Source organism: Arachis hypogaea, chromosome 12, assembly GCF_003086295.3.
Source record: "Arachis hypogaea cultivar Tifrunner chromosome 12, arahy.Tifrunner.gnm2.J5K5, whole genome shotgun sequence".
Taxonomy (NCBI): Eukaryota; Viridiplantae; Streptophyta; class Magnoliopsida; order Fabales; family Fabaceae; genus Arachis; species Arachis hypogaea.
The window spans coordinates 63,435,711-63,507,799 of NC_092047.1; the positions used below are offsets into that span (position 1 = coordinate 63,435,711).

General features: G+C 38.6%; 4 non-coding genes across 4 annotated transcripts; 2 read left to right on the forward strand and 2 right to left on the reverse strand.

The window, feature by feature from the left end:
- Positions 1-14,599: 14,599 nt before the first annotated feature.
- Positions 14,600-14,707, forward strand: LOC112731024 (small nucleolar RNA R71). Its single transcript, XR_003166820.1, has one exon. It is a non-coding gene; the product is annotated as a small nucleolar RNA R71 (small nucleolar RNA).
- A 14,149-nt stretch (positions 14,708-28,856) lies between these two features.
- On the forward strand, positions 28,857-28,960 carry LOC112731379 (small nucleolar RNA R71). Its single transcript, XR_003167159.1, has one exon. It is a non-coding gene; the product is annotated as a small nucleolar RNA R71 (small nucleolar RNA).
- Positions 28,961-44,334: 15,374 nt separating this feature from the next.
- On the reverse strand, positions 44,335-44,437 carry LOC112731968 (small nucleolar RNA R71). Its single transcript, XR_003167713.1, has one exon. It is a non-coding gene; the product is annotated as a small nucleolar RNA R71 (small nucleolar RNA).
- A 6,919-nt stretch (positions 44,438-51,356) lies between these two features.
- LOC112727451 (uncharacterized) lies at positions 51,357-57,391 on the reverse strand. The gene is made up of 14 exons (XR_011868529.1): positions 56,992-57,391; positions 56,761-56,913; positions 56,055-56,214; positions 55,938-55,975; positions 55,213-55,266; positions 54,125-54,818; positions 53,844-53,929; positions 53,649-53,698; positions 53,444-53,535; positions 53,233-53,349; positions 52,281-52,334; positions 52,082-52,199; positions 51,887-51,958; positions 51,357-51,820 (listed from the first exon to the last, which is right to left on the reverse strand). It is a non-coding gene; the product is annotated as an uncharacterized protein (transcript).
- Between the last annotated feature and the right edge of the window lie 14,698 nt (positions 57,392-72,089).

Here is a 72,089-nt window from a genome sequence, read left to right on the forward strand (position 1 = left end):
CCTTTTTAGGTTACAGGCATGCCATAACCTTGGGAGCTCCTTCCCTTGGAGGTCGGCCACCCTATAGTAACCTTTTCCTAGTACTTCTATGACTCGGTATAACCCTTTCCAGTTAGCTGCTAGCTTCCGTTCTCCTGACCGATCTGCTTCGATGTCGTTTCGGATTAGAATGAGGTCGTCGGTGGCGAAGCTTCGTTGGATTACCTTCTGGCTATACCTTGAAGCCATTCGATGCTTTAGCGCTTCCTCTCTAATCCGAGCTCTTTTTCGATTTTCTGGAAGTAGGTCGAGCTCTTCCTTTTGTGCTTGAGAGTTGGTATCCTCATTATAGAAGATCACTCTAGGGGATCACTCCTCTACTTCTACGAGAATCATTGCCTCTATTTCGTAAGCAAGTCGGAACGATGATTCTTCAGTGGTGGAGTGTGGCGTTGTCCGCTATGCCCATAGGACTTGTGGTAGCTCTTCGGCCCAGGCTCCTTTTGCGTCCTGGAGTCTACATTTTAACCCAGCCAATATGACTTTGTTGGCGGCTTCCGCCTGTCCGTTGGCTTGTAGGTGTTCTACTGAGGTGAACTAGTGCTTGATTTTCAGATTAGCTACCAGATTTCTGAAGCCCGTGTCGGTGAATTGTGTACCATTGTCCATGGTGATGGAGTATGAGACCCCAAACCTTGTGACAATGTTTCTGTTTAGGAACTTCCGACTTCTTTGGGCGGTGGCAGCGGCCAATGGCTCTGCCTCAATCCACTTCGTGAAGTAGTCTATTCCTACAATGAGGAACTTGACTTGCCCTGATCCTTGGGGAAATGGTCCGAGGAGGTCGAGCCCCCATTTTGCGAACGGCCATGGTGAAGTGATGCAGATGAGCTCTTCCGGTGGAGCGATATGAAAGTTGGCGTGCTTCTGGCATGGGGAGCATGTTTTGACAAATTCTGTTGCTTCCTTTTGTAAGGTCGGCCAGTAAAAGTCGGCTCGGAGTACCTTTTTGGAAAGTGCTCGTGCCCCGAGGTGGTTGCCGCACATATCGCTATGGACTTCTTCTAGGACTTCCTTTGTGTTGGAAGTCGGGACGCATTTTAGGAGGGGTGTTGAGATCCCTCTCCTGTATAGGGCGTCGTGTACTAAGGTGTAATAATGTGCTTCTCGTATGAGCCTTTTTGCCTCCTTTTTATCTGCAGGGAGTGTTTCGGACTTGAGGTAGTTGACTATGGGAATCATCCACCCTTGTTCTTGGTCTGATATGTTTAGGACCTCCTCTTCTTCTAAGGTTGATGGGTTTTGTAGTGTCTTTTGGATGAGGCTTCTATTATTGCCCGCTGGGTTGGTGCTGGCTAGCTTCGAGAGTGCATCCGCTCAGGCATTTTGTTCCCAGGGTATATGTCGAACCTCGTATCCCATTAATTTTTCGAGCTGTTCTCTGGTCTTGTCTAGATATTTTTTCATGGTGGGATCCTTTGCCTGGTAGCTTCCTTCTATTTGTGAGGTGACTACTTGTGAATCACTGAAGATGGTAAGTTTTTTGTCTCTGACTTCCTTAGCCAGCTTCAAACCAGCCAACAGGACTTTGTATTCGGCTTGGTTATTTGAGGCAGGGAATTCGAACCTTAGAGAGAGTTTGAGCTGGGTTCCTTGATCACTTTCTAGGATAACGCCGGCTCCACTCCCGGCTTTGTTTGACGAGTCGTCGACATAGAGGTTCTAGTCAATGGGAGTTCCTGGGGTGTCTGTGTATTCTGCGATGAATTAAGCCAAGTACTGAGACTTGATGGCCGTCCGAGCTTCGTACTTGAGGTCGAATTCGGACAACTCGACTGCCCACTGTAGGATTCTTCCCGCCAAGTCAGTTTTCTGTAGGATACCTTTTATGAGTTGGTTGGTCCGAACTCTGATGGTGTGGGCTAGAAAGTACGGCCGAAGCCGTCGGGAAGTGAGTATTGAGGGCGTAGGCGAACTTCTCTATCTTTTGGTAGTTTAGTTCAGCCCCTTGTAAAGCCTTACTAATAAAGTAGATGGGCTACTCTCCGTTATCGTCTTCTCTGACTAGCACTGATGCTATCGCCTAACTTCCGACGGCGAGGTATAGTATCAGTTCTTTTTCTTGTCGAGGTCGGGTCAGGATAGGTGGTTGCCCTAAGAATGTTTTAAAGTCTTAGAGGCTTGTTCGCATTCTTGGGTCCATTCGAACCTCTTTCCTTTTCTTAGGGTTGCATAGAAAGGTAGAGATCTTAGAGCCACTCCGGCTAGGAACCTAGACGGGGCTGCTAGTCTTCTGTTTAACTGCTGTACCTCCTTGACGCAGGTCGGGCTTTTCATGTTGAGTATAGCTTGACATTTGTCTGGGTTTTCCTCAATCCCTCTTTGAGTGAGCATGAACCCTAGAAATTTGTTGGCTTCTACCGTGAAAGTACACTTTGTGGGATTTAGTCTCATCTCGTGCTTTCTTATGGTGCCGAATACTCTGGCGAGGTCGGGTAGCAGCTTTTCTTCCCTTTGGGTTTTTACCATCATGTCATCTACGTAGATTTCCATCAGCTTTCCGATGTGGTTGGCGAATACTTTGTTCATCAACCTCTGACATGTAGCCCCTACATTCTTGAGTCCGAACGGCATGACTATGTAGCAGTAGTTTGCCTTTGGGGTTAAGAACGAGGTTTTTTCTCGGTCGGGTTGGTGCATTGGGATCTGGTTGTACCCTAAGTAGGCATCCATGAAGGAGAGGTACTTGTATCCCGACGAGGCATCGACCAGGGTGTCGATGTTCGGGAGGGGGTATGGATCTTTAGGGCAGGCTTTGTTGAGATCGGTGTAGTCTACGCACATTCGTCATTTTTGACAAGTACGACGTTGGCCAGCCATAGGGGGTACTTGACTTCCCTTATGAAACCTGCCTCTAGTAAGGCTTGTACCTATTCCTCCACGACTTGTGATCTTTCTGGCCCGAGCTTTCTGCGCTTTTGTTGCACTGGTCGGAAGTCAGGGTATACCGCTAGTTTGTTGCACATTAATCCAGGATCTATGCCGGGCATGTCTGCGGCCTTCCAAGTGAAGAGGTCAGAGTTGTCCTTTAGGAACCTTATTAGCAGCTCCTTTAGGTCTTCTTTTAGGTTTGCACCGATGTTTGTTGTTTTATCTCTGGTGTCTCCGATTTGGACCTCTTCGGTCTCGCCTTCTGATTGAGGACAAAATTCTTCGCGAGCCTGGGTTCCCTCGAGCTCGATGGTATTGGCTTCTTTTCCTCTGGGGTCGCCTTTAAGGTTCAGGCTTTTGTTATAGCAGCGTCGCGTGAGCTTTCGGTCTCCTTTTACAGTGGCTATGCCTTCTGGGGTTGGGAATTTCATGCATAAGTGAAGAGTAAAGACTACCACGGCGAGCTGATTTAAGGTCGTCCAACCTATAAGGGCGTTGTATGCGGAGTTCACGTCAACCATGATGTAGTTTATGCTCAGTGTTCTGGATCGGGTTTCCTTTCCAAAGGTTGTGTGTAGTGGGATGTACCCGAGGGGCTGGATCGGGGCGTCTCCAAGTTCGAAAAAGTTGTTGGGATATGCTCTGAGCTCCCTTTCTTGTAGTCCGAGCTTGTCAAAGGTGGATTTGAATAGGATGTCTGCGGAGCTCCCCTGATCAACCAGTGTTCGGTGAAGGTTGGCATTAGCTAGTATGATGGTAACGACCACGGGGTCATCATGGCCAGGGATGATACCCGCGGCGTCTTCTTTAGTGAAGGTGATAGTGGGGAGGTTAGGCGACCTGTCTTCTCCTCCGACGTGATATACTTCTTTGAGGTGTCTCTTCCGGGATGATTTGGAGATTTCACCTCCTGCGAATCCTCCGTTGATCATATGAACGTGCCTTTCTGGGGTGTGAGGGGGACGTTCAGCTCGTCCACCATCTTCATCTCTTCTTATCTTTTTTGGTTCATCCGTTCTGTTGGCTAGGAACCGATCTAGTCTTCCTTCTCGGGCTAGTTTTTCTATGACGTTCTTCAGGTCGTACCACTCATTAGTGGGGTGTCCGTAGATCCTGTGGTATTTGCAGTATTCGGTCCGACTTCCTCCCCTTTTGTGTTTAATTGGGCAAAGAGGTGGGATTTTTTCTGTGTTGCATATTTCGCGGTAGACGTCCACTAAGGATACCCGAAGAGGGGTATAGTTATTATATTTCTTGTGCTTCTCTGTGGATTAGTCTTCCCTTTTCTTTGACTCTTTATCCTTATCTCGAGGTGGGTAGGGGAACCTAGCTTTGGAGGTTTCATCCAATCGGAAGTTTTCCTCCATGTTGATGTATTTTTCAGCTCGTTCTTGCACTTCATTCAGGGATGTGGGGTGCTTCTTAGATATAGAGTGGCTGAAGGCCCCTTCTCATAGATCGTTGATAAGTCCCATGACGGCTGCTTCTATGGGAAAATTCTAAATGTCTAGGCATGCTTTATTGAACCTTTCTATGTAGCTGTGGAGGCTTTCCCGATCTTCCTGTTTGATTCCTAGTAAGCTTGGAGCATGTTTGGCTTTGTCCTTTTGTATGGAGAACCTAACTAAGAATTTTTTGGCAAGGTCGTCGAAGCTTGTGATCGATCTCGGGGGTAAGCCGTCGAACTACTTTATTGCTGTTTTGGTCAGGGTAATCGGGAAGGCTTTGCAACGGGTTACATCTGAGGCGTCCGTGAGATACATCCGACTCCTAAAATTGCTACGATGATGGCTCGGGTTGGACGTGCCATCGTATGGGGTCATGTCGGGAGCTTTGAAGTCTTTTGGGACCTTAGCTTTCATGATGTCTTTCGTGAACGGGTCTTGGTCCTTGTGGGTGCTAGTTTCGCAGTCAGATCGAGTGGTTTTAGTTTTCAGGCCGGCTTCAAGTTTTAGGAGCTTGTTTGCCATGGTGATGGGATGACTTCCAGGTTTCCTGGAAACAACGCCAATGTTTCGAGGGTTACCTGAAACTGGGAGGTCGATCTCGGATGAGATCTTCTGGCTAGTCTGGGTTGGCGCGTACAACTTGTAGGAACAGGAGATACTGCTGATCCTCAGTCACCGGAGGGTGGTGGTACCTGCAAGAGACTCCGATGCTTAAATCAGTACGGGCTTTAGGCAAGTTTTTTGTAGAGTTTGAGTATGAGTTATACTTGGGTGCTCCAGTGTATTTATAGTAGTGTTTGGTGACCTTCCTTTGAGATAAGGTTTTTATCTTATCTTTATCTTTGTGGGTGAGGTCATTATCTCTGGCCAACCGCCTTTTATTGGACGGTGGTCCTTTCACCTTGGGCCTCCTTGGGCCTCTGTGGCACTTTGTCCGAGCTCTTTATGAAGAGGTCGGTGGCAAGCCAATCCTTTTAAAGAAGTCGATCGATTTGCTTTAGTCCAACCCAGACCTTATAGCTCGGTCCAGGGTATGAACACTATCTACTGTTACACGAAATCGTGATCACACACTTTTCACACAACTCTGTGTAGCTGACCAGTAAGTACACTGGGTCGTCCAAGTAATACCTTATGTGAGTAAGGGTCGATCCCACGGAGATTGTCGGCTTGAAGCAAGCTATGGTCATCCTTGTAGATCTCAGTCAGGCGAATTCAAATGGTTTTGAGGTTTTGATAATTAAAATATAATTAAAACAGAAAATAAGATAGAAATACTTATGTAATTCATTGGTGGGATTTTAGATAAGCGTATGAAGATGCCTTGTTCCTTCTGAACCTCTGCTTTACTACTGCCTTCATCCAATTATTCATACTCCTTTCCATGGCAAGATGTATGTTGGGGGATCACTGTTGTCAATGGCTATCGTCCGTCCTCTCAGTGAAAATGGTCCAAATGCGCTGTCACCACACGGCTAATCATCTGTCGGTTCTCACTCATGTTGGAATAGGATCCATTGATCCTTTTGCATCTGTCACTACGCCCAACACTCGCGAGTTTGAAGCTCGTCACAGTCATCCCATCCCAGATCCTACTCGGAATACCACAGACAAGGTTTAGACTTTTCGGAACTTAAGAATGCTGCAAATTGATCCTAGCTTATACCACGAAGACTTTGATCTCACGGAATGGAAGGCTCTGTTGTCAGGAGAGGCAACCATGCGTCGTGATCCAGGAGGCTAAGAGATATACATTCAAGCTCGTTTTCATGTAGAACGAAAGTGGTTGTCAGGCACGCATTCATAAGTGAGAATGGTGATGAGTGTCACATAATCATCACATTCATCATGTTGAAGTACGAATGGATATCTTAGAATAAGAATAAGCTTGAATTGAATAGAAAACAGTAGTAATTGCATTAATTCATGAAGAACAGCAGAGCTCCACACCTTAATCTATGGAGTGTAGAAACTCCACCGTTGAAAATACATAAGTGAAAATAGGGTAGTGTTCCAAGGGTTACCTGAAACTGTAGGTCGATCTCAGACGAGATCTTCTGTACTGGTCGGAGATGACGTGTCCGGCTGGTGGGTGGTGGCCAGAGCTGTCGTGTCCGACTTGTTGGACTGGCTAAGCTGCTGATCCTTTGTCACCGGAGGGTGGTGGTACCTGCAAGTGACTCCGATGCCTAAGCTAGCAAGGGTATTAACAGGATTTTAGTAGAATCAGAGTATGAGTTATACCTGGGTGCTCCAGTGTATTTATAGTGGTGAGAATTGACCTTCTTAGATAAGATAAGTTAGTTATCTTATCTTATCTTATCTTTGGGTGAGGTCAGCTTATCTTCAACGGAACCGCTCTTCTCTCTTTAGGCTTGAGCCGCCTTTGGATTTAGGCTGTGTTCCTTGAGTTGGGTCCTTTTTGGGCTTTCCTGTCGATTTAGCCGACCTCTTTTGGAGAGAGGTCGGATAGTCTGACCTAAAGAGGTCGGTCGCTTTATCTCCAATCATCCCAAGTCGGATAGCCCGACTCATGGTATGAACAGTGCCCCTTCTTGAGCTCGGTATTTTTGTTGAGGTCGAGTCCTTGACTTCGGTCCTTTTCTAGTGAAACCGAACTCAAGCATTTTGTCGACTCCTTTCTTTGTAGAGCCTTTTTGAATGCGGAACGTTTTTCCTTTAAAAGTGCGCGCTTTTATATCAACGCTTTGGGAACGTGTGAGGGATTAATGCCCTCATTAATTGACTTTAAATGCCCCGTTTCCTTTGGTTTGAATTTTGCCATCAGAAACGGTTTCTCTTCTTCGTTTCCCTTCGTAACCTCTCCCTTTGCTCTCTCATTTTTCGTTTTTCCCTAGATTTTCACAGTTTCTTCCTGCGACGCCTGCTCTACTAGCGTTTTCTGTGGAAAAAAGGAGTGATTCTGGGTTTCTCCCTTCGTCCTCTTCCGGCGAATTTTTTCCGTTCGAGGGTTGACTCTGTCCCTTCTTGCTCCTCAGCTTCCTTTCGAGGTTTTCTCCTATTTTCCAGGTTCGATCTTTTCCTCCTCTGTCATTTTTATGTCTGATTTTGAGAAAGTTTGATTTTTGCTTGGAGAAAGCTTAGATCTTGCTGCTTTTACTGCACCTGATTGTTGCGTATTTTGGAGTTTCTTCGTCTTTTGTATGAATTTCTTCGCCTTTCTTGTTTGCTTGATGCTTTTAGGGTTTTTGCATGATGTCGCCGTTTCTGCTTGTGCTTTGGATGATGGTTTTTGCTTAGTTCACAAAAAGGGTTGTGTCTTTGACGATTCTCTGCTTGGCATATTTGATGTTGGATATGCTCTTCGCTGATAGACTGTAAAAAAATTTTAGATGACTTTTATGTTTCTACTTTCCTTGTCTGCTTATTTGAAACCTTCTTTCTCGTTTGATGAGTGCCGGGACGTAAGCTGTAGAAATTTCCTGAAACCTTGCTTTGTTACTGCCTCCAAAGGATGCCCCAGGACTTTGGTTTGAGTCTTGGGATTTTCCTTTTCTGCTTGTTTGCCTGTATCATATTAGTCGAGTCGTTTTGCCCCTTGTCCGAGATGCTTTTTAGTAATCCAATCTTCTTTTCTTATTGTAGGATTAGTCGGCCTCATGTCTTCTCGCAATAACATTGTAGAGATGTCTTCCAAAGTTCCCGAGGGGATGTCCGATTGGCTGGACTCCCTTGTCCTAATGTGTGTTTCTATCGTGGATGCTGAATTTTGTGTAGAGCTGAGGAAACATCATAGGATCTGTGGTAACAGTGCTTGGGAGAGGGATTATGAGCTTGTAGCTCCTGACTCTGATGAGAGGGCTTGTTTTCCTACTTTCGTCGAGGGGGAGCGTCCCTTCTTCTATGCCTATGAATATTTTTGCAGCCAGTTGGACGTTACTTTTCCTTTTACTGCTTTCGAGACCGACTTGTTGTGGTCATGTAACATTGCTCTATCCCAGCTTCATCCGAATTCTTGGGGTTTTATCAAGATATTTCAACTTCTTTGCCAAGAGTTAGGCATAACACCTTCTCAAATTCTTTTCCTCTATCTTTCTGTCTCGGCCAAGCCCGGGGGTTCTTCCAAAAAGAAAGCTTCCTGGGTTTCTTTCAGATCGGCCCAGGGGCATAAAGTTTTTGCCATGTATGATGAGTCTTTTAAAGATTTTAAGAATTATTTCTTCCGAGTCCATGCTGTTGAGGGGGTCCGCCCCTTTTTTCTTGATGAGAATGACGAGCCTGCTTTTCCTCTAGAGTGGCAAAAGAATGTGAGAGTGCCACGTTATACATGGGAGATGCTTAATGAGGTTGAGCGGGCTTTTGTGGTTGTTCTTGAAGATTTGTGGGGGGAACCACCCCATCTGGATATAAAAAGATTCTTGAGTGATCCATCTTTGGTTCGAACTGCTTTGGGTACTGTCTGACTTGTTTCTATATTTGTTTCTGAGTTTTTCTTCTCCTATGTTATAACTCGTCATTGTGGTTGATTCTGTATTTTCAGAGATGTCGAAAAAGAATGATTCCATGAAGGCCTACAAGAAGGCGAAGAAGGCTGCTGCTGCTCAAAACATCTCGGCCAAGGCGGCCGGGGAGGGATCTTCTCAGGTTCAAGTGAAGCCGCCCGTGCCGGGTTCTCCTGGGCCGAGGAAGGTGATCCCTAGTGCACGAAATTGTGATGTCACATTCATAATTTGTCACAACTTCGATACAACTAACCAGCAAGTGCACTGAGTCGTCCAAGTAATACCTTACGTGAGTAAGGGTCGAATCCCACGGAGATTGTTGGTATGAAGCAAGCTATGGTCACCTTGTAAATCTCAGTCAGGCAGATATAAAGTGATAATGGTGTTTTCGAATATTATATAATAAAATAGGGATAGAGATACTTATGTAAATCATTGGTAGGAATTTCAGATAAGCGAATGGAGATGCTTTTCGTTCCTCTGAACCTCTGCTTTCCTGCTATCTTCATCCAATCAGTCTCACTCCTTTCCATGGCTGGCTTTATGTGATACATCACCACTGTCAATGGCTACTTTCGGTCATCTCTCGGGAAAATGATCCAATGCCCTGTCACAGCATGGCTAATCGTCTGGAGGCATCACCCTTGCCAATGGCTTCATCTTATCCTCTCAGTGAATAATATGCTCACGCACCCTGTCACGGCACGGCTATTCATCTGTCGGTTCTCGATCATGCTGGAATAGGATTTACTATCCTTTTGCGTCTGTCACTAACGCCCTGCAATCGCGAGTTAGGAGCTCGTCACAGTCATTCAATCATTGAATCCTACTCGGAATACCACAGACAAGGTTTAGACTTTCCGGATTCTCTTGAATGCCGCCATCATTCTAGCTTAAGCCACGATGATTCTGGTTAAGAGATCTAAGAGATATTCATTCTAGCTTATTTCATGTAGAACGGAAGTGTTTGTCAGGCACGTGTTCATAGGGGAGATGGTGATGAGCGTCACACATAATCATCACCTTCATCACGTTCTTGGGTGCGAATGGATATCTTAGAAGTGAAATAAGATGAATTGAATAGAAAACAGTAGTACTTGCATTAATCTTTGAGGAACAGCATAGCTCCACACCTTAATCTATGGAGTGTAGAAACTCTACCGTTAAAAATACATAAGTGAAGGTCCAGGCATGGCCGAGATGGCCAGCCCCCTAAAACGTGATCAAAGGATCATAAGGTAATCCAAAGATGTCAAATACAATAGTAAGAGGTCCTATTTATAATAAACTAGCTACTAGGGTTTACATGAGTAAGTAATTGATGCATAAATCCACTTCTGGGGCCCACTTGGTGTGTGCTTGGGCCGAGCCTTAACTTTCCACGTGCAGAGGCCATTTGTGGAGTTGAACGCCAGGTTTTGATCCATTTCTGGCATTCAACTCTGGTTTTGGATCCTTTTCTGGCGCTGGACGCCAGATTTGGGCAGAGAGCTGGCGTTGAACGCCGGTTTACGTCATCTATTCTTGGCCAAAGTATGGACTATTAAATATTTCTGGAAAGCCCTGGAAGTCTACTTTCCAACGCAATTGGAAGCGCGCCATTTCGAGTTCTGTAGCTCCAGAAAATTCACTTTGAGTGCAGGGAGGTTAGAATCCAACAGCATCAGCAGTCCTTTTTCAACCTCTGAATCTGATTTCTGCTCAAGTCCCTCAATTTCAGCCAGAAAATACCTGAAATCACAGAAAAATACACAAACTCATAGTAAAGTCCAAAAATGTGAATTTAACATAAAAACTAATAAAAACATCCCTAAAAGTAACTAGATCCAACTAAAAACATACTAAAAACAATGCCAAAAAGCGTATAAATTATCCGCTCATCACAACACCAAACTTAAATTGTTGCTTGTCCCCAAGCAACTGAAAATCAAATAGGATAAAAAGAAGAAAATATACTATAAATTCCAAACTATCAATGAAACATAGCTTCAATCATATGAGCGGGACTTATAGCTTTTTGCCTCTTGAATAGTTTTGGCATCTCACTTTATCCATTGAGGTTCAGAATGATTGGCATCTCTAGGAACTTCAGATTTCGAATAGTGTTATTGATTCTCCTAGTTCAGTATGATGATTCTTGAACACAGCTTCTTTATGAGTCTTGGCCGTGGCCCTAAGCACTTTGTTTTCCAGTATTACCACCGGATACATAAATGCCACAGACACATAATTGGGTGAACCTTTTCAGATTGTGACTCAGCTTTGCTAAAGTCCCCAATTAGAGGTGTCCAGGGTTCTTAAGCACACTCTTTTTTTGCTTTGGACCTTGACTTTAACCGCTCAGTCTCAAGTTTTCACTTGACACCTACACACCACAAGCACATGGTTAGGGACAGCTTGGTTTAGCCGCTTAGACCAGGATTTTATTCCTTTTAGGTCCTCCTATCCACTGATGCTCAAAGCCTTGGGATCCTTTTTATTTGCCCTTGCCTTTTGGTTTTAAGGGTTATTGGCTTTTTGCTCTTGCCTCTTGGTTTTAAGAGCTTTTGGCTTTTTCTTCTTGCTTTTCTTTCTATATTTTTTTTTCGCCTATTTTTTTTTTTCTGCAAGCTTTGTTCTTTGCTGCTTTTTCTTGCTTCAAGAATCATTTTTATGATTTTTCAGATTATCAAATAACATGTCTCCTAGTCATCATTCTTTCAAGAGCCAACATATTTAACATTCTTAAACAACAACTTCAAAAGACATATGCACTGTTCAAGCATACATTCAGAAAACAAGAAGCATTGTCACCACATCAATATAATTAAGCTAAGTTCAAGGATAAATTCGAAACTCATGTACTTCTTGTTCTTTTGACTTAAAGTAGTTTTTTTTAAGAGAGGTGATGGATTCATAGGACATTCATAACTTTAAGACAATGTTACTAACTACTAATGATCATGTAATGAAGACACAAACAGATAAGCACATAACATAGAAAACGAAAAACAGAAGAATTAAGAACAAGGAATGAATCCACCTTAGTGATGGTGGCGTTTCCTTCTTGAGGAACCAATGATGTCCTTGAGCTCTTCTATGTCTCTTCCTTGTCTTTGTTGCTCCTCCTTTATTGCTTTTAGATCTTCTCTGATTTCATGAAGGATGATGGAGTGCTCTTGATGTTCCACCCTTAGTTGCTTCCAATAATTGTGTGGAAGAAAATGTATCCCATGAGGTATCTCAGGGATCTCTTGATTTGCAGTCAAATGTTCTACCACTGAGCTATAGACCCTTGATGGAAGCTTTTGTCTTCCCTTTCCTCTTTCTAGAGGCTTCTCTGGCCTTAGATGCCATCAATGGTTATGGAAAAAACAAAAAAGCTATGCTTTTACCACACCAAACTTAGAATGTTGCTCGTCCTCGAGCAAAAGAAGAAAGAATAGAAGAAGAAGAAGAAGATATGGAGGAGATGGAGGGAGGTGTATATTCGGCCATATGGGTGGGATTGGGTGGGAAAGAGATGTTGAATTTTGAAGGTAAGTGGGTGTATGGATGTGAGTGGTAAAGGGTTAATAGGGAAGAGTGTTTATTGGGAATAGAGGATGATTGAGAAGAGAGAAGAGAGTGAGTGGAGGTAGGTGGGGATCCTGTGGGGTCCACAGATTCTGAGGTGTCAAGGCATTTACATCCCTGCACCAATTTAGGCATGCAAAATGCCTTTGCACACAACTCTGGGCGTTCAGCGCCAGGTTGGTGCCCATTTTGGGCGTTCAACGCCCATTTGCTGCCTTTTCTGGCGTTGAACGCCAGAACCATACTTGTTATGGGCGTTCAGCGCCAGGATGCTGCCCATTTTGGGCGTTCAGCGCCAGAACCATGCTCTGTTCTGGCGTTGAACGCCAGGAAGATGCTCCTCCAGGGTGTGATTTTTCTTCTGCTGTTTTTGATTCCGTTTTCAATTTTTTTATATTTATTTTGTGACTCCATATGATCATGAACCTACAAAGACATATAACTAAGAAAAATATAGTTAGATAAATAAAAATTGGGTTGCCTCCCAACAAGCGCTTCTTTAATGTCAATAGCTTGACAGTGGGCTCTCATGGAGCCTCACAGATGTTCAGAGCATTGTTGAAACTCTCCAACACCAAACTTAGAGTTTGGATATGGGAGTTCAACACCAAACTTAGAGTTTGGTTGTGGCCTCCCAACACCAAACTTAGAGTTTGACTGTGGGGGCTCTGGTTGACTCTGCTTTGAGAGAAGCTTTTTCTGCTTCCTCTCCACGGTTGCAGGGAGAGATCCTTGAGTTTTAAACACAAGGGAGTCCTCATTCTATTGAAGGACTATTTCACCTCTGTCAACATCAATCACAGCTCTTGCTGTGGCCAGGAAAGGTCTTCCTAGGATGATGGATTCATCCTCTTCCTTTCCAGTATCCAGGACTATGAAATCAGCAGGGATGTAAAGGCCTTCAACCTTTACTAATACGTCCTCTACTTGTCCATAAGCCTGTTTTCTAGAGCTGTCTGCCATCTCTAATGAGATTTTAGCAGCTTGCACCCCATAGATTCCCAGTTTCTCTATTACAGAGAGGGGCATGAGGTTTATTCCTGAACCAAGGTTACACAGAGCCTTAAAGATCATGGTGCCTATGGTACAGGGTATTATGAACTTTCCAGGATCCTGTCTCTTCTGAGGCAATGTCAGTTGATCCAGATCACTTAGTTCATTGATGAACAAAGGAGGTTCAACTTCCCAAGTATCAATGCCAAATAATTTGGCATTCAGCTTCATGATTGCACCAAGAAACTTGGCAGTTTGCTCTTCAGTAACATCCTCATTCTCTTCAGAAGAGGAATACTCATCAGAGCTCATGAAGGGTATAAGGAGGTTCAATGGAATCTCTATGGTCTCTAGATGAGCCTCAGAGTCCTTTGGTTCCTCAGAGTGAAGCTCCTTATTGACCACTGGACATCCCAGGAGGTCTTCCTCCTTGGGATTCACGTCCTCTCCTCTCCTCACAGGTTCGGCCATGGTGCTTATGTCAATGGCCTTGCACTCTCCTTTTGGATTCTCTTCTGTATTGCTTGGGAGAGTACTTGGAGTGATTTCAGTGATCCTTTTACTCAGCTGGCCCACTTGTGCTTCCAAATTTCTAATGGAAGACCTGGTTTCATTCATGAAACTCACAGTGGCCTTAGATAGATCAGAGACTAGATTTGCTAAATTAGAAGCATTTTGTTCAGAGTTCTCTATCTGTTGCTGAGTGGATGATGGAAAAGGTTTACTATTGTTAAACCTGTTTCTTCCACCATTGTTAAAGCCTTGTTGAGGATTTTGATCCTTCCATGAGAAATTTGGGTGATTTCTCCATGATGAGTTATAGGTGTTTCCATAAGGTTCACCTAAATAATTCACCTCTGCTATTGCAGGGTTCTCAGGATCATAAGCTTCTTCTTCATAAGAAGCCTCTTGAGTACTGTTGGATGCAGCTTGCATTCCATGCAGACTCTGAGAGATCATATTGACTTGCTGAGTCAATATTTTATTCTGAGCCAATATGGCATTTAGAGTATCAACTTCAAGAACTCCCTTCTTCATAGGCGTCCCATTACTCACAGGATTCCTCTCAGAAGTGTACATGAACTGGTTTTTAGCAACCATGTCAATGAGTTCTTGAGCTTCTGTAGGCGTTTTCTTTAGGTGAATGGATCCACCTGCAGAAGTGTCCAGTGATATCTTTGATAGCTCAGATAAACCATCATAGAATATATCCAGGATGGTCCATTCTGAAAGCATGTCAGAAGGACACTTTTTGGTCAACTGTTTGTATCTTTCCCAAGCTTCATAGAGGGATTCACCTTCTTTCTGTCTAAAGGTTTGAACATCCACTCTAAGCTTGCTCAGCTTTTGAGGAGGAAAGAACTTGGCTAAGAAAGCCGTGACCAGCTTATCCCAAGAGTTCAGGCTATCTTTAGGTTGAGAGTCCAACCATATTCTCGCTCTGTCTCTTACAGCAAAAGGGAAAAGCATGAGCCTGTAGACTTCAGGATCTACTCCATTAGTCTTAACAGTATCACATATCTGCAAGAATTCAGTTAAGAACTGAAAAGGATCTTCAGATGGAAGTCCATGAAACTTGCAGTTCTGCTGCATTAGAGAAACTAATTGAGGTTTCAGCTCAAAGTTGTTTGCTCCAATGGCAGGAATGGAGATGCTTCTTCCATGTAAATTGGAATTAGGTGCAGTAAAGTCACCAAGCATCTTCCTTACATTATTATTATTTTCGGCTGCCATCTCCTCTTCCTGTTCGAAAATTTCTGAAAGGTTATCTCTGGATTGTTGTAATTTAGCTTCTCTTAATTTTTTTCTTCAGAGTCCTTTCAGGTTCCGGATCTGCATCAACAAGAATATTCTTGTCCTTGCTCCTGCTCATATGACAAAGAAGAAGGCACAGAAAAATAATAATAATAATAGAGATCCTTTATTCCATAGTATAGGGATCCCTGTGTGAGTAGAAAAAGAGGGGGAGATAAAGAAGGTAATATAATGGAAGAAACACAACTGTGAGGATGGCAGAGATGTGAGATGAGATGTTAGGATATGAATGAATAAATATAATAAGATAGGGGAGGGATAATTTTTGAAAATTATTTTGAAAAAGAGTTAGTGATTTTCGAAAATGGTTTTTGAAAATTGTTAGTATTTTTTCGAAAAATTTTTAAAATTAAAAATAAAAATAAGAATAATTAGTTAATTAAAAAGAAATTTTTGAAAAAGAGGGAAGATATTTTCAAAAATTAGAGAGAGAGAGTTAGTTAGGTGGTTTTGAAAAAGTTACGAAACAAACAAAAAGTTAGTTAGTTAGTTGAAACAAATTTTGAAAAGGTAAGAAGTTAGGAAGTTAGAAAAGATATTTTGAATAGATATTTTTGAAAAGGATAAGATAAGAAGATATTTTTGAAAAGATATGATTGAAATTAGTTTTGAAAAAGATTTGATTTTTAAAATCACAATTAATGACTTGATTCACAAGAAATCACAAGATATGATTCTAGAACTTAAAGTTTGAATCTTTCTTAACAAGTAAGTATCAAACTTGAAATTTTTGAATCAAAACATTAATTGTTATTGTTATTTTCGAAAATTTGGTATAAAAATAAGAAAAAGATTTTTGAAAAGTATTTTTAGAATTTTCGAAAATAACTAAGAAAGATGAAAAAGATTTGATTTTTGAAAAAGATTTTGAAAAAGATAAGATTTTCAAATTGAAAATTTGATTTGACTCATGAGAAACAATTTGATTTTAAAAATTTTTGAAAAAGTCAACTCAAATTTTCGAATTTGATGAGAGAAAAGAGGAAGATATTTTTTTGATTTTTTGAATTTTTATGAAAAACATGAAAATTATGCAATGCATGAAATTTTTTAGATCAAAACAATGAATGCATGCAAGAATGCTATGAATGTCAAGATGAACACCAAGAACACTATGAATGTCAAGATGAACATCATAGACACAATTTTGAAAAATTTTTAATGCAAAGAAAACATGCAAGACACCAAACTTAGAATTCTTTAATGCTTACGCACTAAGAATTCAAGAATGCATATGATAAACATGAAAAGACACAAAACAAAAAATCATCAAGATCAAACAAGAAGACTTACCAAGAACAACTTGAAGATCATGAAGAACACTATGAATGCATGAAATTTTCGAAAAATGCAAGATGCATATGCAAGTGACACCAAACTTATGATATGACTCAAGACTCAAACAAGAAACACAAAAATATTTTTGATTTTTATGATTTTCTAATTTTTTTTTTGGATTTTTATTTTATATTTTTCGAAAAAATCTTTTGAAAAAGAAAATAAGGATTCCAAAATTTTTAATATGAATTCCAGGAATCTTATGCTCTAAAGCTCCAATCAAAGGGTCAGGCATGGCTTAATAGCCAGCCAAGCTTTAGTATGTAACTCAGACATGACACGCCTGACATTCCTTACATTCAACAGCCAATTGGCTAAGAAAGATAAAGAAGCTCTTCTCTTGAGTATAAGAATTGAGACATGGCTTTACAGCCAGCCAGGCTTCAACATGCTCCATGAAACACTAGAATTCATTCTTAAAAATTCTGAAAAGAAAATATATTTTTGAAAACATTTTTATTTTAAAACCCTCTTTTTTTTTTCGAAAACAGGTGAGAAAATTTTGAAATATTTTTGAAAAATTTTTGAAAAGAAAATAAAAAGAAAATTACCTAATCTGAGCAACAAGATGAACCGTCAGTTGTCCAAACTCGAACAATCCCCGGCAACGGCGCCAAAAACTTGGTGCACGAAATTGTGATGTCACATTCATAATTTGTCACAACTTCGATACAACTAACCAGCAAGTGCACTGGGTTGTCCAAGTAATACCTTACGTGAGTAAGGGTCGAATCCCACGGAGATTGTTGGTATGAAGCAAGCTATGGTCACCTTCTAAATCTCAGTCAGGAAGATATAAAGTGATAATGGTGTTTTTGAATATTATATAATAAAATAGGGATAGAGATACTTATGTAAATCATTGGTAGGAATTTCAGATAAGCGAATGGAGATGCTTTTCGTTCCTCTGAACCTCTGCTTTCCTGCTATCTTCATCCAATCAGTCTCACTCCTTTCCATGGCTGGCTTTATGTGATACATCACCACTGTCAATGGCTACTTTCGGTCATCTCTCGGGAAAATGATCCAATGCCCTGTCACGGCATGGCTAATCGTCTGGAGGCATCACCCTTGCCAATGGCTTCATCTTATCCTCTCAATGAATAATATGCTCACGCACCCTGTCACGGCACGGCTATTCATCTGTCGGTTCTCGATCATGCTGGAATAGGATTTACTATCCTTTTGCGTCTGTCACTAACGCCCTGCAATCGCGAGTTAGGAGCTCGTCACAGTCATTCAATCATTGAATCCTACTCGGAATACCACAGACAAGGTTTAGACTTTCCGGATTCTCTTGAATGCCGCCATCATTCTAGCTTACGCCACGAAGATTCCGATTAAGAGATCTAAGAGATATTCATTCTAGCTTATTTCATGTAGAACGGAAGTGTTTGTCAGGCACGTGTTCATAGGGGAGATGGTGATGAGCGTCACACATAATCATCACCTTCATCACGTTCTTGGGTGCGAATGGATATCTTAGAAGCGAAATAAGATGAATTGAATAGAAAACAGTAGTACTTGCATTAATCTTTGAGGAACAGCAGAGCTCCACACCTTAATCGATGGAGTGTAGAAACTCTACCGTTAAAAATACATTAGTGAAGGTCCAGGCATGGCCGAGATGGCCAGCCCCCTAAAACGTGATCAAAGGATCATAAGGTAATCCAAAGATGTCAAATACAATAGTAAGAGGTCCTATTTATAATAAACTAGCTACTAGGGTTTACATGAGTAAGTAATTGATGCATAAATCCACTTCTGGGGCCCACTTGGTGTGTGCTTGGGCCGAGCCTTAACTTTCCACGTGCAGAGGCCATTTGTGGAGACGCCAGGTTTTGATCCATTTCGGGCGTTCAACTATGGTTTTGGATCCTTTTCTGGCGCTGGACGCCAGATTTGGGCAGATAGCTGGCATTGAACGCCAGTTTACGTCCTCTATTCTTGGCCAAAGTATAGACTATTAAATATTGCTGGAAAGCCTTGGAAGTCTACTTTCCAACGCAATTGGAAGCGTGCCATTTTGAGTTCTGTAGCTCCAGAAAATTCACTTTGAGTGCAGGGAGGTCAGAATCCAACAGCATCAGCAGTCCTTTTTCAACCTCTGAATCTGATTTCTGCTCAAGTCCCTCAATTTCAGCCAGAAAATACCTGAAATCACAGAAAAACACACAAACTCATAGTAAAGTCCAAAAATGTGAATTTAACATAAAAACTAATAAAAACATCCCTAAAAGTAACTAGATCCTACTAAAAACATACTAAAAACAATGCCAAAAAGCGTATAAATTATCCGCTCATCAATCCCCATTCCTCAGGTTTGTTTGGCTGAGCCTCCTCAATCTTCTGCCGCTGCTTTAGGTGCTCCTTCTAACAAGAAGCAAGAAACAATTGAGCCTTTCAACCTTGATGCTCCTTATTTTAATGCGATCGAGTTCGTAGATCAGCAAATTGGTCCCTTTGGTGCCCTTCCTATGGATGATGTGTCGCTCCTTCGCTATCTGGACTTTATAACTCGAAGCAGTGTTAGGATGGCATATATGGGGGCTGCCCTATACCGAACTGCTCAAAATCTTCCTCTCCATGCCACCAAAGCCTTTATGGAGGAGGCTAAACAAGATTTTGATCGGATGAAGGGCCTGAAAGAGGAGCTTGAAGCAAAGGTAGCCAAGCTGGAGAAGGATCTAGAGAACGAGAAGGCGAGTTCCCTTTCTCTGGCGGCTTCTGTGAGGCTGGCTGAGGACACGGCACTGAGGCATAAGGACAGCTATGTGGCATCTTATCGGGAGGTGGTGCGCCTGTTGGAGAATTCCCGAGCTGATTACTCCGAGCTCCAAGGTCATCTTGTTGGCAGCGTAACTGCTGCCTATGAGAACTTGAGGGAGCAGGTTCGGATTATTGCTCCCGAAGCCGATCTTACTCTCTTCAGCCTGGATAATGTTGTGAGGGATGGTAAGATTGTCCCTGATGACCAGGATGATGATGATGTTGAACCTCCCCTTGTGTCTTCTGCCAAAGTGTCGACCTCTTCAGTTCTTCCGATTGTGTCTGATCCAGATTGCCAGATTCTGAACCGGGATGATGGAACCGTGGATGCTGTGCCAATTTAGACTCGCCCTCCCTCTCCTCGTACTGATGCTGTCGAGAGGGCTCCTGATTTTTGCTGATTTCTCTTCGGGTATTTGTGTAGTTGGCCCGGCTTGTGGGCTTTTAAACTCTTTATGTGTAATTTGAATGTTTTGCTCGACTGTGGATACTCCTTTGGGTTGCTTGCCTAGCAACTTTTGTTTTGAAAAACAACAAGTAGTTTTCAAGCTTTTGGGCCTGACCCTTAAGCTCATTATAATATTGTATTTTATCATGCTCGTTTGCGCTTGTCTTAGCACTTGTTGCTTGTTGGTTGGATCCTTTGAGATCGTAGATGTGGGGGTCCAACTTGTTTCTCGATTTTCTCGCTCTTGCTTTGTATTTCTAGTAATCTGTAACCGATTTCTTTACGTTGGTCCTCTTTTCCATTACTTTTGCAGTTCTCTTTCTTGGACCCTTGCTAGGTCTCTTTCAGAGACTTCTTTTATAACTTGTTTGTAGGAGGTCAACTTCTTTATGTCATCTTCTTTTAAGTTATTTTGGTAATCCTCTTTCTTGGACCTTTGTCAGGTCTCTTTCAGGGATTACTTTTATAACTTGTTTTGTTGTAAGGGACCAACTTCTTTATGTCGATCTCTTCTAAGTTATTTCGTAATCCTCTTTCTTGAACCTTCATTAGGTCTCTTTCAGGGATTACTTTTATAACTTGCTTTGTAGGGGACCGACTTCTTTATGTCGATTTCTTCTAAGTTATTTCGTAATCCTCTTTCTTGGACCTTTGTCAGGTCTCTTTCAGGGATTACTTTTATAACTTGTTTTGTAGGAAACCGACTTCGTTAGGTCGATCTCTTCTAAGTTATAGCAATTCCTCTTTTATAGGGTTGGCCAGACCTCTTTCCAGGGATTTGCTGATAACTTGGGTTGACTTGGTCCGACTTCTCAATGTCGGCTAGTCTTTAAGTTATTATTTAGCAATCCATAAGACCTCGTCAGGTTCTTTTTCGGATTACTTTCGATAACTTCTTGCATTATTCTGTGTTCATCTTTGCCGATTTGTAGAAGGTGATTTCTGTCTTTGTTTGTTCGACCTTTAGATGAATCGCGTTTTCATCTTTATTGGTCTTCCATCGTGATCGTGCAGTGAATCTGTTTTTCGCTTTCTGGCGATCTGTTGCTTTATAATCGGGTGATGAATGCTTCAGATTAATGCGTCTTGAGAATTTGTTGAATATCTAAAATATATTTTATTCAAACGAAAATGCAAATATATACATGCGAGAGTTTTTCATTCCATTAAGTCGAATAATTTCTAGATCTCAACTTGGTGCCTCATTAAAAAACCTTTTCAGGAAAAAGAGTGCATCCTATGACGAGATCTTCTAGCTATAGTACCTTCTTAGGTTGCAAGCGTGCCATGATCTGGGGAGCTCTCGTCCCTCGAGTTCGGACAGTCTGTAGTGGCCCTTTCTCAGTACTTCTGTAACTCGGTAGGGTCCTTTCCAGTTTGCTGCCAGCTTTCCTTCTCCAGGTCGAGTTGTTCCAATATCATTTCGGATTAGGATGAGATCATTCTCAACGAAACTTCTTGGCACTACCCTCTGATTATACCTCGAAGCCATTCGGCGCTTTAGCGCTTCTTCTTTGATCCGAGCTCTTTCTTGGATTTCTGAAAGTAGGTCGAGCTCTTCTCTTTGAAGCTGAGAGTTGGCTTGTTCATTGTAGTGGACCACTCTAGGGGACCCTTCCTCGACCTCTACTGGGATCATTGCCTCCACTTCATATGCTAATCGGAACGGTGATTCGTTTGTGGTGGAATGTGGCGTGGTTCGATATGCCCATAGGACCTGTGGAAGTTCTTCAGCCCAAGCTCCCTTCGCATCTTGCAGTCTCCATTTCAACCCAGCCAATATGACTTTGTTGGCAGCTTCAGCTTGCCCATTGGCTTGAGGATGTTCGACGGATGTGAACTGGTGCTTTATGTTTAAGTCGGCTACTAATTTCCTGAAGCCTTCATCTGTGAATTGAATGCCATTGTCTGTGGTGATGGAGTATGGAACCCCGAACCTTGTGATAATGTTCCTATATAGGAATCTCCGGCTTCTTTTAGTAGTGACGTTGGCTAGGGGCTCTACCTCAATCCACTTTGTGAAATAGTCTACTCCGACTATGAGGAATTTGACTTGTCCTGATCCCTTGGGAAAGGGTCCGAGAAGATCGAGTCCCTATTTTGCAAATGGCCAAGGCGAAGTTACGCTAATGAGTTCTTCTGGCGGAGCGATGTGAAAGTTGGCATGTTTCTGGCATGGGGGACATGTCTTTACAAATTCTGTAGCTTCCTTTTGTAGAGTTGGCCAGTAAAATCCCGTCCGAAGTACCTTTTTGGTGAGAGCTTGTGTCCCGAGATGATTGCCACAAATACCGCTGTGTACTTCCTCTAAAACTTCCCTTGTGTTAGAGGTCGGCACACATTTTAACAATGGTATTGAAATCCCTCTTTTGTATAGGGTGTTGTTTATGATGGTGTAGTACTGAGCCTCCCGTTTTAACCTTTTTGCTTCCTTCTCATTTGTGGGGAGTGTTTCTTCTTGGAGGTAATTAATTATGGGGGTCATCCATCCTTGATCCTGACTTGTTATAGCTAGGACTTTTTCTGCTTCTGAGATTGACATGTTCTGTAGCATTTTCTGGATGAGGCTTCTATTGTTACCCCCTGGTTTGGTGCTGGCTAGCTTTGAGAGTGCATCAGCTCGGGCATTTTGTTCGCGGGGTATGTGGCAGATCTTATATTCCCCGAGTTGTCCGAGCTATTCTTTGGTTATATCCAAATACTTTTTCATGGTGGGATCTTGGCTTGGTAACTCCCTGTTATCTGTGAGGTGACTACTTGTGAGTCGCTGAAGATGTTGAGTTTTTGAGCTCCAACCTCCTTAGCTATCTTCAAACCAGCTAGTAACGCCTCATATTCTGCCTGGTTGTTTGAGGCCGGGAACCCAAATTTGAGGGAAAGCTCAACTTGGGTTCCTTGGTTGCTTTCTATTATCACACCTGCGCCGCTTCCAGTCTTATTTGAAGACCCGTCCACATAGAGATTCTATTCTGTGGGGGTTTCCCGGGTATTTGTGAATTCTGCAATGAAGTCGGCCAAGTATTGTGATTTGATGGCTGTTCGAGCTTTGTATTGGAGGTCGAACTCGAATAACTCGACTGCCCATTGTAAAATTCTGCCTGCTAGATCTGTTTTCTGCAGTATTCCCTTTATGGGCTGGTCGGTCCGAACCTTCATGGTGTGGGCCTGGAAGTATGGGCGAAGTCGTCGAGATGTCAGTATGAGAGTGTAGGCGAATTTTTCTATTTTTTGGTAGTTCAGCTCGGATCCCTGCTGATGTGTGGAAAACGATCCAACACAAAACTCACCGGCAAGTGTATCGGGTCGCATCAAGTAATAATAACTCACATGAGTGAGGTCGATCCCACAAGGATTGAAGGATTGAGCAATTTTAGTTTAGTGGTTGATTTAGTCAAGCGAATCAAGTATTGGTTGAGTGATTTGTGCTTTACAGAAACTAAATTGCTTGAAATGTAAAGGGAGAGGGGTAAAGTGCAATAAATTAAAGAGCAGGAAAGTAAAGAAGCAGAATCTTAAAGTTTAAGTAATGTAAATTGCAGAAACTTAGATTGCAAGAAATGTAAATGGCTAAAGCTTTAAAGTGCAAGAAATGTAAATTGCTTGAATCATAAAAGGAATTGGGAATTGGGATTGCAGAATTTAAATAAGCAGAATTAAATTACATCAAACAGCAAAGCAAAAGATGAATTGAATTAGAATGGATCTCAAACAGAAGAGTAAAAATACTTTGAGAATTGTAAAGACAGAAGGGCAGTGCTTAATTTGCAGCAATGTAAAAGAGGTTGAAGATCTCAGGAGTGAAAGAGACTAGATAACAAGTCTAGATCTCAAATCCTTCCTTGATCTAATAAGAACAATTGCAAAAGAAACAAAGAAAAGTAAATTGCAGAGAGAGTAAAAGATGAAGCAGTAAATGGAAATTGGAGTTCAATTATGCAGAAAATTAAACAAGATCTCAAGGTGAGATTGAAATAGAAGTTCTTCAATTCTCTACCCAAGATCCAAAGCAAGAAAATTAAAGAGTGCTCAAGCAAGAACCAAGAAGAAGAGAGATCAATTCTCCTTCCAAGTTCTCAGAAAAATAAATTCAAAGTAAAAGCTCAAAAATGAAAATTAAAAGGAAAATTCAAAGTAAAGTCTAGCGGTGTCAAAAAAAGTGTCCTAATTACATCAAACTAACTCCTATTTATACACTTTCTATTCTTGGATATTGGAATTTGAATGGGCTTTTGATTTGGTGAAGAAATGAATTAAATTGGAATTTTAAATTTCATTTTCAGCCCAAATGCACCTCCCAGGGGGATGCTCAGCTCACAAAGTGAGCTGAGCTTTGAGACTTGGTGTGGGGAGGCCTTGGTAGCGTGCTGTTGCTTGGGATGCATCAGGGGAAAGCTCAGCTCACAAAGTGAGCTGAGCATTGGTGCCTTGGTGCCAATTTGTTGCGTGCTGCCCTTGGACCGTGTCAAATTTGTTGCGCGCCCTACTCCCTGGCCGTGTCATATTTCTTGCGCGCTTCACTCCCCTTGGCCGTGTCATATGTTGCGTGAAATGCACCAAGGGTAGCGCTCAGCTCTCCAAGTGAGCTGAGCTTTGGTGCTCACAAGGAGAGCTCCTTGGTTCGAAACCTACGGGAAGCATGTGCTGCCCATTTCTTTGGTTGTCTTGCTTCCTTGCTTCCTCAAGGTGTGGGGTTCGAACCTTGGGGGATGCTTTTGGCCATTTTTGGCTTATTTTTCCTTGTGAGTAGCGCTTCCCTCATTCCCTTTGGTCATGGGTTCAAGTCTTGGAGCATGCACTTGCACTTTATTTTCTTTGAATTTTTCCTTTGGTGCTCTCGATAATGCTCACTTTGTGAGCTGAGCTTGGTCTTCCTTTCCTTATTTCTTGGCCTCATGTTGTGCTCAGCTCACAAAGTGAGCTGAGCTTTGTGCCTTGGTCTCCTGGGAGTAAGTGTAGCGCTCAGTTGGTGAGCTTGGTGCTCTTGGAGAGAGATTCATGGTTTGTTGCGCCACACTTCCTCCTTTCTTGGCGACACTTTTTCTTCCTTGAGCCACACTTCTTAGGCCACGCTTTCTTCTTTTTTTCTTTTCTTCACCTATAATTAATCAAAACAACCAATCAAAGTATCACCAAATTCACAAGGTTTATAAATTATTAAAACTCAATTAAATTTAGCCTAAACCTCATGATTTAGCATCAATTTTGTGGTGGTTGTTTGATTTAGAGAAGTCATGCATTTTCATTCCAAATTACTTACTTAGAATGCAAGAAAGTGCATAAAACTTAATAAAATTAAAGAAAAAGGCTAGTGAAACTAGGCTAAGATGACTTGTCATCACAACACCAAACTTAAAACTTGCTTGTCCCCAAGCAAGCATCAAACATAAGAGAAGATAGAATGAAATAGATAAGTATATATGTTCTTATTAGGCAAATAGTTGAGTTTGGTCTATGGGGTTTTATGCAGATCAAAAGTAGCTCATTTATTGCTTGCTGTCAAAACAAACAATGTTCCTTTAATGGTTCACCAAGGTTGCTGCTATAACTCCTCACTTTTTGCTCAACTCTCTTATTAGCTTCTCTTCTTTCTTTTGCATTACAGAGATTATTTCTTATTGAAGGCTTGGTGTCAAATGTTGCAGTGGCCTTTGGCTTATTTTTTTCTCAATATTTCTTCACCACAGACACATGGCTCGATTTTTTTCTTCCTAGGATCATTGATGCCCAGCATCTCTTTGGATCACTGAATGTTTTGTAGCTAGGTTGCTCTTTATTATGGACTTTCAGTTGGCAATCCCAAATCAGTTGATCTAAGTTGCCAAGTTTTAAAATACTCCTTAGAACCTACTTGTCCAAGCATATCCTAGTACACAAACACCACAGGCATATGTCCTAGGGTCCAAGCTATTGGTGTCTAGCCTTATTGTTTGTTTCTTTGCCAACTTTTGGCTTTTCTTCTTCTTTTTTTCTTTCTGTCTTGGTTTATTTTCAAGGGAATTTCATTAGTTGAAGGATCATAGCAGCAAACTGGCTTAAGCTTCAAGTAACAAGTCATTATGCAGCACTTATTGTATGAGCTAACAATTGAATCAAACACACACCACCACTAACTTCCATTCTAACTTTTGCAACATTGAACAATTACTTTCCTAAATCAAACATCTCTCTTTTACTCAAACAGCAAGGGGAACAGAACAAAGTCTTCAAGTTGTTGAATTATGACAATTATTTTGCAAATAGTTTATTCTTAGCTAACTACTAATGCAAACAAAAGGAATAGTAGAACATAAAGTAATTGGAGGCATGTCATGTTTCAGATATGAATCTTCCTTATTTAAGTACGAATAAGAAGAGAAACTTCACCACCTCTATTTGTCAGGCATTTCCATTCTTTTGGATTTGCTGGATTCTCCCTTCTTCTTCTTCCTCTTCTGTCCATAATCTTGAGCTTCTTCACGAGGACATCTTCTGTCCCAAATAGAATCTGTGAGACCTGAAAGCCCAACTTCTTCTAATCTTCGGTATGTTACCTGGTTATTAAGCTTAGACTTTGCTGCTTGGCGGTCTCTAAGTTCTTGGCATTGATCAAATGATTTGATTTGTGGATTGATTGTTGGCATGCAACGGCTTAAGTACTCCAACCTTGCTTGCACATCTTCATTACAATCTGATTGTTGCACATGTCTAACCTCTCCAACAGTGTGGTGAATATTCTTCCACTGATACAGGTTGTGAGTATACTCCCCATACTTGGCTTGGGTCAGGAACATCTTGTCATATGACTCTTGAAGTCCTGTTGTTAGTTCCCTTTGTCCCTCAAGAATCTTGGCTTGAAATTCTTGTTGTTGGGCCATTGATTGTTGCTGCCAGCTTTCCAATCTTTCTTCCATTCTGTGCTGCCAAGCTTCATTTTGCTCCCTGTCTTTCAAGTATTGCTCCCGGTGCTCTAGATATTGCTCTTGGCATCTTGAGTACTGATCTTGTGCTATCACATTTTGCTGTGATATTTCTTCAAGAACTCTTTGTAGTTGACTCATATCTATGGCACCGTGAGCTTGTTCTCCTCCTTCCTCTGATCTTCTTCTTCTTTGGGGCCCTTCTTCTTGATCATCATCCTCAGCAATTCCTTCCATGGTTTTCCTTGTTATTCCTGCTCCTCTTCTTACTTTCTCTGTGTCCTCATCTTCAAAGATCACTTCGGCTCTAGTACACAACCTTAGAATGGTGCCAGACTGGGCATTTAACGCCCATTCTGCTACCCTTACTGGCGTTTGAACGCCAGTAAGATCATCCTCCAGGGTGTGCTATTTTTCATTCTATTTTTTATTTTTCAGTTATTTTTGTGACTTCACCTGATCATCAACCTAAAGAAAATATAAAATAACAATGGAAAATAAATAGATATAATTGAATAAAATTGGGTTGCCTCCCAACAAGTGCTTCTTTAATGTCAATAGCTTGATAGTGGGCTCTCATGGAGCCTCACAGATACTCAGAGCATGATGATGGCCTCCCAAAACCAAACTTAGAGTTTGAATATGGGGGCTCTGTTTGACTTTGCATTGAGAGAAGCTTGTCATGCTTCTTCTCCATGTGTGCAGAAAGAGATCCTTGAGCTTTAAACACAAGGCAGTCCTCATTCACTTGAATGACCAGCTCTCCTCTGTCAACATCAGTCACAGCTTTTGCTGTGGCTAGGAAGGGTCTGCCAAGGATGATGGATTCATCCCTATTCTTCCCAGTGTCCAGGATTATAAAGTCAGTAGGGATGTAAAGGCCTTCAACCTTTACCAAGACATCCTCTACAAGTCCATACGCCTGTTTCCTTGAATTGTCTGCCATCTCTAGTGAGATTCTTGCAGGATGCACATCAAAGATCCCTAGTTTCTCCATTATAGAGAGGGGCATGAGGTTTATACTTGACCCTAGGTCACACAGAGCCTTCTCAAAGGTCATGGTGCCTATGGTACAAGGTATTAAGAATTTTCCGGGGTCCGATTTCTTCTGAGGTAATTTCTGCCTAACCAAGGTATTCAGTTCATTGATAAGCAATGGAGGTTCATCCTCCCAAGTCTCATTACCAAATAACTTGACATTCAGCTTCATGATTGCTCCAAGGTACTTAGCAACTTGCTCTTCAACAATATCTTCATCCTCTTCAGAGGAAGAATACTCATCAGAACTCATGAATGGCAGAAGTAGGTTCAGTGGAATCTCTATGTCTCTATATGAGCCTCAGATTTCTTAGGTTCCTCATTAGGGAACTCCTTGGAGGCCAGTGGACGTCCATTGAGGTCTTCCTCAGTGGAAATCACTGCCTTTCCCTCCTCTATGCATTCGGCCATGTGGGACGTGTTTATGGCCTTTCACTCTCTCTTGGGATTCTCTTCTGTATTGCTTGGGAGAGCACTAGGAGGGAGTTCAGTAACTTTCTAACTCAGCTAACCCACCTGTGCCTCCAAATTTCTAATGGAGGACCTTGTTTCAGTCATTAAACTTAGTGTGGTTTTAGATAGATCAGAGACTATGGATGCTAAGCTAGAGAGACTTTGCTCAGAATTCTCTGTCTGTTGCTGAGAAGATAATGGAAAAGGCTTGCTATTGCTAAACCTATTTCTTTTACCATTATTGTTGTTGAATCCTTGTTGAGGCTTCTGTTGGTCCTTCCACGAGAGATTTGGATGATTTCTCCATGAAGGATTATAGGTGTTTCCATAGGATCCTCCCATGTAATTCACCTCTTCCATTGAAGGGTTCTCAGGATCATAAGCTTCTTCTTCAGAAGATGCTTCTTTATTACTGCTTGATGCAGCTTACATTCCAGTCAGACTTTGAGAAATCATATTGACTTGTTGAGTCAATATTTTATTCTGAGCCAATATGGCATTCAGAGTATCAATCTCAAGAACTCCTTTCTTCTGAGTTGTCCTATTATTCACAGGATTCCTTTAAGAAGTGTACATGAATTGGTTATTTGCAACCATTTCAATGAGTTCTTAGGCTTCTTCAGGTGTCTTCTTCAGATGAAGAGATCCATCAGCAGAGTTATCCAATGACATCTTGGACAGTTCAGACAGACCATCATAGAATATACATATGATGCTCCATTCTGAAAGCATGCCAGAAGGACACCTTCTGATCAATTGCTTGTATCTTTCCCAAGCTTCATAGAGGGATTCGCCTTCCTTCTGTCTGAAGGTTTGGACTTCCACTCTAAGCTTACTCAATTTTAAGGTGGAAAAAACTTTGCCAAGAAGGCATTGACCAGCTTTTCCCAAGAGTTCAGGCTTTCTTTAGGTTGTGTGTCTAACCATATCCTAGCTCTGTCTCTTACAGCAAAGGGGAAGAGCATAAGTTTGTAGACCTCAGGGTCAACCCCGTGGGTCTTAATAGTGTCACAAATTTGCAAGAATTCAGCTAAAAACTGATGAGGATCTTCCAATGGAAGTCCATGATACTTGCAATTCTGCTGTATTGGAGAAACTAATTGAGGCTTAAGCTCAAAGTTGTTTGCTCCAATTGCAGGAATTGAGATGCTCCTTCCACTGAAGTCAGAAGAAGGTGCAATGAAGTCACCAAGCATCTTCCTTGCATTGTTAGCATTGTCATTATTTTCGGCTGCCATGTCTTCTTCTTTTTCGAAAAATTTATGTTAGGTCCTCTCCAGAGAGTTGTACTTTAGCGTCTCTTAGCTTTCTCTTCAAGGTCCTTTCAGGTTCAGGATCAGCTTCAACAAGAATTCCTTTGTCCTTGTTCCTGCTCATAAGAAAGAGAAGAGAACAAGAAAGTATGAAATCCTCTATGTCACAGTATAGAGATTCCTGGAGGTGTCAGAGGAAAACAGGAATAGAGGGATGAGGTAGGTAGATAAGAATTCGAACATATGAAGAAGGAGAGAGAGTCTGAATTGCTAATTGAGGAGGAGTGTTAGTCTTGAAATAGAAGAGGTGAGGAGGGAAAAATTTTTGAAAACAAATTTTTAAATAAAACTAAAATTTTTTAAAATAATTAAAAAAAATTTTGAAAAAGTGGTTGATGGTTTTTCGAAAATTAAAAGTGAGAAAGTGGTTAGGTGATTTTGAAGAAGATTTTGAAATCAGTAATCAAAAAGATATGATTGAAAATTATTTTGAAAAAGATGTGGTTGAGAGAATATGATTGAGAAGATATGATTGAAAAACAATTTTAAAAAAATTTAAATTAATGATATGATTGAGAAGATATGATTGGAAATTAATGACTTGGCTAACAAGAAATTTAAAAGATATGATGCTAAAATTAAAATATTAAACTTTTCTTAACAAGGAAGTAACAAACTTAAAATTTTTGAATCAAATCATTAATTGGTAGCCAGGATTTTCGAAAATAGTGAGAAAAAATGGAAAAGATTTGATTTTGAAAAAGATATGATTGATGAGAGAGGATATGAAAAAGATAAGATTTTGAAAAATTAGTTTTAAAACTTGCAAAATTGAAAAAGATTTGAATTGAAAACAAAATTACTTCCTTGATGCTATCCTGACGTTAAACGCCCAGAATGATATCCATTCTGGCGTTTAACGCCCAGCCAGGTACCCTGGCTGGCATTTAAACGCCAGTTTTCCTTCCTCACTGGGCATTTTGAATGCCCAGCTTTTTCTCTATAATTCCTCTACTGAATGTTCTGAATCTTCAATTCTCTGTATTATTGACTTGAAAAGACATAATTTAAATTTTTTTTGAATTTTTTAATGATGAGAGAGAACAACAACAAAATGAAGCTAATCATGGAAGACTAAGATCAAATAAACAATGCATGCAAGACACCAAACTTATAAATTTTCATATCAGAGACACTAACAGATTGAGAGTGCAATGAGAAACAACAAAAGACACAAAATAAAAGAATTTAAAGATCAGACCCAAGAAAATCATCAAGAACAACTTGAAGATCAATGAAGAACATAATGCATATATTCAAAAAATGCAAGAAAATTAAAAATATGCAAGACACCAAACTTAAAAATTGACACTAGACTCAAACAAGAAACACAAATTATTCTTGATTTTTATGATTTTATTAATTTTTTTGTAATTTTTTTCGAAAATTGTTTGGAAAAAGAAAATAAGAAATTCAAAATTCTTAATGAGAATTCCAGGAATCATGCAATATTAGTCTAAAACTCCGGTCCAGGAATTAGACATGGCTTACTAGCCAGCCAAGCTTTCAGTGAAAGCTTCGGTCCAAAATACTAGACATGGCTTCACAGCCAGCCAGACTTCAACAGATCATCATGAAACTCTAGAATTCATTCTTAAAAATTCTGAATAATAAAATTTTTTTCGAAAATAAAATAAAAAAATAAAAGCTTAAAATAAAATTACCTAATCTGAGCAATAAGATGAACTGTCAGTTGTCCAAACTAGAACAATCCCCGGCAACGGCATCAAAAACTTGTTACATAAAATCATGATCACACACTTTTCACACAACTCCGTGCAGCTGACCAGCAAGTGCACTAGGTCGTCCAAGTAATACCTTACGTGAGTAAGGTCGATCCCACAGAGATTGTCGGCTTGAAGCAAGCTATAGTCATCCTTGTAGATCTCATTCAGGCGAATTCAAATGGTTTTGAGGTTTTGATAATTAAAATATAATTAAAACAGAAAATAAGATAGAAATATTTATGTAATTTATTGGTGGGATTTCAGATACGCGTATGAAGATGCTTTGTCCCTTCTGAACCTCTGCTTTCCTACTGCCTTCATCCAATCATTCATACTCCTTTCCATGGCAAGCTGTATGTTGGGGGATCATCGTTGTCAATGGCTACCGTCCTTCCTCTCAGTGAAAATGGTCCAAATGCGCTGTCACCGCACGGCTAATCATTTGTCGGTTCTCACTCATGTTGGAATAGGATCCATTGATCCTTTTGCGTCTGTCACTACGCCCAACACTCGCAAGTTTGATGCTCGTCACAGTCATCCCATCCTAGATCCTACTCGGAATACTACAGACAAGGTTTAGACTTTCCGGATCTCAAGAATGCTGCCAATTGATTCTAGCTTATACCACGAAGACTCTGATCTCACGGAATGGAAGGCTCTGTTGTCAGGAGAGGCAACCATACGTCGTGAACCAGGAGGCTAAGAGATATGCATTCAAGCTCGTTTTCATGTAGAACGGAAGTAGTTGTCAGGCACACGTTCATAAGTGAGAATGGTGATGAGTGTCACATAATCATCACATTCATCATGTTGAAGTACGAATGGATATCTTAGAATAAGAATAAGCTTGAATTGAATAGAAAACAGTAGTAATTGCATTAATTCATGAAGAACAGCAGAGCTCCACACCTTAATCTATGGAGTGTAGAAATTCCATCGTTGAAAATATATAAGTGAAAATAGAGTAGACATGGCCAAGTGGCCAGCCTCCCATGGAGGTCTCAGAACGTAAAAGTTACATAATGTCTTCCTGAGATGAAAATACAATAGTAAAAGGTCCTATTTATAATGAACTAGTAACCTAGGGTTCACAGAAATGAGTAAATGATGTAGAAATCTACTTCCGGGCCCACATGGTGTGTACTTGGGCTGAGTATTGAAGCTTTTTCGTTCTTGGGCTGTTCCTGGAGTTAAACACCAGCTTTTGTGCCAGTTTGGGAGTTTAACTCCAATTCTGGTGCCAGTTTGGGCGTTTTACGCCAGAAATTTTAGGCTGACTTTGAACGCCGGTTTGGGCCATCAAATCTCAGGAAAAGTATGAACTATTATATATTGCCTGAAAGCCCAGGATGTCTACTTTCCAACGCAATTGAGAGCACGTCAAATGGGCTTCTGTAGCTCCAGAAAATCCACTTCGAGTGTAAGGAGGTCAGAATCCAACAACATCTGTAGTTCTTTTTCAGCCTCTGAATCAGATTTTTGCTCAGGTCCCTCAATTTCAGCCAGAAAATACCTGAAATCACAGAAAAACACACAAACTCATAGTAAAGTCCAGAAATGTGATTTTTATTTAAAAACTAATAAAAATATAATAAAAAGTAACTAAAACATACTAAAAACTACCTAAAAACAGTGCCAAAAAGCGTATAAATTATCCGCTCATCACCTACGCGTTTAGTTATCGTGTGTGAACGCTTCACGTTTCGTAATTCCGTTTTACGTGACTTTAATCTTTATTCCTTTATCAGGCTTCTAGTTATATAAATCCTTGAATATATATTATATATTATAAGTTTTAGAACTGTCGTGGCATTTTGTGATCCTTTGCTTTACGGCTAGAGGTAAGGTTTAGGGTAATGGGGTGTTACATTATAGGAGTTTCAATTTTTATTAACATAAATTTCCATTCATGTATGAGCAAATTTCAGTTAATTAAAGTTTTAGGAGGATTAATATCTGACTGGTGTTGGTCTTTATTGAATAGTCACTTTCTATGTTTGATATTAGCTTTCTGAAATTCTTTATTGAATAGTCACTTTTTTGTTTATTGAATACTCACTTTATTCTATTATGTCAAAGAGTTAGGTGTTTTCTGGAACTGAATAATGATAGAAACATTTTTTTTAAAATTAGCTCTCTGCTATATTGATATATGCACTTTTTCAGTTCATACAGTGTATTAGTTTCAGTTCATTGAGTTTTTCGGGTTCTTAATGTTTTGATAAATACCCTGATTTCATTCACTATGAACCTGGAACAAAATAGCAGCCAGATAATTCCAACAGGTATATACATTAACATCTCAGACCGACAGGACAAGGACTAATCCATCTTGAATTAAATATATACATTAATATTAGAGATATACATTAATATTAACATTAGATATATACATTAACATTTACATTAATATTCACATATATATGTTAAAAGAAGCAATGTTTGTTTTTTTAAACAAGTTAAACAAAATATTCTTAATTACAACCAGTCAAACAAAGTATATCCTGTTTACTGTCTAAATCCCTAGATGTGAATTTACAAAAAGGGTTGGAGAGGGCAGCAGATGGCTTCGGGAGTCTTATTGCTTCTGATGCCCGAATCACTTGGTCTCTGATTTTATTGATTTTGTGCAACATAATATTTGGACCATATTCGCGCCTGAAGGCATCAATCTCTTTCTACATTTTAATTGAAAGGAATTAGTTACATAAGAAATGAAGCTAAATGAAATAAGAAATGAAAGAATTTCATTAATTTAGAAACTACTTACTTGTGTCCAAGCTTTATATTAATACCTCTTCCCGCTTTTGATCTTTCGAGGATCAATTGTTTCAAGCTATTTCATGACGTATATGGCACAATCATAGCTAAGCAAGAATTAAGTAAAATGCGATTAATAGTATACAAAATAAAACACATTAAAATAGCACTATAGAAAAGAAAGATTTTTACCTTGTACATTGACCATTCAGCATGATATACTCTGCTTCTCCCTCTCCGTCCTCCACTAAGGGTTTCGCCCTAGTGTAAACCCTCATCTGGAAGACTATTAATCCCTGAAAGGGATACAAAACGTGAATAAAAATTAGCAACTACAATGAACCGAACTCTGTTCATGTTTTGAATAAAACGTGATAAACAATCAATCAGCAAGAGAAACATTTTGTGCATGCAAAAGAACCCAAGTGAACACATAAAAATGAGGTGAATCAAAATCAGCAACTCCACTGAACCAACCACCAATCATGATTTGAATAAAACAAGATAAACATTCAATCAACGAGGGAAATATTTCTGCATGCAAAAGAACTCAACTGAACACTTAAGGATGAACTAAATGTAAATCACCAACTCTAATGAACCAAATTCTACTCATATTTGAATAATTTACAACAAAATATGTATGATTTAAATAACTTACAAAAAATTTGTGGATTTTAATTCTCAAGTCAAGTATTTCTTCTTTCTTCTTGTTCACAGGGTCAAGAATATAGAATGCCTTTTTCTGGACATCAGTAATTCACAACCACCAGTGTCCTCCATTGCAAATCGGTACAAACAGCTGAAATTTGGGAAAATCATAGAATATTTTAGTCGAAATGATAGCAAATGAGAGAATTATCAAAGAATTTTTAGAAATCACAACTTACAAATGGATGCGATGCGAGTTTTCTTTTGTCAAGAAAATGGTGGTGGTGGGCATATTGATCGATATCAAACTGGTAGGCCTTGTTGGTCTTTGGATCAATGTATTTCTTGCCATTATTTCCCAACATAAACATCTGCAAAATGAACCTCAGTTAAATCACAAATGAATCAAATTATATATCACAAATAAACCAAGCAAGTGAATCTAAATGGCCAACACCATTGAACCAAACATAATTCATGTGCTGAATAAAACGTGATAAATATTCAATCATCAAGAAAAATTTTTCTGAATTCAAAAGAACTCGACATAACACATCAAAATCAGGTGAATCAAAATGACCATTTCCACTGAACCAAGCACCATTCATGTGCAAAATAAAACGTGATAAATATGCAATCATAAAGAAAAATATTTTTTTGCATGCAAAAAGACTCAACTAAACATTTGACAATCAAATGAATCAACATGAACAACTCCACTGAATAGAACGCCATTCATGTTTTGAATAAAACGCGATAAATATCAATCAGTAGGGAATAAAAAATTTGGTTTACTACAATATCCAGTAGCACACAGTATATTTGTTCTTGAAACTGGTGACCTTTTATTTAGTTGAGAATCATGCTATGTGCAGTGACCACCTACAGAAAGAAAATTTATGAAATATACGGTATAAGAGTCTTTAGAAAAATCATTAATGTTAACGCAATAGGTAAAGAATTTACCGTGCTTTCCACATGTTGTTCGGGCACTAGAGACATGAAATGATGTCTAAGCCCCTAGAAATTTGCTTCATGCTTCAAGACGAATATGGTATCATATTCGTTGGTACTATCTTTGGTTTGTTTTAGATGTGTCATCCAATGATAACACTTCTCCATCAACTCCTCTGTGATTTCTTTCTCTTTCTTCGGAGTTTTGTACCTTTCAGCGGCTGTGTGGCTCGGCTCGGCACTTGTTATGTCAGCAAATTTCAATGATGCCGCCACCCCAGCATCTACCATGGTGTCCGCCAATATTTTGAGTTGACTCACTGTCAGTTGAGAGGGGGCACCTGGTTGAGATGCTGGAGGACTTAACCCAAGGCTGAATGAAGGTGCATCATCTTCCCATTGCCTAGGACGAGCAACACTGCAAGACGACAGAAGAAAGTTTCAAGCAATTAGGAAAAAATATCATACCATATAACACAAAAGCTAATAGAAATGATATTAATTAAAACTTACACATTCAACAGAGGTTCTGGCTCCACCTTCCTCAAAGAAGATTCCTCACTGGCCTGCTTTCTGGCTTTCGGAGGGCAGCTATAACAAATAGAAAATAATCAATTTTTGGATTCTGATGAACCAAAATTATCCAAATCCAACAAGCAGTAATACTTACCCATCAATGTGTGATTGATAAACCCATATTTCATGAGTTCTTTTGTACTTAATTAGAGTGATTTATTCAACTCTTCACCTACTTATTCACATTAATTGCATTATTTTACTTTCCCTTCCTTATTATGTCATGTGGTGAAAAACATGTTTCCTAAGCGTTAAAAATTAATTATTTTAATTACCTTTATTTCCATTCGATGCTGTGATTAGTGTGTTGAGTAGTTTCAGATTTTCTAAAGGCAGAATGACTTAAAGGATGAAAAAGGAAACATACTAAAATGGAAGGAGAAAGCAAAATGGAGCTTTAAAGAAACCGGTATCCACGCGATCGCATGGATGACGCGATCGCGTGCCAAGCACAAATCAGCAGCGACGCGGCCGCATGACTGACACGACCGCGCGCCTTAAGCAGAATACACATGACGCGGTCGCATGACTGACGCGACCGCGTGGCAAGGAAAAGCTCCAAATGACGCGACCGCGTGACCCACGCGGACGCGTGACAGAGGCCACGCACCAGAAATTACAGAATACGCCCCCAGCAAATTCTGAAGCCCTTTTTGGCCCAGATCCAAGTACAGACAGCATAGACCAGAGGTTATAAAGTGTGGGAATGCACCCATTCAAAGAGAGCTCGCATATTTTCACCTTTCAATGATTTAGATTTAGTTGAGAGGGAGATCTTCTCTCTCTCTCTTTTAGGATTTAGGATTTCTTCCTGTTTTGGGAGTAACTCTGGATCCAGGTTTAATGTTCTTTTAGTTTTACTTTTATTTATTTATTCCAACATTTGAATTGATTATTATAATTTACAAATTATTCCATGTTACAGATTTCTAATTGAATTAATAATAATTTGAGGTATTTTCAGTTTACGATTATTCTCTTTGATTTAAGTTGCCATTGCTTTCCATCTAAGGACACTTTTATTATTTCAGCAATTTACTTTTTCCCCTTTTGGTTTTGGTTAAGAATTCAATAACTCAACAGTTATTAAACTCAACATAATTGATAATCGTTACCTTGCTAATTGAGTTGAACTTAAATAATCCCAACCTTTTCTTAGGAAATAATTAGGATTCAAAGGTCAATTTAATTAGTCCCTTGACTTTCTTTTGCTCTGGTAAAGGTTGACCAAGTGGAATTAAGATACAACTTTCATTATTGTTGAGAAGGATAACTAAGTTGGACTTCTAATTTCCCTTATCTTGCCAAAAGTTGTTTTACAGTTATTATTTATTTTTACTTGCCATTTAATTCACTCGTCATTTAAATTACTTGCTTCTCAGCTTCTAAACCCCATTACAACCTTTATAACCAACAATAAGAACACACTTCCTCACAGTTCCTTGAGAAGACGACCCAAGGTTTGAATACTCGGTTATCAATTTCAAAGGGGTTTGTTACTTGTGACACCCAAACGTTTGTACGAAGGGATTTCTGTCGGTTTAGAGACTATATCTACAACGCGACTGTTTCTATGAATTTCTTTACTGGCCAAAATCCCGACGTCAGTGATTCTTCTTCCGATTGCCCTGCCGCCAGAGGTTCTTGGTACAGTTGCTATTGCGGTTCTCGAGGGTTGCTGCATTAAACAAAAAAGAGTTCAATAATGACTCCAAATTATTATCCTACACCATTAAATCTAATAAAAAGAATTTTATCTGCAACTTACTCATTAACAGAAGCTTCTTGTGTTTGAAATTCGGAAGGGTCATAGGTAAAGTCATCTTTTATTAGCTCTTCCTTAGGAGAACTCGGAAGAGACACCGCAATAGGAGCTCTAAGGAATGTAAACATGGAAGAAGTTAGTGTTGAATAATTAGAATAGATTCTGAGAAACCAAAATCTGCACATTGAAAAACTCAAGATTGTTACGTGTTCAGTAGAGTTCTTTTGCATGCAGAAATGTTTTTCTAGCTATTTGAATGATTAGCACATTTTATTCTGAACATCAATGGAGTTCAGTTCAGTGGAGTTAGTTATTTTTATTCACTTGATTAAAAAAACATACCAAATTAAAATCATCAACCAAGATTAAAAGCAGAGGATTAAAAACACATCAAATTCATTTTTGGAATCCAATGAACCACACTTAAACCCAAAATAAACCAAATTTACCTGGAATTTTGCCAGTGCATTTACAGACGGTGTGGAGCTTATCTAACTTTATAAAGCCTTGCTTTCCAAATTTACAATCAGCAGTCTAAGTAAGAAAATCAATATTATTTAGTAAATCCAGTTACAAGAGGTTTTAGCAAAGTTAGCAAACAAAGAGAAAGAACTCGATATAAGGAGTCGAATCTTATGTCTCAGAGAAATCATTTTGGGCCTCTGTGGAGTCAAAGTCATCCGGAGCAACATTTGTATTTCTAGCTCCATCATTTTTTCTCTTTGATCTCTTTTCTTTTAACAGCTATAACACCTGTCTTCTTCTGTCGGCAGCGCTGTCTTTTACTTGTTTACTTCAAAAAAAATCATAAAATAAGTACCAAGGAACCTAAAATGAAAGCATCAATAACCGAAGATATGATTCCAGAAACTTACTCCTTTTCAGATTTAGTTTTGCTCTTTGAACCTGTCAGAACAATGTTGCTAGAAAAAGGTTTGTTTTTTGGCCACCCTCTCAGGTTGTTTTCTTTTCACTGTAGGTGTTTTCTCGATTTCTTTTTCTCTATAACACACACAAATACATCGAATTTATATTGGAGACAAATATTACTGCTGTAATTTGCTTAACAAGCACACACAAACAATTTTCAGCAAATAGAAGCAAAATCAAAACCAGATGAACATTATACAATCACAGCAATAAACCGAAAACAATCAATTTTCAAAATTACTGATTTTTAGATTCAGTAGTGCTCTCGGAATCTGTTGGCACAAGCTTCTTTTTTTTTGCTTTGTTTTTCAACCACCTTCCGTGGTTGTTTTCTTTTTTTTTTTTGTTGCTCTTTTTTCAATTTCTTCTTCTTCTCTGCGATACATATGAACCGGCGCATAAGAAAAATTTTAAACAAATATCAAGGAACATAAGACAGAGATAGTAATGAACCAAAAATAAGCATTTCCGAAACTTACTGGTTTTCGGATTTAGTTGGCTTTCCGAATCCATCGAACTGCTCTAGTTTTGAGATTCACTTGATGTTTCCGAATCTGTCGGAACAATTTTTTGTTTTTTCACCAGCCTCTGTTGTCTTGTTCTTTTGGCCGGTGGTGTTTTGTCGGTTTTGAATTCGGAAAAAGTGTCTTCTTCCGATTAAGAATCCACAACATTAACTTTCTTTTCTTTTTTCTTCCCTTTTCCTTTCTCTTTCCCCTTCAGAAAAGTTGTTTTCTTCTCCACCTTCTTTCTTTTTGTTTTTTCCTCCTTTATTCGCTTTTTATACAGAAGTCTTAACACGCAAACTTATTTAGTTAGCAGAGTAGTTTAGAAGCATCTGAAATGAGCAAATACAATAACAATGAGGTGAATCAAAATGAGCAAATACACTGAATCGAACACCATTCATGTATTGAATAATACATGATAAATATTCAATTATCAAGAAAAATATTTCTGCATGCACAAGAACTCAACTAAACACACTAACAATCCGGTGAATCAAAATGACAAACTTCACTGAACCGAACAACATTCATGTGCTAAATAAAACGTGATAAATATTTAATCATCAAGAAAAATATTTCTGTATGTACAAGGATTCAAATAAACACACTAACAATCAAGTGAATTAAAACTAAAAACTCCACTTAACAAAAAGAAAAAAAGAACACATTTCATTCCAAGCCCAAGTTATGCGAAATAAATGGAATCAGAATAAGTCGATCTACTAAATGAAGCAACTCAGTCCACTAAACCTAAAATGAAACTAGGAGAAATAAATTAATTATAACCTAAAACATAAGCAGAAAGTGGAAAGTGTATTATCGCTGTGGTTTATACCCAGCGCAGCTGCTATCTTATCAGGTGTTATATATATTTTCCCATGGAGAGTTTTCAGGCGTCCATGATAGTCATCATAGCAAGCAATCAATTCTCTCATGAGGCTGTGAGAGACGATCCGGGACATGTGCCAGTGCACCGAATTTCATTTCTTCAACAATATCTTTCTTTTCTTGACTCATTTCCTTGAACACCTTCGCTATTGCCTTTGCCTGGCATCTGCAATCGTGAATTTTCTGTAAGGTTTCGAAATAGAATGTCACAATATATTTAAAATACAAAATAGATTTTATTCGAATAAAAGCAGATAAATACATTTAATGTGTGCATATGATTACGTTATAGGCTTCTCCTTCTTTGTCACCATTGTCCTCTTCATTTTTACTGTAAGGACAAAAAAATTTGGTCAATACTTCACTCAATACACCAACAAGCACAAGCATGCATATTTTAATCAAGTGAATGAAAATGTCCCAGCCCACTAAACCGAACTCCCTTGATGTACTGAATAAAACACGATAAATAATGAAACACCTAGAAAAGTATTTCTACATGCAAAAGAACCTAGCTGAACACACTAACATTCAAGTGAATCAAAATTAGCAACTCTACTGAACTGAACACAATTCATGTTTTGAATAAAATGTGATAAACATTCAATCAGCAAGAAAATTATTTCTGCATGCAAAAAGACCCAACTGAACACACTAATAATCAAATGAATGAAAATGGCCAACTTTACTGAACTGAACACCATTCATGTTCTGAATAAAACGTGACAAACATTCAATCATTAAGAAAAACATTTATGCTTGCCAAAGTGGTGCGCGAAATTAGAACTCGCACAACTTCACTGACAAGTGCACCGGGTCGTCCAAGTAATACCTCAGGTAAGTGAGGGTCGATCACACGAGGATTGTCGGACCGAGCAAGCAATAGCTATCTTGTTGGACTTAGTCAGACAAAGAGTAAAAGAAAGTTGTGTTGATGTAAAGGCATATATCAATAAAGAAAATAGTTAAGGTCTCGGAGATGATTATCTTTTCGATACTTCTTACTAACTATTTTAAACCCTAATTTCTTATTTAGTCTCCTCCAATCCTACTGAAATGCCACAGACAAGGTTAGTTATTTCGGATTAGAGGGTCAAGTTCAGAAAACTAGTTTAGTGCCACAAAAACCCCAATTACTCAAAGCTAACCAGATTCTATGTCACATATCCAAATTAGTTCAGGTAATTGATTACAGGGCATCTTAGGCTAGTTTCACTATCCTTTTTCCTTGTTTTTAATAGGTTTTATGCACTTTCTTGAGCTATAAGTAAGCCATTTGGGTAGAAATTCATGTATGCCTATATTCATTCAACCATGAGTAATTTGATGCAATTTCATGATGATTTATGCTATGATTACTTGTATGCTAAGAATGATAAGAATTATCATGACTTTAGCAAGACTTTGATGCATTCATTGGTTGATGATAGGTGAAGGAAAGCATGGAGGAAGGTTGAAGAAGGAGCATGGAAAGGATGAAGAGGAAGCAACAATGATGGCCAAGTTGGACCACCAACGTTTCCTCAAATGTTGGAAGAGAAACAGAGCACTTCTCTGTAAAATGCTGATGCTCACATTTGAGGTAGTGTTGGACATCCAACGTTACCCCTAACGTGGTGATAAAAACTTCAATTCTGGAGCTAAGTGAATTTTGAGTGGTGCGTACGCGTCTATGGCGCGTACGCATGAAAAAGCAAATTTTGATACTCGCGCGCAAGCGTATGTCACACGCACGCGTGGAATAGCAAAAATTAACCATCCACGCGTACGCGTGGGTCACGCGTACGCGCCAAAATCGAACGTTGGAGGTCCAACGTTGCCTCAAATGTTGCTTCCAACGTCCGCGATGCCACGCCTAGAAGTTGGAATTGAAAATTTTGAATCGACGCGTACGTGTCAGTGACGCATACGTGTGGATGGAACAAAAGGCAATGCACGCGTAAGCGTGAAGCACGCATATGCGCGGATGAAAAAAATACCAATGTGGGCGTAAGCGTGCAGTACGCGTACGCGTGAAAACGCCAACGTTGGAGGGAACATTGGAGGTCCAACGCTGAGGCCAATGTCCCTTGCTTTGTTTTAAAACTGCAAAATGAAAATCTTGCATCCACGCGCACGCGCACATTACGCGTACGCGTGGATGAGCATTTTTGGCACTTTTGCGTGGAAGCGCAAGGCACGCGTACGCGTGGGTTAGCTGACGTTGGCCCTCCAACGTTGAGTCAAGCGCCAATGATAGCAAGCTTTCTGGTTTTGTTGGTTTTGTTCCAAATGGCATTTGAGTCAACGTTGGCCCTCAAACGTTGACTCAAACGTGAAGCATCAGGATTCAAAATTCACACAGATCTCTTCTCAACAACAAGGAAAATCAATTGGAGCCATTTTCAACCCAATTTCATCAAGGCCAAAAGCCCAATTCAAAGCTTGAAGATCAATGGAAGAAAGTGTATAACTAGCTTAGAATTTAAGTTAGAAGGACCCGTTTTTTCTTTTCAATTTTTCAGTTACTGGGCACTTTTGCCTCTTTTGTATTATTCATTCTCTGTTAGTAAATTTCAAGAATGTATCGTTCAATTCCAATTTCCATTTTTAGAGCTATGAACAACTAAACCCCTTTCATTGGGTTAGGGAGCTCTATGTAATTCGATGGATCAATATTAGTTTTCATTCATCTTCTTCTTTCTTTTCTCTTGATTTACTAGAAAGTTTCCGTTCTTCATCCAATTGGATAGTTATCTTGGAAAAGAAGCTATTCATAATTGGATCTCCTCGGAACCTTGGAAGAGGAATGAGGAGATCATGCTAGAATTGCTTTCTCACATTGGATTAGATTGGGGTTTGGATGGATATAGTGACATGTAATCCTACCAACACTTTGATCTATGAATTTGTATGGTATAATCAGTGACCAAACTTCATCTCTTCCCATGAGCACTTAAATCAAAGAATTGGCAATTGTTCATGCTTAGAGAGATTGGTGAGCCAAGGAATTGGGATCCAATCACTTAAGCTTCTGTACTTTAATTCCCTGCAATTTAATTCTCTGTTCCTTTAATTTCCTGCCATTTAAGTTTTCCGCCAATTTTACTTTCTGTAAATCTCAATTAAATTTATGATTTTGCTCAACTAGAACAATTCACCAATTATAATTGATCGATCTACCAATCCCTGTGGGATTCGACCTCACCCTTTTGTGAGTTTTTACTTGACAACAATCCGGTGCACTTGCCGGAAGAAAATTTGTTGAGAGGCAAATTCCCGCGCATCAAGTTTATGGTACCGTTGTCGGGGATTAGTTTTGTATTGACAATTACCAAATTGGAGGATAACTAGATTGAGCACTTTTCTTTTCTTTTGTTACTTAAATTCCAATTTTTTCTATTACATTTAATTTCTGCATATTTTAGTTGCTTTTCGTTAATTTTACCTTACTTTTTTACTTTCCAGCAAGCTAACCCACTAACTATTTGATAAATTGCTCTAACCAAGCTAACTATACTCTGTTTAGTAGACTCTGCACTTGCTGTTTCTTGTACTTGTTTATTGTATGACAGGTAGGAGAAAGGAAATTTCAACCTCATTTGATAGTGAACCGAAAAGAACCTTCCTGAGATTAAGGAGGGAAGCAAGAGGAAAAAGAGTTGTTGGTGCAGAAGAAGAGGATGAATACTTTGATATAACCATGGAAGATGATATGGAAAACAATCATGAAGAAGAGGTGAATAACCATGCCAGAAGAGGTGGAGCTAACCCTGCTGGACAAGAAAGGAGAGTCCTGGGATCATACATCAATCCAAATCTAGGAAATTATGGTAGCAGCATTCAGAGGCCAACCATCCATGCTAACAATTTTGAATTGAAGCCTCAGCTCATAACTCTTGTCCAGAACAACTATTCTTTTGGAAGAAGTGCACAAGAGGATCTTAATGAGCATCTTACTAAATTCCAAAGGATATGTGACACGGTTAAATCTAATGGTGTTCATCCTGACACCTATAGATTGTTACTGTTTCCATTTTCTTTGAGAGACAAGGCATCAAAATGGCTGGAGTCAATTCCCAAAGAAAGCTTGACCACCTGGGAAGATGTAATGAGAAGATTATTGACAAGATTCTACCCCCCACAAAGAGTAAACAGGCTCAAAACTGAAGTGCAGACATTCATACAGCAGGATGGTGAAACTCTTTATGAAGCCTGGGAGAGATTCAAAGATTTGACAAAGAAATGCCCCCTGACATGTTTAATGAGTGGGTGCAAATTCACATCTTCTATGAAGGGCTGAATTGTGAATCAAGGAAAGCTGTAGATCATTCATCTGGAGGTTCCCTAAACAAGAAGAAGACCATTGAAGAGGCCATTAATGTTATAGAGACAGTGGCTGACAATGAGTATTTTTATACCTCAAATAGGAGCAACAACAAGGAAGTCTTGGAATTGAACCATATGGATGCAATCTTGGCCCAGAACAAGATGATTACCAAGCAACTAGCTAAATTGACCAAGCAAATGGAGAAGACTCAGGCTGCAGCTATTCACACTCAACCATCACCCCAAGAAGAATTTGAGACAGAAGAAGGAGTTAACTGGGAGGAAGCTAATTACCTTGGAAACTCATCTAGGCAAGCTAATGACCCATACTCTAAAACCTATAATTCTGGTTGGAGAAACCACCCAAACTTTGGGTGGGGGAACCAACAAAACCAAAGCCAAGACCACAGGCCACACAACCCAACCCAGTATAATAATTCCATTCACCAAAACTCCAACTAAAAATCATACCATACCACACAAAATACCTACTCACATCCACCATACCAAAGCCACAACAACCACTCTCAACACCCCAATTCCACCCAACCATCACCACATGATGAGGACAGAATGGCCAGGAAGGAAACTATGCTTGCAAACCTTTGCAAGGAGTGTGAAGACATAAAAAAATTCAAGGAAGATGTGAGAGGAAGTATAAAAAGCCGAGGAGAGGTTATTAAGAATCTAGAAGCTCAAATAGGACATCTCTCATAGCAGATTCCGAAGCCCACTAATAGTTTCCCAAGTGACACTGAGAAGAATCTAAGAGGGGAAATAAAGGAGGGGAGATGGGAAGAGTGTAAGGTAGTTACACTTTCAAATGAAGAAATTCTAGATAAAGATACCAGCAAACCAATAGAGCACAGCCAAGGAAGCCCCCAAGGCAACTTGGAGAAAAAGGAACAAGGAACTGGATCTGTACAAAGCAAAGAAGCAACAAGGGAAGAAATTCCAAAACCTTATGTGCCAAAAGCACCATTTCCTCAGAGACTAAAGAGAGGTGAGGAAGAAAAGTCATACTCAAGATTCCTAGACATGTTTGTATCCCTCAGTGTCAACATTTCCTTCATCAAAATTCTCCAACAAATGCCCACACACATCAAGTGCATGAAAGAGCTACTAGCCAGGAAGGGCAACCTGAAGGGTGGCCAAACAGTGGTGATGAACAAAGAATGTAGTGCTCTTATTCAGAAGGACGTACTCCTGAAGAAAAAAGATCTAGGGAGCTTTCATATTCCATGTGCCATAGGAGAGACAAAAATTGATAGAGGATTCTGCGACTTAGGTGCCAGTATAAATGTGATGCCTCTATCCCTTATGAAGAAGTTGCAAATCAATGAGCTGAGATCCACGGATGTAATCATACAATTGGCTGATAAAACTCATAAGCAGGCTGAAGGAATAGTGGAAAATGTGTTAGTGAAAGTGGGAAACTACTTCCTCCCCACAGACTTTGTTGTTCTGGACATGGAGGAAAGTTACACCCACCTCATTATTCTGGGGAGACCATTTCTAGCTACTGGTCGAGCTCTCATTGATGTAGAACAAGGAGAGTTGATACTAAGAATACATGATGAGCAGCTCACTTTCCAGGCCTTCAAGCCCGTGCACGAATCTGAGCAAGGGAGCAAGGAATTAAAGGAAGAACACATTGAGAGTCCCATGAAGGAAAATAGCAATAAACCGCAAGGCCAGCATCTGGAGCTTTCCTTGATGGATAAACAAGAAGCTCAAAAGAAGAAGCAACAAATGGAATCCAAGGAAGAAACAAAGCCACAAGAATCAAGAAGAGCCGCTAACAAGGATCTCCCTAACACAACAAAAGTCAATGGAGCACTAATGGACGAAGAGAAAAGAGTTGTGAAGAAATTGCCAAGGGGATGGAGAAACAAGAAGGTTCCTACAAAAAGTTTTCACCTGGAGACAAGGTCATATCAATTTACCATCCACCAATCCCACCCCATCTTCCCACCATTCCATCCCAGTTACCTCAAGTGTTCACCATCAGAAAGGTCCTATCCATGGAGCATCTAGAAATTATCAAGGAATCAAGTGGAGAAAGCTTCACTGTGAGGGGAGAAGACCTGAGGCACTATAATCCACCATGACAAAGACCAACCGTCAAGCTAGTGACGCTAAAGAAGCGCTTCATGGGAAGCAACCCAGGATTTAGTTTTCTTTGTTATTAATACTTCAGAATGAATAATAAGTGTTGCTCTAACATGAATTCAAGCTCGAATAGACAATTTTGACAATTATCATGACATTGAGAAGCATATGATCCAATTCTAAGTTTGGTGTGCCTACAGGCACACTAAGATACCTTTCAAAGATAATGATCATAGTGCCAATTTGACATGTGTTTCCTGGAATATATAGCCAAACATTAAGTTTGGTGTTCTATATATTGCAAGAACAGGTCATGAGAGTCAAGTTTTCTTGAGCTTTGAAAGTCATGAAAGTGCAACCATGGTTATAATTTTTTGTTCATGTTTAGAAATAGCAAAATAAAGTTTTTTTTTCTCATGATAGTTTAACCAAAAAGTGACACTAATTTTGTTGAGATTTCAATGACAATATTTGGAGGAAGTGACACTTTGAACCATATGACCAAACACTAAGTTTGGTGTCCTCCAAGACTATATATGGTGGCATAAAAAGAGTTACAGTTGATTAAACTAGCATGAGGAATGATAGTCAAAGTTTTAGTTTTAAATATTAATTGTTCTCTTAATACCACCTGTTAGTACTCACTCCTTTTGTCTTGCTATGATGGTAAGGTGAGCAAGAACTATTTAATGAAAGGGACAAGACAATGAAAGAGTAAGGCTAACATGAAGAAAAAAGTGGATCACATGGCTTGAAGGGTGAGTCTGCACATCCTTGGAAAAAGCACTTGGAAGACCGAAGAGATATGCTTCATGAAGAGGCAACTTTTTTCTTTATTAAGTTTACATGCAAAACCTTCATTCATAAACTTGGCCAAGGCATCCTAGCCATCCAATCTTCATTAAAGCTTACTATAAATAGCCTAAATTAGACTGTGCACATGAACTCAAGATTCACTCTTCTTGTACTTCAGAAATTCACTTCTTATACTCTCTAAAAGCAAGGCCCACCACCGTGTTCTTTGTGGAACTAATCATCCTTGTTCACTTGCTTCTATAACACTACCTTACCTTCAAACCACCCTTTCACCGAGAGTGCATCACACTAACCATACCTTTTTATAAACATTTAACCACACTTCGGCTAACCCATCAAAGAAAGCATGGCATCTTCTTCAAGTTCCAAAAGAAGAAAAGGAAAGGAACCCATGGTTGAAGAAGGTGAAAACGAATATGTTCGATGGAAGTTCAGATCATGGTACCATCAAAAACTACTTGGGTGACATGGTGGAAGAGTCTAAGATGAAATACAGACTCACTTGAGAGAGAGGAACGTCAAGCTAGTGACAATAAAAGAGCGCTTGTTGGGAGACAACCCAACCAAAGGTGATTTTCTTTTCATAGCTTGTCAATAAAACAGTTAAGTATATTATCTGTATTGCAAGGAGCTAAGTTTGGTGTTCCACACCAAAACAATCTAAGGGTGAATGTGTAATTCTAAGTTTGGTGTTCCACCGAAGATTTCATTAAGAGTAAAGTATCGTTTTTGTCCCCAACGTTTGGGGTAAATTCTATTTGTGTCCCTAACGTTTAAATCATCCTATTTGTATCCCTAACATTTGTAAAAGTGATTCAATGTTATCCTGCCGTCAATTACACATCATGAACGCTTTAGTTTGAGTTTTAAAAATCTCTTCTTGAAATTAGAATACAAATGTCTGGGATAGAATCGATGATCTACTCCGAAAAATAGCTCATCAAATGTTGAAACTAATTCCTACAACATTTACATAATTCACTTTTCTAGGGACATAATTGAATTTAAACACAAATAGTGGGTATAATATTAAAATCGATCATATCCAATTGAGACCTAATTGATAATGAATACATCCAAGTGAGAATAATTAAAAAATATAATCTGATTTGTTAGTATAATTGATAGTAGGATAACATTGAATCACTTTTATAAACGTTAAGGATACCAATAGGACGATTTAAACGTTAGGGACACAAATAAGACTTACCCCAAATGTTGGGGACAAAAATGATACTTTACTCTTTCATTAAAGAACACATTGTAACCCTCAGCATGACTAGTCCCTAGCTCCAACCAATTAGGGAAACTACTTAACAATAGTTTGTTTTCTAGCTTTTAGTCTGTTATCTAGTTCATAGTTGTTTTATGGTTTACTATCTTAAATAAAAGCACTTGATGTTTTCTGCATAAGACCCAATTTGCTGCATAAGGCAAGAAACTAAGTTTGGTGTTCACACACCAATTTAAGCTCAAAAGCCTACAAATATACATGCATGCTAACAATCTCTCAAGTGCTTGGGGAACAAGCAACTTCCAATAACTTGCAGGAATTCAATTAATTTCTTGGAGGGAATGTACACCATTAGCTGAGAGAAAAAAGAAGGAGCCACCAAGAGGTTGTATTGTTACTTAATTTCATCTGCTTTGAAATGCTCTAAATTGAAAGTATGAATGTGTCCATGTTAATTGTAGTGTAAGTTCTTTTTGCATTCTGTTATGTATTTAATTTTGCAATAAGTATGCTAGCCTAAGTGTGTGTGCTTTTACTTTCACTTGTTAAATGCTTGTCTTGTTCCCTAAGTCTTTTAAATTCAATAAAAGAAATGTTTGAACAAGAAGTAGAAGAGTTCATTTTTAGCAAGTAGTGAAATAACAGTGAGCGGTGGTATGTATGATTGATTGTGTAGTAGCTCACTTAAAATGAATAAAAGGATAGATTGTTCTCTTCCTAAGTGGAAATTAGCTTACTGTCTATGAATCTTAGTAAATAAAAGTCCTTGGTTGAAAAGGAAAACAAACAAAAAGAAAGAAAAAGAAAAGCCGAAAGTGGCAGCAAAAACAAAAGAAAGCAATGAATAAGGCTAGAAACCAATAGCTTGGACCTTAGGACATATGCCTGTGGTGTCTGTGTACTAGTATCTGCTTGGATGATTAGGTTCTATGGGGTGCTTTAACACTTGGTAACTTGGGTTAACTAACCCGGGATTATCAACCGAAAGTTCATTATCAAGAGCAACCTAGCTACAAGACATTTAGTAACTCAAAGAGGTGCTGGCCATCAATGTCTTAAGAAGATTTGTGAGCCAAGTGTCTGTAGTGGAAATTGTGTTAAGTACAGATAAGCTAAGAAATTGCTACAACACATGACACTGAGCTAAAGTCTACAGGAAAAGAAAATAAAGAAAAACAACTACCAACGATGAATGAATAACAAGAGGTCATAGCAGTATGATAATTGATGCTTGAAAGAGACTTTCTATGCCTAAAGATTAATAAGAAGTTAGCTTATGCATTTTTCTGCATAAAACCCCATTTACTAATAATAATGACTTGCTGATATGAACATTCCCTTTTGTTTCATTCTTTCTTCTTAATAAATTCAGTGCTTGCTTAGGGACAAGCAAGATTTAAGTTTGGTGTTGTCATGTCAGGGCATCTTAGGCTAGTTTTACTATCCTTTTTTCTTGTTTTTAATAGGTTTTATGCACTTTCTTGAGCTATAAGTAAGCCATTTGGGTAGAAATTCATGTATGCCTATATTCGTTCAACCATGAGTAATTTGATGCAATTTCATGATGATTTATGCTATGATTACTTGTATGCTAAGAATGATAAGAATTCTCATGACTTTAGCAAGGCTTTGATGCATTCATTGGTTGATGATAGGTGAAGGAAAGCATGGAGGAAGGTTGAAGGAGCATGGAAAAGATGAAGAGGAAGCAATATTGGTGGCCAAGTTGGACAACTAACGTTGCCTCAAACGTTGGAAGAGAAACAAAGCACTTTTCTGTAAACAATGCTGATGCTCATGTTTGAGGTAGCGTTGGACATCCAATGTTACCCCTAACGTGGTGATAAAAACTTCAATTCTGGAGCTAAGTGAATTTTGAGTGGTGCATACACGTGAAAAAGCAAATTTTTATACCCGCGCGCAAGCGTCTGTCACGCGCACGCGTGGAATGGCAAAAATTGACCATCTACACATACGCGTGGGTCATGTGTACGCACCAAAATCGAACGTTGGAGGTCCAACGTTGCCTCAAACACTGCCTCCACTACAAAAAATTTTGGTAAAAATGGCGGTTTTTTTGGTATTTACGGCGGTTTGAACCGCCATTATTACCAATAATGGCGGTTTCATAAAGCGACGTAATTCTGGGCGCCATTATGGTTATTACGGCGGTTTTCTGAAAACCGCCACAATTCCCTGGGTTAAAACGGCAGTTTTTGAATAGGTTAAAACGGCGGTTCAAACCGCCGTTATTTCCAGGGTTAAAATGGCGGTTTTTGGATAGGTTAAAACGGCGGTTTGAACCGCCATTATTACCTTAACAGAGTGACATTTTGGTTGGTTAAAACGGCGGTTCAAATCGCCATTATTTTCAGGGTTAAAATGGCGGTTTTTGGATAGGTTAAAACGGCAGTTTGAACCGCCATTATTACCCTGACAGAGTGGCGTTTTGGTTGGTTAAAACGGTATTTTTGAACTGCCATTTATACCCTGACAGTAGCATTTTGATTGGTTAAAATGGCATTTTTGAACCGCCGTTTTACCCTGACAGTGACATTTTTTATCGTTTAAAAAATAATTTTTACCGTCATTTTTATCGCGTTAAATAAATAATTATGATTAAAATTTCACAATAGCAAAAAATTATAATCCATAAATGAAATATTATATAAGTCATAAACAAAATATTAATATAATATATAATTTTTTATTATTGAAAATCAAAAGTAATAACTCTTATACAAAATCTTGTCTTACTAAACTTACCAAAATATAAGCATTGCAATAAACACTAATCAGTCAAATCTACCATCCAATTTCCTAAACTATATTAATATCTAATAATGTATTTAAACCATCTAATAAGTGTTGTTTTTACTACTTAGAATATGAACATACAAGACAAGTAGCTTAGCTAAGTGATGATGAATAAGATTTGAAGACCAAAAGTTTCCTCCTTTAACAACCCTGCCTTAGTTTCTTGGTCTCTTGTATGAGTTTCATCCCGGAGACTTGCTCCAACATCTTTGTTTCTTGCTCCAACACTCCAATTTTATTATCCAAACTCATCTCTCACAAACCAATGATATCACAACGAGGCAGATTAGCAAGGACATCAATAGTGCCTGTAAACTGGTTGTTCTGCAGATACCTGCACAAATATAAACAAGTCAACTTGGAATATAATCAATATGTTAACAGGAGGAGGAAGTCTCACAATGAAGAGAAGGCAGAAATCTTCATGAACTTAACATTCAATCCTTGCTGGAACTGATTGTGAGCAAGATTCCTATGTTCTCAAAAATAATAAAAAAAGTTACTCCAATAGCTCATGGAGCTGGTTGAAAGACTGGACTACACTTTCAGAGTTCAATCATGCAAGAGAAAAAAATTACAACAGTAAAATACCTACCTCAACCCTTTTTTTCTCCATAAATAATATTGATGGAAGGGAGATTGTATAGTCTTCTCTCATGATCCTTCTCCCTCTGTTTCCTTCACTCTTCTTCAACAGCCTTCTCTTTGGCAGACTGAATTATGATATCAATATATAAACATAAAAAATATTTAATGTATTTTAATCATAATGGAAGCACTGGTTTTGGCTCCACCTCTTGAGCAAGGCGTTCTTGCCCACGTCTTACTCTTCTATCCAAGTCCATTACCTGTAATTATAAAAATTGAAATTATTCATTAACGTAGAAGAGAATAAACTTAATTGACTGTCAGAAAACATGTAGGTAGCTTACCAATTTCTCATAGAACTGAGCAAGGTTAGCTTCAAATTTGGATACGAATGATTCCAAACTTAAGTGTGTGACTATACTACTCATTATAAATATTATATTTATTTATTTTAAGGATATAATAATAAAAATAATTGTGGCACGCACAAGATACAAAATTATACAGGTAAGGAATTTATCATGACATGAATTAGGAACTTGTTATAATATAATGCATTTTTATTATTCTAGCAACCTTAACTAAAATTATAGGGCAGGCTATGATCATCATTTCCAAAATCGATCATCCATATTCCTGGACTCGATCAAATATCAATATGGGTAAGTAATTGTTGATCATTAAACTAATAATAAAGAAAGGCAAATTCATTAGGTTTACTAATAATAAGAATCAAACTGAACAATTTAATTATGATTTCCTAAATTAATGTTACTTAAGAATACAATCTTTATTTTAGGAGCCCTAATTAAAGCCCTCCCCCCTAATTAAGAGAGTAGTGTCCTGGAAGGCTTTGAAGAATTTGGTAGTTGCAATAAAGCTGGAGAGTGAAGATTCTCTCCTTTTTGGATTTGATTGTTCTTACTACACGCATATATTCCATGATCTACATGAATATGATAAGTAGGGTGGACTACTTTCTTATTATGATTATTGGATTTATGAATATATACAACCATTGGTTACCATATCACGTTTGCTTAATATTCGCTTCAAGTGATTCATAGATCTGCCATTACACAATAATTACTAATGCCAAAATAATTCTTGGTAAGACACATGATGCAAAAAGGGTAAAAAACCAGAATTAAAACTTACTTCTTTAATTTCTCCATATGATCCAAAAATATGCTTAAGTTCGTCATTTGAAACAGATGAATCAAGACCAGATATCATCACACCACCATGACCAAATATCCTTTTCTGGAGCATTGTCTAAAATGTCATCAAGTAAAGATAAAACTATAAGCAAAGCAAAAGAACTTGGAACACAAAGAAACTGACAAGGGAAGAATATAGCAGTAACTACCTTTGGAATTGAATAATGTATGTCAAGCTATTGAGATCTCAACTTATCAAAAAGCTTCTTGAGACCAAGTAGAAGATAAACAAATTCACCAGCTAACATAAGCAAAAATTAAGAATAAGTCAAAAATCTATAAATAACAGAACATATGCAAGTAAGAGGTAAGATCATAAATTCATAATCATTCAGTAAACTAATGATTATTAACTCTACTTGATTGCCGTAAGATGAAGCACAATCGATATGTCCGTATCCAACCTGACATGTCAAACACAATAATTATAATCAAAATTAATAATCATCCACCTCTAGGGTTAGCTTTTCTACTTATAATACAATAATCAAAACTGTAAAATTGTAATGGTTTAACAAAACTATAAAAATAGAAAAAATGTAAGTGTACCTTGATAGCGGTGGAAGCTGCTTTGGCCAAGGCTCCAGGATTTTCAGCCTGAAAAGTTCCTAATCCAACAGAAGGTATCTTGGCACCTGTGTTCAGCTTGAAGAATCTAATTTCCTCCGCCATAATTTCTTTAATTAATTAATTAATTAAATAATTCTCTTCAACGATCACTTGCGTAATCGCTTTGGTGTTTAGTTATTCGTAAGGTAATCATCAATTAATTGCGTAATCTAATTTGTTTTGTTTGCTTAAAGAAGAGGCAAGGCAGAAAATTTAATTACCTTCTCCAAAAGATAAGCTATCCTGTTGCCTAGAAGTTACTGAAATTAATCTTATCTGTACTAAATGAACCTTGTAAAGTTAAATTATTTGACCTTGTAATAGAGCTTGAATTCGATAAACGTACCATCTCTACTATTTTGTACCAAGATGCTTAATAATCCTTCTGTTTCTCAACTGATGAGCAGTATACAGTTAAAAGGTCAAACACAATCGCAACTTCATTATAAATGAACATTAGAAACCAATAATATTACTTTACATGCATTAAAACATTATCCCTATAGAGATGCAAACCAAATAAAAAGGGAGAAAATTAGCACAACATTTGGAGCAATGAAGGAAAGAAAGGAAGCAAGGATTATAACTCTGAAAGAGTAGCTTCATATGAAAGTTCCCTTTCTATACTCAAGGCTAATTCTCTCTTGACATCTGCATTTGACCCACCCTGATCATTTCGTCTGAGTCTACCATGACTTTACCTTCGTCCATTTTGTACAGTTCCACTGGTTCTGCGCTGCGAAGACGAATTCTTGGATGCGGCTAGCTCTGCAGCTAGTCTTTCATTATGATTCATGAGTTTGGAAACTTCTTCTGACAATGCCTTGAGCTCAACAGCAGCAGCTGAACCTAGTCCTTTAGCATATGAACTCTCTTCTGTTAGTTCTTTCACCTTCTATTTCAGCTCTTCTATCTCTGCAGAAAATCAGCAGGAATGAGGACTTGACTATAAAAAAATATCTTAAATATGTTCATGCACCATGACAGAATTGAAATGTTCATGCACCATCAATTGCCAATTGAAATGTCTATGCTACATAATAAGGGCACTGCTGTCTCACATGATTAGCAGCATTGCAATTAGAAAATCAATTGGATTAATGACATACTCTGTTTTTGTTTAAGTTGGAAAATACTACAACAAAGTTGACTTTAAGGACTAAATTTAGGGTTTTTATTTGCCCCTCACATGTTCCACTAAAGACCTGCTCAGTGCTAGCATTCATTTGAACCCTATCTGGAGTCTGGACTTTCTGTTTAATGCGAATGATATGTATGGATCTATTAGAAAGACGTAAATAATTCTCACCTCAAGTTCGAAAGATTTCTCATTTAGCTGTGCCATCAACTCAGAAACAGTCTTCTACATTAAAAAAAATATATTAAGCTGGACTGCTAACAAGTCAGAGGAATTCCCCTTAAAGTCTAAATGTTGTGCAGATAAACTGAGTTTTCAATAACAACGAACTATCAGAACTTCCACTTGTGTTTCAACATTTCTACCATGAAGATCTTTATAATAACTTGATGTATTTTTCATGTATATATAGAAGGAAAGACAACTAAGTGAAGACTGAAGTAGTCTAGTCAGTTTGGAGTCCCTATAAGGTATCTGACTAGGTTTATCTTCGGTTAATTTTGAAATGACTTGTGTTCAACAAAGATAATTACACTTTAATACAGGTACAAACATACGTTTGTAGATAACAACGCATACAAAAGGCTTTAAACAATGCATGCAATGGTGCTTTAAACAGATAGGCTGGTCTTTAGGACAGCCAGGCCATCCAACCCATTTGACAGTACAAAATAAACCAAATAGAAATTTCCTGGTAGTTAGAACAGACATCTCTGCTAATTAGAACAGAGAGACAATATGATATAGTCTTGGGCCAGCAACAAAGTCGCGGGGCCTTTACTTCTACTTCAGCCTACCATGTACCATCTCCCTCCCCAAACTAGGATTAGAGTTGTTAGGAACCCCTGAAGAATCAGCCCATCATATAGAGCCAAATTATCAGAGGCAGCAGTTACCTGCCAGTTGCTTCTCCAACTTTGATAACCCCTTTGATCTGAAATCCAGATAAGCAATTGACACAACAGGTAATTATAATTATAATTATCAAATTAGCTCAATTAAATTTCACTAACCTTATAATTGAATCTGTCTTTTCTTTTGGCTTTCTCATTTAAGAGTGCTTCCACATCCTCTCTTGTGAACTCTATTATGCTAGATAAAACAGACTTTGCTAGATCTTTTGGAGAAATGATCTGATAATTTACAGAATCCTTCATTCTATTTTTTGAAACCCTGCAATGATACAAGAACATATAAATTATTTGTCAAACAATTGATGTACTATACAATGCAAACATTAGTTGAAACCTAGAATAAAATCAAGAACAAGTTACAACCCTTTTCCTACATGTAGCGGCTAAATCAACATGTATATGATATGTATATTTTAAAGTTTGCATTTAACCTTGTTCAGCATTTTCTGCTTACCTGCTACGCTGTTCTACAACTTCAAATTTCAGTAAGTTTACATTCATCAACCTAGTTTAGTTTATTATTCATTAAGTTATACGTGAGTTACCATCAAGAATCCTAACACTTTAATGTTACAAATGGATGAAAACCTTAAGGTCTTATATAGATCTAAGAGAAATACCAGACCTAAGAGGAAACTAACAGCCAAAACAAAATTCAAACACAAACAGCAACAGAAATGAGACCTTATACTAAAAAAATCAATAAATCAATCACTTTCGACAGAAATAAATTCAAAAACTAAGAAGAAAATAATATCAGAAACAAAAAATAAAATCCCTAATAGAAACGGAACATAAATGAGACCTTTGGAAGAGTGAAGGACAGCAGCAAAGGCACCAAGCAGAGAAATAGAGGAACGTCAGCGGCGGCAGAGCAGCGGAACACAAATTGCTGTTGATCTTGCTGTGTAAATGGCGGAATTGACTTCTCCACTCGCGATGAATCCTCGCAAACAGCCTTAAAAGAGAGACTTATCATAGAGAAGGAAATTAAAGGAAAGGAAAGGAAGGAAAAAAGGAAGGAAAGGAAGCTGACCTAGATCGTCGCAGAGGAAGGAAAGGAAGATGTTGACAATTTTGGTGGAGAAGACACAGAGGTTGATAAGGAGAAGAAGCTGGAGGAGACGTCACCGGAGGAGATCGCCACTGTAGGAGATCGACGCTGGATGAGATGTCACCGGAGAAGATCGTCGGAGAACGCAAGAAGATCGGAGATCGTTGCACAGGCCAGGAGCAACAGCGTGACGCGTGTGGTGTTTCGACTTTCAATTTTCAACTAAGGGTTTCTGGAATGTATGGATTACTAATTCTGGTTTTATACCACGTGATAAATGCGGTTCAAAACCGCCATAATTACAAAAAAAGCCAAAAATCCAAAAATCAATTACGGCAGAAGCAGAAAACGCCGGAATATCAAAATCTTATGGCGGTTCTTCAAAGTCGCCATAATATAAATGCCATTTTAACCTCTTTTTTTGTAGTGCTCCAACGTCCGTGATGCCACGCCCAGAAGTTGGAAATGAAAATTTTGAATTGACGCGTACGCGTCAGTGACGCGTACGCGTGGATGGAACAAAAGGCAATGCACGCGTAGGCGTGAAGCACGCATACGCGCGGATGAAAAAGAAATACCAATGTGCGTGTAAGCGTGCAGTACGCGTACACGTGAAAACGCCAACGTTGGAGGGAACGTTGGAGGTCCAACGCTGAGGCCAACGTCCCTTGCTTTGTTTTAAAACTGCAAAATGAAAATCTTGCATCCACACGCACGCGCACGGTACGCGTACGCGTGGATGAGATTTTTTGGCACTTTTGCGTGGAAGCGCAAGGCACGCGTACGCGTGGGTTAGCTGACGTTGGCCCTCCAACGTTGAGTCAAGTGCCAATGACAGCAAGCTTTCTGGTTTTGCTGGTTTTATTCCAAATGGCGTTTGAGTCAACGTTGGCCCTCAAACATTGACTCAAACGTGAAGCATCAGGATTCAAAATTCACACAGATCTCTTCTCAACACCAAGGAAAACTAATTTGAGCCATTTTCAACCCATTCCATTAAGGCCAAAAGCCCAATTCAAAGCTTGAATATCAATGGAAGAAAGTATATAAATAGTTTAGAATTTAAGTTAGAAGGACCCTTTTTTTTGTTTTCAATATTTCAGCTACTGGGCACTTTTGCCTCTTTTGTATTATTCATTCTCTGTTAGTAAATTTCAAGAATGTATCGTTCAATTCCAATTTCCATTTTTAGAGCTATGAACAACTAAACCCCTTTCATTGGGTTAGGGAGCTCTATGTAATTCGATGGATCAATATTTGTTTTCGTTTATCTTCTTCTTTCTTTTCTCTTGATTTTACTAGAAAGCTTTCGTTCTTCATCCAATTGGATAGTTATCTTGGGAAAGAAGCTATTCATAATTGGATCTCCTCGGAACCTTGGAAGTGGAGTGAGGAGATCATGCTAGAATTGCTTTCTCACATTGGATTAGATTGGGGTTTGGATGGATATAGTGACATGTAATCCTACCAACACTTTGATCTATGAATTTGTGTGGTATAATCAGTGACCAAACTTCATCTCTTCCCATGAGCACTTAAATCAAGAAATTGGGCAATTGTTCATGCTTAGAGAGATTGGTGAGCCAAGGAATTGGGATCCAATCACTTAAGATTGCCAAGGAGATCAATGAATACATTGATTGCGGAAGAGATGAAAATGAATTTGATCCGGAGAATTATATATCTCCAGAACCCAATGAATCCCCCATCCTCTTATCTACCCATTCTATTTACTTTCTGATCTTTAATTCTCTGTTCCTTTAATTTCCTGCAATTTAAGTTTCCCGCCAATTTTACTTTCTGCAAATCTCAATTCAATTTCTGATTTCACTCAACTAGAACAATTTACCAATTATAATTAATCGATCTTCCAATCCCTGTGGGATTCGACCTCACTCTTTTGTGAGTTTTTACTTGACGACAATCCGGTGCACTTGCCGGAAGGAAATTTGTTGAGAGGCAAATTCCCACGTATCAGTAATTTGTAGTTTAGTAGGAGTGTTTTCAAGCTATATGATGAGCGGATATTTTATACGCTTTTTGGTATCATTTCATATAGTTTCTAGCATGTTTATTTAGTTTTTATTAAGTTTTTATAGGTTTTAGTCTTAAATTCACATTTTTGGATTCTATTAAGAGTTTATGTGTTTTTGTGCAATTTTAGGTATTTTCTGGCTAAAATTGAGGAGCTGGAGCAAAAGTCTGATTCAGAGACAGTGAAAGCACTGCAGATGCTGTCCAGATCTGACCTCCTTGTGTTCAAAAGAGCTTTTCTGGAGCTACAAACGTCCAAATGGAGCATTCATAATAGATATGGAAAGCTGACTTCCAGAGCTTTCCAGCAATGTATGATAGTCCATACTTTGCTTCCAATTAGAAGGCCCAAAACCGGCATCCAACGCCAGCCTCCTGGCCCCCTTTCAGGCGTCCAGCGCCCAAGGAGAAGAGACCAGCGTCCGAACGCCTAAAGAGGACCCGCTTGCCAGCGTTCAACACCCTAGAGACCTCATAGCACGTGGATCTTATTAGAGCTCAGCCCAAACACTCACCAAGTGGGCCTCAGAAGTGGATTTTGGCACTAAAAAGACCGTTTTATCCTTACTAGTCATTTATTTAGTATTTAAGGGATTAGATTTATGTTATTCAGAGACATCATCTAGACTTTACACCATATTTCATTTTATCATTGTATTTTTCTTTTAGTATGAGTTTCTAAACCTTCTAGATTGAGGGGAGGAACCCTGCTGAGTCCTATGAATTAATAAAAGTATTATTGTGTCTCTTCGATCCGTATTTGATTTAATTCTAAGATGTATACTCGTTCTTCAACATGGTGAATAGGATGAACAGTGACAATTAGCTCTGTTCATCATACTAGAAACGCATGCCTGACAACCACCCGTGTTTACTTCGGCTCGTGTGAATACGTGACTGGAAGGCGCGAACCGCCAACTTGATTATACATCTCTCAGACGGCTAATCCATGACTTCGTTGGGAACTTCTCGAGACACTAGTTCAGCCAATTTTCGAGGAGATTAGAGTCTCTGGGGTAGAGGCTAGGGACCAAAGAAGCAGCATTCTCTAATTCGGAAGATTCGACCTTATCTGTGGCATTTTGAGTAGGATCGCCAAGAGAATGAACAGCTAAAGCTTCACCCTCGTTCAGATTGGATGTCCACGGCCAATGGCGTTTGATCTGAAGTAGAGAAGATTGATGACCACGGCCAATGGCGTTTGATCTGAAGCAGAGGAGATTGATGACCACGGCCAATGGCGTTGATCACATACAGCCTGCTAAAGAAGAAATCATTCACAAGCAAAGAAGACAGTAATACCAGAGTTAATTTAGAAAGATAAAGCAACTCTAATCCTTAACCATATTCCTATTACTGATTCCTTTCTAATTTACAAAGTATTTTATACCCTTTTTCTTTATTTACAAGTCAACTTAGTTTAGATCTCACAAATACAAATTAAGCCAACAACTTCTGATTCACCTAACTAAGACCTGTTAGATAACCATAGCTTGCTTCAAACCACAATCCTCGTGGGATCGACACTAACTCGCTCAGGTATTACTTGGACGACCCAGTGCACTTGCTGGTACAGTTGTACGAAGTGTGGGGATTCGTGCACCAAGTTTTTGGTGCCGTTGCTGGGGATTGTTCGAGTTTGGACAACTGATGGATTATCTTGTTCCCTAGATCAGGTAATTTTTATTTTATTTGAGTCTTTTATTTTTATTTTCTTCTTCTCTATTTTTGAAAAATAAAAAAAATATTTTTCAACAATTTTTATTTTCTTTGTCTAATATTTGTTTTTGGTTTGAGTCTTACATGTTTTCTATTTTTTTTCCAAAAATTTTAAAACTTCTTAAAAAACCTTTTTCAAAAATTTTTATTTTCAAGAATCCTTAGCTTTCTGATAAACCCCGATTTTGTGGTTTATCTTGTGCTTATTTTGGGGGATTTTATCACATTTTCTCACATTTATTCAATGAAATAGCATGATTTTGCAATTCTCCTTTGATTTGTGCTTAAAAGTGAAAACATGCTTTTTAGGCCCTAAAATCGGTGATTTTAATTCACTTTAATTCCATTCGATGCCTTGATGTGTTTGTTGAGTGATTTCAGGTTCATAAGGCAAGTATTGGATGGAAGGAATGAAGAAAAAGCATGCAAAGTGGGAGAACTCATGAAGAAATGAAGGAACCGTAAAGTTGTCAAGCCTGACCTCTTCGCACTCAAACAACCATAACTTGAGCTACAGAGGTCCAAATGAGGCAGTTCCAGTTGCGTTGGAAAGCTAACATTCGGGGCTTCGAAATGATATAAAATTTGCCAAATGTTACTTCACGCTCAGGGGCACGCACGCGCCATGTACGCGTGCGTGCCGATTCTGCCGTGGCCCACTAAGGTGAAATTGCCCCCAGCGATTTCTGAAGCACTTTGGGCCCAACCCAACTCATTTCTAATGCTATTTCATGCAAAATTCAAGCTTGGGCAAAGGGAGAGCAATTGTTTGTAGCATTAGCATCATGTAGGTTAGTTTCTAGAGAGATAAGCTCCCTCTTCTCTCTAGAATTAGGTTAGGTTAATTTTCATCTCAGATCTAGATTTAATTCATGCTTTGATTTACTTTTCCTTTACAATTTCTTGTTCCTCTACTCTTTCTCTTTCTAATTTTGTATTTCATTCTTGTAATTGCTTACTTTGTTGTTGATGCACTTTTGTTCTTCTATTTTCCTTTAATGCAATTTATGATTCATGTTCTTTTATTGTTGATTTGATTTGTTGTTGTTTAATTCCTTGCAATTGAGTAGTGTAGATTTACTTTCCTTGGTATTTTACTATGTTTTCCTTTTATGCCTTCTAAGTGTTTGATAAAATGCTTAGTTGGATTTTAGAGAAGAATTTTGTGCTCTTGGCTTGGGAAGGTAACTTAGGAACTCTTGAGTTACTAATGTCCAAGTGATTGACGATTGGGAGCCATTAACGCTAGATCTCACCAATTGATTAGGTGTAGAACTAGGACTTATGGACTTGGATTGACATAGCTCACTTGACTTTCCTCTACTATTAGTTAGGGGTTAACTTAGTGGGGTTGGTCCTTGCCAATTCTCATGTTGTAGTTAGTGATAAGGATAGAGATCCTTGACCACCTAACCTTGCCAAGACTTTTCAGTTGTTAGTTTATTTGTATTGCTATTTACAGTCCATGTCTCTTATCCCAAAAACCCCAAAATATCTCATAACCAATAACAAGACACTTTGTTGCAATTCCTAGGGAGAACGACCCGAGGTTCCAATACTTCGGTTTATAAATTTAGGGGTTTGTTACTTGTGACAAATAAATTTTTGTATGAAAGGATCCTTGATTGGTTTAGAAGCTATACTTTACAACGAGCTTTCAATTGTGATTTCCAAACCGTCAAGAATTCGTTCATCAAAATGGCGCCGTTGTCGGGGAGTTGCAATGGTGTTATGTTATTGGTTATTGTGTATATGTGAATATTGTGAATAGCTTGATTTTTGGATTGCTTGTTAGTTTTTGCTAGTTTTAGGACTTTGTTTCATTATTTCTTATTAGCTTTTATTTCTTATTTTCACTTTTCACTATGAATTCTCACTTTGGCTATGAGTGTGATTACAACTATGTTGTAGGAAATGAAAACTTCAATGAGGATGTGTATCAAGGATGGGACAATCAAAGGTGGGAGAAGCCATATGCATATGATCAATCCTCATGGCAACAACCTCCACCAATGCACTATGAAGAAGAGCCATTCTATGATGCATATCAATCCAATGGCTATGGTGAATCCTCTTGTGACTTTCAAGAACCACCGCCATATGCCTATGAGCCATATCCCCAACATAACCATCAACCATACTCACAAGCCACCTTTCACCAACCATCTTCATATGACCCTAATCCATACCCACCATACCAACAATCATATGAGTCATATGAACCACACATAGAGCCACCACCACTCCAACATCAATATTTTCAAGAGCCACCCCCTTCATATTATTACCAAGATGAACCACCTCCAATACATGAAAACTTTCAACCACAAGATGAACTCTACTTTCCACCATAACTCTACCTAAAAGAACCACCTTCCGACTATAATACCTTTCCCCCAAACAATGAACCCTCTCTTCCACCATCACCTTCCGATGAAGCCTCTATGCTAGAATTAAGGGATCTTGAATCTCATATCTTAAGGCAACACGAGGAGGATGAAAAGAATTTTGAGGAGTTAAGAGCAAAAATGGCTATCATGGTAGAAGCCATTGGCAACATAGTCTCATCCCGCCTAAGCCTATGCGATCAAGGCACTTCCATTGTGGAATGTGGAGAAGCAACAAAGGAGCTTAGTGAGGGAGTGAACTTGAAGCTCCAAGGTGAAGAAGAGGAGTTAAAGCAAGAAATGCAACAAGAGGATGAGGTAGAGATTATTGAATAAGAGGAAGAAGTGGTTGAAGACTTAGGAGATGCGAAACCACCTTGGGAGTCTAGGATTGAAGAAAACCCCTTCAAAATGATTGAAATTGATGCTAGGGAGGAAAGTGCACACCTTCCAAGGCATATCCCTTATGAAGAATCAAATGGGATAAAGCAAGAATTGAGTTCCCTTGGTGAGGAAGATCAAGCGCCAAGTCTTAGTGGTGAAGAATCCTTTGAACATGAAGAACCTTCCCCCATTTGATTTGAAAGCAATGTGGAGGTAAATCTCTCTCATTCCCCCATTTATGATTTGAGTAAGGGAAAAGGTTTGGATAAAATTGTTGAACAAAGGATTGAAATTAAGAGATCTTGTGAAGAGGTAGAAGTCCTTAGAAAAAGGAGGATGGGAATTGAATACGCCTTGTCAAGACCCTTGGAATCACCTTTGCCTAGATTTCCATCTACACCTTCATTTGAGTGGATGAAACTCATTTCTATTATCTTTATTATCCCACTTGAATATGGCTTGCTTGAAACGGATGGTCAACTTAGGATGCTTTGTGGGATGAAGCGTAAAAGAAAGATGTTTCGTGGTTGGCGTTGCAAATCAAGGCTCATTATGGTTGAAGCTTCAAGGAGTAAAGGTTAGACTAGTGCTCAATTGGATGGGTCTAGGAGGATAGTTTGGTGCTTCCATGAGAATTCCTCTCTCTTGCCACCCGGAGGAAATCGCCATGATCAACTCAAGGACGGGTGTGAAAACAAAGTGTGGGATCCCAGATCACACAAGGAAGATCAACTTTGGGAGCCTATGGTTTGTGAAGAACTCCATCAAAGCTTGGAGTTATTAACTTTGAATGATGAAGCACAATGGAAGTCCAAGCATTGGTGGATGTTCAATGATGGGTTCAAGCACAAGCCACCTTGATGGAGAGCTCCCCATAAGTCCAACTTAAGGACAATAAACAAAAGTGCTAGGTGGGAGACAATCCACCATGGTAAACTCTTTCCTTTTTCTCTTTTGTACATATTGGTAAAATATGTTTAATCTCATGTTTTGATTGATTTGTTAAGTTTGTTTGGTAGTCTAGTAGGTTAAATAAGGTTTTATGATGTTTTGGTAGTTTTTTGGATGTTTGGAATGCTTAAACATAGAAAAAATTTGAAAAACAGAGCACCACCCACACGCACGCGCACTTCATACGTACGCATTAACAAGCAATTTCGGCCATCCACGCGGACACGCCATGTACGCATACGCGTGGATTGAATTTTTTCACCTCCCATACATTCACCCGAGATTTGTGCCTGAAGTGTGCCAACTTTGTGCCCCAAGGCACGCGAACGCGTACCTTGTGCGTCCGCGTCAACTCTCTGCCTTGCCATACACGCGTCCGCGCACTGTGCGCGTATGCGTCGCTTCCATTTCATCAATCTACGCTTACGCGCACATGACGCGCACATGTGGATTGCCCTGTTTCACTCACCTTCTTTTCTTCTCCTCTTTCTATTTCTTTCCTTCTTCTCTTCTCTTTCCACCCTTCAATCATCATCTAACACAACCAAGCATCATATAACACCATTTCTTTTAGTTAGTTAGTTAGTTTAATTTTTGTTTTCCAAGTGTTGGATTACTAATCTTGTTTACTGTTTACTGCTGCTTATTACTGATATGATGTTAGTTCAACATCATTGTTGTTAATCGTCATTGTTGGATTTCATTGTTGAGGTTATACTTGGTTACTTGGTTCGGAACTTTTCATGTTTAATGCTTTGAATACCAAGTACATGTTACATTGCCTTCATTCTTCTTAACTCTTTTGAATTGCATGTTTTGGCCACCATGCATTCATCATCTATTGTTAGGCAATTGTATATTATCATTGCATTTTTTTTAGGTGATGCTTGTTTATGGTCTACCCTTATTCACATCACTTATTTCATGCATTGAGATTGTAGAATTGTGAGATCGGATCGAAAGCTTACCTAGTGACATATTTTTGAGCTTTCTAAGCTTTGTGGACCATGCTTGCTATGTGATTGATTTCCAATTCTATCTTCTTTTTCCTAAGTTCCATAGCATCCATGTGTTTCACCTCTATGTCATTTAGGTGTTGAAACAACTTCAATATGTGTCATTGTTTGATGTGTGAGCTCTCTAGACCATTTTGTTCATCAAATTTACTTACACATCAATCAATGTCCATGCATTATCCAATTTCACAATTGCTTGATTTTTGCTTGAATGCTTTTATGCTTCTTCACTACTTGTTTGGTTGCCTTAACCTACAAGTCTTTTAAAGTATCTCAAGCACACTAGAATGAGTGAAGTACATGTTTTCTTTTGTGTAAATGTGACATAGCTTTTTATACTAGTATGTGTGTGTTCTAAACCGCGCGCAATTTTAGAATCCACACACCTATTTTTCATCAATGACACACCAATTCACCCACTCAATTCTAGTGATTTACCTCATTCCAACAATACCCGCTTCCTTCCTTTTGTATGTTTTCATCTTACGGTGTTTATTTTATTTTTCATGATCGATGCACCACAAGCAAAAATGGAAGCGGAAGAAAGAACACGCAGCACCGATTGACCTACCAGCCGAAGGTAGCAACTCGGAAAGTCGCCGTACCCCCTTGCTCATCTTTGAGTGCACCGAGGACGGTGCAAACTTTTAAGTGTGGGGAGGTCATCCGACCGCTCGGCATTTTTGGGTGACAAGTTTCTAATCCCAACACTTTTGCATTTCATTTTAGGATTTTTAGTTGCATTTTCTTATTTTGCATATGTATATATTAAGCTTAGTCAAAATCATGATATTTTCCAAGGATTTTATCTATAGGGCACCCCAATTGAAAAAAAAAAGTTTTTTTAGAACTTGCTTGAATTATATACTTTGTGGAACATGATTTTTGAGCTAAGAACACAAGCATGTGAGTTTTGAGCCTTAATTGTGTGGTTACATCATATAGAACCACTTATTTTCATTCTTGTGTGCATTATTCTCTTCCTATGATTGTAATCTTTGATTTATTTAATTCTATATGTCCGATATTTTGTGTATACATGCATTTATATGATTGAGGCCATTGTTCAAATAGCTCACTTACCCAAATAAGCCTACCTTTTATCTTCCATTGATAACCAATTTTGAGCCTATGCTTAACCCATTTGTTCTTAATTGTAGCACAGTACAAGCCTAAGTGAAAAATAATAAATATCCCTTAATTCGGATCTTTGATTAGCTTAGGCTAGTGAGAGTGTTTATCATTTGATTTTAGGGGAAGTTGGGAACATGGGGTAGAGATAAAAGTGTGTTTGTGTTTTTGTCGAAAAATTTTGGGAATTGGGTACATACTCATGTATTAATCATGTGTAAACCATATGCATTGATGTTCTTGTATACATTTTAGTTTGAAAAGAAAAAAAATGAGAAAAACAAAAAGAAAAAAAAATATATATATATAAAGAAAAAAAAGAAAATATATAGAAAAAAAAGAATTACAATAAAAAGGGGACAAAATGCCCCAAAGTTCAAAGTTCAATAAAAGTCAATGCATATGGGTGGTGATCAAAAAGAGAATGCATGAGTGTGTGAAAAAGTGAAGAATGGGTAGTTAGGTTTGTTTAGAATTGTATAGGTTGTCATAGGTTAGGTGGGAAGTTTAAGTTAATCAAAGATTCAAATCTCAAGCTTACTTGACCATATGCATCCTACCTTGACCCTAACCCCATTACAACCTATGGGAAAGCCCTCATGATATTTGTATACATGCATAAAGTAATTGTTGATTGTTAGATGAAAAACAAATCTTGGAAAGTATGATTAGGGGAGAATTGAGTGAATCAACCCCATACACTTGAGTGACTAGAGCGGATACACATCCGGTGAGGGTTCGATTGCTCAATTACATGTTTCCACCCATGATCATCTCTTTTCTTGCAAGTTTGTAAAATCTTTTTAATAATTCAATTCAATTGTGGGTTGAGTGATCGCTATTGCCTTAGCCCTTGTGTTTGTATATGTATTCTTGGAAATTGATTTATTTTGACTAAGTGGATACATTCATGTAGATAGATTGCATATAGATAGGTTGCATGTAGTTAGTTTGCATTGAATAAATGTTGATGTCCCTTTGCTTCTTTCTTGATTTTAGCATGAGGACATGCTTAGTTTAAGTGTGGGGAGATTTGATAAACCCCGATTTTGTGGTTTATCTTGTGCTTATTTTGGGGGATTTTATCACATTTTCTCACATTTATTCAATGAAATAGCATGGTTTTACAATTCTCCCTTGATTTGTGCTTAAAAGTGAAAACATGCTTTTTAGGCCCTAAAATTGGTGATTTTAATTCACTTTAATTCCATTCGAGCCTTGATGTGTTTGTTGAGTGATTTCAGGTTCATAAGGCAAGTATTGGATGGAAGGAATGAAGAAAAAGCATGCAAAGTGGGAGAACTCATGAAGAAATAAAGGAACCGTAAAGCTGTCAAGCCTAACCTCTTCGCACTCAAACAACCATAACTTGAGCTACAGAGGTCCAAATGAGACGGTTCTAGTGCGCGCCGATTCTGCCGTGGCCCACTAAGGTGAAATCGCCCCCAGCGATTTCTGAAGCACTTTGGGCCCAACCCAACTCATTTCTAATGCTATTTCATGCAGAATTCAAGCTTGGGCAAAGGGAGAGTAATTGTTTGTAGCATTAGCATCATGTAGGTTAGTTTCTAGAGAGATAAGCTCCCTCTTCTCTCTAGAATTAGCTTAGGTTAATTTTCATCTTAGATCTAGATTTAATTCATACTTTGATTTATTTTTCCTTTACAATTTCTTGTTCCTCTACTCTTTCTCTTTCTAATTTTGTATTTCATTCTTGTAATTGCTTACTTTGTTGTTGATGTACTTTTGTTCTTCCATTTTCCTTTAATGCAATTTATGATTCATGTTCCTTTATTGTTGATTTGATTTGTTGTTGTTTAATTCCTTGCAATTGAGTAGTGTAGATTTACTTTCCTTTCTATTTTATTATGTTTTCCTTTTATACCTTCTAAGTATTTGATAAAATACTTAGTTGGATTTTAGAGAAGAATTTTGTGCTCTTGGCTTGGGAAGGTAACTTAGGAACTCTTGAGTTACTAATGTCCAAGTGATTGACGATTGGGAGCCATTAATGCTAGATCTCACCAATTGATTAGGTGTAGAACAAGGACTTATGGACTTGTATTGACATAGCTCACTTGACTTTCCTCTACTATTAGTTAGGGGTTAACTTAGTGGGGTTGGTCCTTGCCAATTCTCATGTTGTGGTTAGTGATAAGGATAAAGATCCTTGACCACCTAACCTTGCCAAGAGTTTTCAGTTGTTAGTTTATTTTTATTGCTATTTACATTCCATGTCTCTTATCCCAAAATATCTCATAACCAATAACAAGACACTTTGTTGCAATTCCTAGGGAGAACGACCCGAGGTTCCAATACTTCGGTTTATAAATTTAGGGGTTTATTACTTGTGACAAACAAATTTTTGTATGAAAGGATCCTTGATTGGTTTAGAAGCTATACTTTACAACGAGCTTTCAATTGTGATTTCTAAACCGTCAAGAATTCGTTCATCACTTTCTTTATTAAATCTTTGTTTTTGCTTTGAGTCTTTCTGTTTTTGTTCTTGGTAACTTTCGAAAATATTGAGTCTTTTTTCCAGAAAAAAAAATTTTCAAAAATAGTTTCATTTTGTTTAAATCTTGTGTCAAATCTTTTAGTTTGGTGTCTTCTTGTATTTTTCTTTTAATTTTTCGAAAATTTATGTTTGGTTTTTCAAAAATTTTAAGTTTGGTATCTTTTACATGTTCTTGTGTTCTTTGAATTTCTTGAGTCTTGTTCTTAATGTTCTTTTTAATCTTCAAAGTGTTCTTGTATTTTCTTTGTGTTTTGATCTTAAAATTTTTAAGTTTGGTGTCCCTTTGTGTTTTTCCTTCAAATTTTCGAAAACTTGGGGTGCTAGATCTAAAAATTTTAAGTTTTGTGTCTTTTACTTGTTTTTCTATTTCCTCATTAAATTCAAAAATAAAAAATATCTTTTCTATCTTAAAATTAACTTAATTTTTGAAAATTTCATTAAAAATTCAGATTTTAATTTCAAATTTTTTTATCTTATCTTATTTAGCTTTAAATTTCAAAAATCAAATCTTTTCAAAATCATATCTTTTTCAAAATCTTATCTTATCTTTTTCGAATTTCAAAATTTAAAACTCAAATTTCAAATTTCAAAATTCAATTTCAAATTTTAAAAATCCAAAATTCAAATTTCAAATTTTAAAATTAAATCTTTTTCAAAATAAAAAATCTTATCTTTTTAAAATCTTTTTCAAATCTTTTCAAATTCTGATCTTATCTTTTCTAATTTCAAATTTTAAAATTAAATATTTTTCAAAATCTTTTTAATTTCTTATCTTATCCTTTCTTATTTTTTTTTTATTTCAAATTTTTAAATTCAAATCTTTTCTTATCTTATCTCTTATCTTATTTTATTTTCGAATCCTTTCTTAATTAATTACCTATCTTCTCTCTCTTCTATTTCAAAACTTCCTAACTAATTCTTCTCTCTTAATTTTCGAAAATTCTTTCCTCTTCTCTCTCTTCTATTTTCGAAAATTCACTAACTAATTTTCAATTCTTTTTAATTTATTAACTTTATTTTCATAAATAACTAATAAATAAAATAAAAACAAAAATATTTTAATTATTATTTATCTTTTCTAATTCTTCTCATCTCTATTTATATTATTCAAATTACTCTGCCTCTCTCATCTTCCATTTTCACTTTTCTATCTTCTTCTTCTTCTTTCTTCACATCTCACTGGGAGTCTTCTATACTCAAATCAGACATAAAAGCTTCCTTTCTTTTTTTTCTTCTTTTCTTGTTTATGACCAGGAACAGGGATAAAGAACCCCTCTTTGATCTTGATCCTGGACCTGAAAGGACTTTAAAGAAAAGCTTACAACAAGCTAGAGTACAACACTCCAGAAGAAACCTTTCAGAAAATCTTGAACAAGAAATTGGAGACATGGCCGAACCTGAAGGTGATGCTAGAAAGGTTCTTGGTGACTTCACCATGCCTACCTCTGATTTTTATGGCAGAAGCATCTTTGTACCTACCATTGGAGCTAACAATTTTGAGCTTAAGCCTCAATTAGTCTCTCTTATGCAACAGAATTGCAAGTTCCATAGGCTTCTATTGGAAGATCCACATCAGTTCTTAGCTGAGTTATTGTAAATCTGTGATACTGTAAAGACTAATGGAGTAAATCCTGAAGTCTATAAGCTTATGCTCTTTTCCTTTGCTGTAAGAGACAGAGCTAAGATATGGTTGGATTCTCAACCAAAAGAGAGCTTAGACTATTGGAAAAAGCTGGTTAATATTTTTTTGGCTAAATCCTTTCCTCCTCAAAGGATGAGCAAAATTAGAGTGGAAGTTCAAACCTTCAGACAAAGAGAAAGTGAATCCCTCTATGAATCTTGGGAAAGATACAAGCAACTGATCAAGAGGTGTCCTCCTAACATACTCTCAGAGTGGTCTATCATAGGCGTGTTCTATGATGGTCTGTCTGAGATATCCAAAATATCATTTGACAGCTCTGCAAGTGGATCACTCCACTTGAAAAAAACACCTGCAGAAGCAAGAGAACTCATTGAGATGGTTGTAAACAACTAATTCATGTACACTTCTGAAAGAAATCCTGTAAACAATGGGACCTCTCAGAAGAAAGGAGTTCTTGAAGTTGATACTCTGAATGCCATATTGGCTACGAACAAGATCTTGACCCAGCAGGTCAATATGATCTCTCAGCATTTAACTTGCAATGTAAATTGCAGCTGGCAGTACCTAAGAAGTGTCTCCTGATGTTGATGCTTATGATCCTGATCAACCCACCATGGAGGAGGTGAATTACATGGGAGAACCCTATGAAAACACCTACAATCCTTCATGGAGGAATCATCCTAACTTTTCATGGAAGGATCAACAGAATCCTTAGCAAGGCTTCAACAATAATCAAGGTGGAAGGAACCAGAATAGGTTCAACAACAGACCACCATTCCCATCTTCTCAAGGGAATATGGAAACCCCTAAGCCGAGCCTCTCTGATTTAGTCACTTTGGTTTTCAGCCTCTCTAAGACCACTCATAGTTTCATGAATGAAACCAGATACTCCATTAGAAACTTAGAGGTACAAGTTGGTCAGCTGATCAAGAGGATCCCCGAGACTCCTCCTGACACTCTTCCAAGGAACATTGAGGTGAACCCAAGAGAAGAGTGCAAGGCCATTACCTTTGAGGCTGAGGATAAATCTGGAGAAATTGGGAAGGCATTGACTGCCAGTGAAGAAGATTTCACTGGGTATTCAACGCCCACAATTGTAGTAAGCTTGGCACTGAATGCCAATGAAGAACCCCTCACTGGGCGTTCAACGCCCATCCTGGCAGCAGAGCTGGCGTTGAACGCCAGCCAGGGAGTACTGGCTGGGCATTCAATGCCCAAATATGTAGGAACTCTGGCACTGAACGCCAGTGAGGAACCCCTCACTGGGTGTTCAACGCCCAAATAGGCAGGCACTCTGG